Source organism: Lycium ferocissimum, chromosome 2 (assembly GCF_029784015.1).
Source record: "Lycium ferocissimum isolate CSIRO_LF1 chromosome 2, AGI_CSIRO_Lferr_CH_V1, whole genome shotgun sequence".
Classification (NCBI taxonomy): Eukaryota; Viridiplantae; Streptophyta; class Magnoliopsida; order Solanales; family Solanaceae; genus Lycium; species Lycium ferocissimum.
Genome location: NC_081343.1, coordinates 38,565,638 through 38,637,726, shown reverse-complemented (window position 1 = coordinate 38,637,726; position 72,089 = coordinate 38,565,638). Strand labels below are relative to the sequence as shown.

General features: G+C 33.7%; 4 protein-coding genes and 1 pseudogene across 4 annotated transcripts; all 5 read left to right on the top strand.

The window, feature by feature from the left end:
- The first annotated feature begins 20,366 nt into the window (after positions 1-20,366).
- LOC132047566 (uncharacterized) lies at positions 20,367-21,353 on the top strand. Its single transcript, XM_059438594.1, has one exon. It carries the CDS (start codon positions 20,367-20,369, stop codon positions 21,351-21,353), a length of 987 nt encoding a protein of 328 aa, XP_059294577.1.
- Positions 21,354-21,541: 188 nt separating this feature from the next.
- LOC132047565 (uncharacterized) lies at positions 21,542-22,105 on the top strand. The gene has a single exon (XM_059438593.1). The coding sequence runs from the start codon at positions 21,542-21,544 to the stop codon at positions 22,103-22,105; it is 564 nt and encodes a 187-aa protein (XP_059294576.1).
- Positions 22,106-22,251: 146 nt separating this feature from the next.
- On the top strand, positions 22,252-23,336 carry LOC132047564 (uncharacterized). Its single transcript, XM_059438592.1, has 2 exons — positions 22,252-22,579; positions 22,804-23,336. Exons 1-2 carry the CDS (start codon positions 22,252-22,254, stop codon positions 23,334-23,336), a joined length of 861 nt encoding a protein of 286 aa, XP_059294575.1.
- A 7,566-nt stretch (positions 23,337-30,902) lies between these two features.
- LOC132036552 (homeobox-leucine zipper protein HAT22-like) lies at positions 30,903-33,052 on the top strand. The gene is made up of 3 exons (XM_059426912.1): positions 30,903-31,634; positions 32,200-32,279; positions 32,542-33,052. Exons 1-3 carry the CDS (start codon positions 31,203-31,205, stop codon positions 32,798-32,800), a joined length of 771 nt encoding a protein of 256 aa, XP_059282895.1. The 5' UTR covers positions 30,903-31,202; the 3' UTR covers positions 32,801-33,052.
- Positions 33,053-41,610: 8,558 nt separating this feature from the next.
- LOC132047563 (polyubiquitin-like) lies at positions 41,611-48,773 on the top strand (annotated as a pseudogene).
- Positions 48,774-72,089: the final 23,316 nt, after the last annotated feature.

Here is a 72,089-nt window from a genome sequence, read left to right as displayed (position 1 = left end):
TTTCTGTTGTTGCATTTATAACTCAACCACTCAACTATTCCCCTGAAAAAAATTTCAAACTACTTTCTTCTAAATAAATTTAGATTTTTAATTTGCATATCTTGAATATAGCAGTAATCTTTTGAAATAAATAAATAATTTCAAGAGCGCTTTCTACAGATTCTAAAATACTACAAGTTTTACTTAATTGTTAACTAAGGGGTTTTGTTAGGCAAAACATATTGCGATTTCAAAAGTGTAAGATGCTTGCGCTAGTATAAGAAAAGGTTTCAAATCCAAAGATAGCATCCATGAGTAAACGACATAGTGTGGCTATGCTAGTAGAATATAAAGCGAAAATACCACATCAGTACCTTCCACAATAAGTACTAGCAGACAAAAACAAAAAGAATTATCTGAAGAATGCATACAAAAAGTCAAACAACATAGAACATCAATGGACTGATTTGGAAATCATGTGATTGGAAGAGCATCCATTAAGCCTTGAACCACGGTTAAGTTTATCATCTATCTCAACGATATTAAACGCACGGAGCACTTTCACTTTTTCAAACAGACGAAGGGCGTGTATCAGCTTGTCATGACTAAGGGTATGTAAAAGTCACATCTCCTCCAATGATTTTAGCAATCCACTCGCAAGTTCTCATCTAGTATCTTGTGAAAAGAATGTCATAAACTATTTCAAGTGGCTTGGTATGGTTTTCAAAGGCTCACAGTATCCTGAGGTTAGAGACTAGTGTTGCGTAGAAAGTTCCTATATCATCATCTTCTTCTTTTTAGTGATGTTGTCCTGTAGAAAATTCGTAAAGGTTTTAAACACCCGACGCTCATCATACCTACGTGCCTTAATGTGTAACAACATAAACTTTTTCTTCAAAGCATTGCAATATTCTAAAGTTGTTGGTGGTATTTTCTCTTGGAAGTTCGAATATTTGGGCACTAGGCATCCTCCACTTGAGTTGTGTTCATCCATTTCCCATTTTTCGGTTTTAAACGCATTAATAATATCATTTGTGTACCTACTACCTTCAAGTTCCTTAAAGGTTTCATCGTTATCCACCCAACATCTCACATTTTTGCCATAAACCTGACAAATATGAAATGGAACCACGATGAACTCCTTACCTTCTTTTCTCATTTCCTATGGTGCTCCATGCCCCTTGCTTTGTTCCAATCAGAGAAAAGATCAGATGACAAATTACCAATCATTTTTATAGCAATTCCCTCTTTTGGTTTGTTGTTGAGAAAATCGATGATTTTTTTTTTTTTTCGTATTGTAGAATATTTGGGTATTTGGTCGTGATAATGCGACACTACTATTTATAACTGCCTCCTATGACACCTTTTTTCCCTTAGCCTTTTGTACCTTCTTAGAAAATCTGTCATGCTCATCTCTTAGTTCATCCATTGTCTTCAGCAAACTTCCGTATAGACTCGATCAACTATTTATAGGGGAATCAAGACCGCCATAATTTCATGCCATATAGGTCTATCATTTATGTGACCAACTAAGGGTGTGTGTGATAGTGGTTCAACTTCCTTTTACGTTTTATTATTTTTTATCGTACATAATTCAGCCTATTAGTATTATGATTATAATTGTCATGCTCTATTATTGGTCTCTGTTGCACTTTTGTGTTTCTATTTAAGGTCGAGTTATGCATTTAACATAGCGACAACATTTACGGGTTAGCAACAAATATTATTGCCTTTCACATCTCTTTTTCTTTCTTTTTTAAAAGATTACCCAGAATCATCTTCATAATCAACGAAGGCATGCAAATTCTCTTTTCCAACTGCCTTATTTTTTTATCATCGCGTTTCTGTTTCGACCACTCAATTATTCCCTTAGACATTTTCTGAACTCTTTTCTAAATAAGTTTAGATCACATGGCTTGAACATATAAAGAATTTTTTAGTAAAAAAAAAAAAAAAAAATCTCAAGAACGCTTTAAATTTTCTGGAATTCTCTTTTGATTTTCAGGAAATAATTTTATTGGACAAATTGCTCTTTTACAATGGGTTTGATGTTTGGTCTAAGCAGGAAAAGATCTTTTTACTTCATTTTCATTATCACTGCCACCTAACAACTCGAATAAGATATCTAAAAGACAAAAAAAATGAAGTGCTTATTTTTACGCCCATGAAGTATTTTGACTTTAGATCAATTTATGCACTTAACATAGAAAATCAACTTATGCACTTAACATTGCAGCACTCAATTATGATATTTAAAATAAAAACATTGTATGCTTATTTTTACGCCCATAAAGTATTCCAAAATAAGCATATCTACACTTTCTGCAAACGAGACGCGACACCTGGCATGACACACCGACAGGGGAGCCCACCTATCTGATTTTTTCCCCTTTATTTTAGCCTGTTTTGCATTCTCGAGCCTTGCAACATAAAAGATACATACCATCATACGGAAAACAGGATAAACAATATAAGAAAAGGCTAAAAAGTAAATGATGAGTTGCCTCCCTTAGTTACTTTTTAGCCTTTTCTTATATTTAAGGCCGGGGCATTAATACACTCCCTTTTGTTGAGGTATGACATTTCTATATTCATTTCGTCGACCACTAGGCTAAGCTAACTCATTTGGGATTGAGGCGTAGTTGTCATTGTTCTATGTAGCTAATTTTTGATCAATTTTGATGGATGGAGTAGTGGAACAATGGTGTGAGATTTTGGTTCTTGAAAATAATACAAAAAGTGATCCTTGTTTAGGTTGGTTTTTTTTTTTTCCAAATTCATTGGTTAAAAGATGAGCACAATTAGTTAAAAGTGTGTTAACTGATTTTTCATTACATTGTGTGCTAGGTGCAAGTTTTGTAGTAACTATTGGCAAGCCCGACTACGATGCTTGAGCCATTCCTTAAGTTTTTTGTTGAGCCTTTATCCAAGAGGCTTCAAAAGTATTTCAAGACGCACCCACAAATTTTGAGTTTTTTAGGTATTTGACGAGACGCAAATAAGAAATAGAGCCTATGAAGGAGCAAGTTAGGAGTTCAAATATGAAAAGGAGTAGGATGGGCATGTATTTAGCAGAAAAAGAAAAAAAAAGACACAATAAAGGTCATCTAAATTAGAATACTAAGGAGAAAAGTAGTATAAACTGGATTTCAAAGTATTTTGACAGATATTTTGAACTCTTTATAAGTTTTATATTTGTAAATTATTGAGTAAAACTAATTTATGATTCTTGTTTAGGTTGTCAGTATGAGATTTATTTACAAGAAAAATAACTAATGGATAATGCAATTTCTCAATTCAAAAGCAAATTGAAGAAAACACAAAAATGCCGAGAAGATTATAACTGTTGAAAAGATGGAGCAAGTAACATCAACCAGGTTTCAAAGCTTAAGGGAGATAATCAAAGTGAAACTGGTAGAGCACATAGAAAAAATTCAAATGAATAGACTGGATATGTTTGAAAACAAACTACCTCATCTTGTAAGAAAGTTTTTGGATGAAGTGGATATCAACAAAGGTAGATGTAGATACTGGTAATGGTGAGATGAATAAATGATATTTCAGGTATGTGATTTCATAGTATTTATATTGATATTTGACATTTATCTATTCTTCGTAGTATTTATGTTGATATTTAACATTTATCTATTTTCTAGCTAGAATAATTTAAGGGTTAGTTTGATTTGAACCCGATTGGGCCATCAAGCGGTCCTTAAGGGATCAGTTCATCAGGTCAATTTTAAATCCCCTCCCTTTTCTGAAAATAATAATAATAGTTTACCTGATATAACTGAGGATGTAAAGATAAAATATTTATAAGATTTCATGAACGTATTATGAAAAAGAAAAATATAAAATAGAAATTCAATCTACTAGGCTTTCTTCTTTTTCGTTTCAGGGTTGCTAGCACTATCTTCTAGCTTCCTCTCTGCTTTAATATTATTAGGATCATAGAGAAATTTATAACAAACCTTAACAGAGTAGCATACTTAAAGCACCAATGAAATAGCAATGTTACCAAACTCACTGATGTGATATAGAAATTGATAGGAACTGAACAATTACAACGGGAATTCAATAGCTAAATAGAAATTATCAACTATTGACTTGATAAATAAGGAAGAAGGAAATGAGAAGTTAGAAGAACATTGAAGGTGAGAAGAAGAAGAAGACTCTTAACAACTTTCTCCTATTTTTTCTTGCCCTTCACGTCATTTGCCAGTCATAACAAATCTGTTAGTTTCCTTGGTGCAGTCCTTGTGCGAGTGCTCCTCCTCGTTGGTCCCTCCTTTTCAATATCCATATTGGTAGTGTCCAACTCAGAAAGGTTTGGGTCCACAACATATCCTTAATCGCCCAATTGAGTACTATGTGAGTTTAAATTAAACAAATGTTTTCTCTAGTCATTCACTAAATATTCAATTACTAGTATGCAACACATTATAGTCTATATCACTTGTATATGTACAAAAAATATTTTAAAAAAGTTACGATATAATACAAGAAAATTTATGAAGAGATTATCTTTTTTGTATTTACAATAGTGAAAATCAAATTTATTTTCTTTTTACAATGAATATAAGAATAAAAAACATTGATACATCTCCCTTGAATTAAAAAAATTATTAAAGATTCAAATTGCACAAATCATAAGATGTTTTTTCATATTTCATTAATAGATTTTTTGAATGACAACTCTCTCATTCTGTATTTGTAAGCGCATAGCAATATCTCTGATATTCACACAGTCAAAGTCAAGGGCGGCTCAAAGGAAAAAACTAATAAATGTTTTGCTTTATACTCTCACAAACGTTGGGGCCCCAAAAAATTTAAATAGACAATTTTATTATTTTATTAATGTTTAGACAATATTGAATTTTGTAAAAAAAGAAAAAGAGTATAATTCTTTTTTTTTTTATATATGAAAAGACTATCTTCTTAAAACTTTTTAACAGTATAATATTTTGGAACTTTAATTTAAACTTCTTAATCTTCATATTAGTAGTAATATTTTTTATAACAAGATCCAATGTAATATATTGCAAAAACTTGGCTAGCATCTCATTAGCTTCAATTAATCTTTATCAATATAAATAATAATTTTGTGCTTATCTCAAACGTGCTTTATCCTTTCAAATTAAGGATGGCAATTCTATTAATGACAAATATGAAAAGTATGACAAAAAAAATGACTAAAACATTCATAAAGTAAATCTGATCAGACATACCTGAAAAGTATGATAGTCAAATGCCAAAAACATTCATAAAGTAATCTGATCAGACATATCCGCACAACCCCTTAATCTTAGATATCAAGCCAAATTAGTATTGGACATCATGATGTATATGCAAACCCTCAGATGTATGTGGTGGAGGCGCCACTTCAATTGGTAGCGGCATAAATCTGATAAAATGAAGACGGAAGCTCTTAAAATAATGGAAGTCCTTGTTCAAATTTGTGCGAGTGCCTACAAATTTTTAATAAAATAGTTAGAAAATGTTAATATAGGATAAATATTGAAACTTTGACGGTTAATTGAGTTTAGTACTTACGATCTGGATCGGACATCCAAATCATACATACACACTTTACGACGAACACCGCATAGCATTGCATCACATGAGTTCTCAGGAAGATAATCGTGAGAGTGTATTATCAAGAGGCCTAAAGCAATTTGTCTAAACAATTTTTCCCAAAAGAAACTAGTTAAAGTTCTCGAACTTCAAATGATAATCAAGCAAAAAAAATTGTTCTACTTATCGGAAGATTCTTCTGTAGTAATCAGAGAAACTAATGCATAATTCATTCACGATCTTCCACATATTTTTGGAATCATTATCTCTGATAATTCGCCCTTTTCGAACCTCCACATATGTTCGCTATCAGCCAAAGGGTACAACCTCTCAATGAACGGTAAGAAGCCTCGGCTATTACGATTATAGTCATTAGCAATAGAAATTGGACTTGCCATAATCGAGTCAATAGCTTGTGACCGAGCACTTTGCTTTTCATCCCCTCTAAGGGTCGAACTCTCTAACACAATTACTTCAAGCCATTTCAGGCTACCTTCAAACTTTATTTTGGCATACCGCAATTGCTCCTAATGCTATCCTTCTCTATGCATAATCCACTAAAATTCGGACATCGCCTTAAACAACCGTCATGAGCTTTGAACTGCAGTTCAAACAAAATTAAACTGCTCTTATGCACAAATTCAAAAGAGAAAAGAAAATTCCATTTAACATAACACAAAAACTGACAACAACAACAACAGTGCTATGGAGATTATATTTGACAATTTATGGAGATTCCTTCTACAACAATAGTGCTACTGAATAAACATAGTGGCAGAGCTCACTGAAAATTTTTCCATCAAAAAGTCTATTTAAAAGTTTTAGCCTATAGTGCATACACTTTCTTGGGTAGAGTTGCAACACAATCAAACTGGGATTATGATACGTCATATAAGATTGCTAAACTAGTGATGAATTTTGTAAGCCCTTCTTTAATTATTATTATTTACTAGATGCTTTTATTTGATTACTATAGCAGAAATATTGTTCCTAAGTCCTACTGAGCTCATATATTAATATCATGTGATTCCTGTAATCCAATTGTAAAATTTTACACATTAAAAATTCACTCTAAGCAGTGGTAGAGTTGAAATTTCATATAAGGGGATCAATAAAATACTTGAATAGCACACCTAAGGTTGGAACAACATATGTCCCGAATCTAGATTAAGAAATTATTATGCTTCCCAACAAGTTTTCTTGAAGAACATCAACTATGATATAAAGAAGTCTAAGCATGTAGCAAGCAGTGCTATTAACATTATTAGGTCAAGTATCGAATTTTCATAATCAATACACCACATTGCATTTAATATTGTGACTCTGTTAGAATACCTCGTAAATCGACAAGTTTGATCCCATTAAATAAAAGAAGAAGGCAGCGGCTGACAAAAACGTAATTTTAATACACCACATTGCATTCAATATTGTAACTCTGTTAAAATACCTCATAAATCGACAAGATTTATGCCATAAAATAAAAAAAGAATATGACGGCTAACATTATCAAAGAAAAAAAAAAAGATTAACCTGTCACTTTAGTGATGCCTAGGTTGAGTGCACTGAACGATGAAAGGGTTTAACATTATGTTTGGATGGTCGTTACCCATGGTTTCATAATGTACAATATCATATTGTATAGTATGGTACTATATTGTATTGTATTAGTAAATACAAGTTTGGATAGACTGTATTGTTTGTTGTGGTTCAATAATATTTTTATTGTTTGGCTTGACGGTATGGTACTGTATAATAATGTTTAAGTTTACAAAAATATCCTTAACTCTTAATTACAACCTACCCTTAATTACTTAAATAAAAAGGGTAAAATAGGAACTTAAAAAATAAGTAAGTTGTGGATAGGGGTGGTCATTGAGTGGGTAGTGGGGGTAGTGGAGGGTGGTGGTGAGGGGTAGTAGGTGGTGGTGGGGGTGGGTGGTAGGGTAGCGGTGGCATCGGTAGTTGAGGGTGGGGGTATAATGGAAAAATGAAATACGTAACCACGCAAAAACCACCAAATCCGTGGTTACAAACTTTTCGTGGTTATTTAACCATGAAATTACAATGGCTTTACAACACCATACAACATTATTTTAAGAACAATGGAAACAAATATGGTTTCATAAAAAATAATACATTAATGAACCACAGGAAACATCCATCCAAAAAGTGGGTAAGGGTTGGGTTTTGGGGTTTAGGCATTGTTGTTAAGCACTTCTCTTTTGGTGGTTTTTTTTTTCCTTTTTCGAAAATAAATTACTTGAAAACCCTTGTATATTATTATTATTATTATTATTATTATTATTATTATTATTGTTGTTGTTGTTGTTGTTGTTGTTGTTGTCGTCGTCGTCGTCGTTACGAAATAACCAAACGATGCAGCGGAACCGATTAGGATGCACCAACACAAGAACAATAATGCAAGAAAGCAATAAAAGTAATGAATACAAGATTTGTGTAGAAAACCCAAGACAGGAAAAACCACGGGACGCGAAGCGCAGAGAAATCCATTATAAGGTGAGGAGTACAAAACGATCTCAACAGGGTGTCGAAGCACAACGAGATCAAATGAAATGAAAGATTACAATCTCTCAATGAAAACTTTCTCTAACCTAAGTGTGGAATATAGTCTTATGTATAGTCTTGATAGTCGTTCTCTTTCTCTTGATGTTTTGGCCAAAAATCTCCTTTAAATAGGGGTTGAAGATGGTCAAATTGGTTTAGGGTACAACCAGTCAAATCCCAGTTGGAATGAGACAAGCCAATCGAATTCCAGTTGGAATGGGACAATTTCATGAAACTTGGGACATATTCTAACAATCTTCACCTTGGACCAAAATACATCAACATCAACACTCGTCCCCCCATAACGCCCTACAGGAAAATCCCCGAAAGGCAATTTAAGCATGAAAAACATCAACTAAGTCTAAGCAATGCTTAAACTTAGTAATAGCAAGTAGCTTGGTTAACATATCTGTGGGATTCTCTGACGTGTGAACTTTCTTTACCACAATCTCCCCTGCAAAGAATAGTATCTCTGATAAAGTGGTACTTAACGCTAATGTGCTTGGTCTTCGAGCAATGAGAATCGGCCTTGGTAAGATGAATAGCACTCTGGCTATCAAAAAATACAACGGTAGTACCCGGTTGAACACCAAGATCAATAAGAAAACCTCGCAACCATGTAGCTTCTTTAACACCTTCAGTTGCAATGATATACTCAGCTTCGATAGTAGAAAGGGTTGCAATAGACTGTAATTGTGCTTTCCAAGACATAGCACCAGAGCACAGTGAAAAAATATAACCAAAAATAGACCTCCTGCGATCGAGATCACCACCATAATAAGAATTAACGAACCCAACAACATCATAAGACGATGCCTTGTCTCTATCAAATACCAAACCAATATCAACGGACCCTTTCACATAACGAAGAATCCACTTCACGGCATTCCAATGATCCTTTACAGGATTAGGCATGTATCGGCTCACCATGTTTACCGCAAAAGCTAAATCAGGTCTAGTGCAAACCATAGCATACATAAGGTTACCAACAACACTAGCATACGGGATAGTACACATCCTTTCAATGTCCTCTTCGGATTTAGGACAAGAGTCAACAAATAGTTTGAAATGAGCAGCAAACGGAGTAGAAATAGGTTTACAATCAAACATATTAAACCTATCGAGGACTTTCTCAAAATACTTCCTCTGAGACAGGCAAAGCTTCCCAGCTTTTCAATCCATGTGAATCTCCATACCTAGAATCTTCTTAGCTGCACCAAGGTCCTTCATCTCAAACTCAATATTAAGTTGAAATTTTAACTTGTTGATCAAAGATTTGTCTTTAGAAGAAATCAACATATCATCAACATATAAATACAAGTAACAAAGGAACCACTAGAAAACTGTCGAAAATACACACAATTAGCATACTTACTGCGTGTGTAGTCTTGCCCAAGCATAAAGCAATCAAACCTTTTGTACCACTGTCTTGGAGCTTGTTTAAGGCCATAAAGAGATCTTTTCAACCGATAAACAAATTGCTCCTTGCCAGGAATAACAAAACCCTCAGGTTGCTTCATATAAATTTCTTTTTCTAATTCTACATGAAGAAATGCAGTTTTAATACCAAGTTGCTCCAACTCAAAGTCAAAAAGAGCAACAACATCAAGTAACACTCTAATGGAGGTATGACAAACAACAGGATAGAAAACTTCATTAAAGTCAATACCTTCCTTCTGGTGGAAACCACGAACCACTAAGCAAGCTTTCCATCTTGCTTCTTCAACCACGGGAATACCATCATTTAGTTTGTAGACCTATTTTGCAGTCAATACACGACGGCCTTTGGGCAGCTCACATAATTCCCATGTATTATTTTGTGCAAGCTTTCCATCTCTTCTTGCATAGGCACTAACCAATTTGAGGAATTAGGACAAGAAATTGCCTCAGAGTAAGTAGAAGGGTCAACTCCTTCGGGAATTTCTTATGCAACTGCAAGGGCATAAGAAATAAGCCCATCATCATCAGTGTTAGCATATCGAGCGGGCTTCTTTATAACTCATCTCAATCTATCACAAGCAATAACATGATCATCCTCCACCGGTGGTTCGATGGGACGTGTGGTACTGGTACTTAGCTTATCAACAGGAGCCTCCTCGCTAGCCTGAGGAACTGTAAAAGAGACAGGGCCAACTTCTTGAGCTTGATGGCTCACTTCTACCTCCACCTTCTCACTGGCATCTTTCATATCATCATTACCCATAGGGGAAGCAACAAAATATTTCCCGGAAGATAATATAACGGGCTCATTAAAAGTTACATCCCGACTCTGAATAATTTTCTTGGAGCTAGGACACCACAAACGATATCCTTTAAACTTAGAAGCATAACCAAGAAACATGCACTTAACAGCCCTGGGGGCTAGCTTCCTATCATTAACATGAGTAAAAATAGTGCATCCAAAAACTCTAAGAATAAAGTAGTCAAGGGGATTACCAAACCAAATATCTTCAAAAATTTTAAAGTCAATAGATAAATGTGGAAACAAATTGACGTGGTAACAAGCCGTAGAAACGGCTTCGGCCTTGAAATCACGGCGGTGCCATAAACCAGCATTTGAGAGCATACAACGGGCTCTCTCAAGTAATGTTCTATTTATACGTTCTGCTGAGGCTTATGAACGAGAGTCTATGTCTAGCAATACCATAAATAGCACATAACTCATTAAACTCATTACTATAGAACTCTAAACCATTGTCAGTCCTGAGCTTCTTAATTTTTCGGCCAGTCTGGTTCTCAACAAGGGCTTTGAATTTCTTGAAATAGAGAAACGCTTCACTTTCCTGTCTTAGGAAATAAACCCAGACCTTACGAGAAAAATCATCAATGAAACTCAACATGTAGCATTTTCCACTAAGGGAAGGAACTTTGGAGGGACCCCATAAATCCGAATGAATATAATCAAGAATGCCATGTGTACGGTGTTTTGCTAGGGAGAAACTAACTCTCTTCTGTTTTCCAAAACGCAATGATCACAAAAGTCAAGTTTACCCGTACCAGTTTTACCAAGAAGACCTCTTTTTTCGTAATGGTCATACCTTTCTCCCTTTCATATAATGAGACGCATATGCCATAAACGGGTGAGATCATTGTCGAATAATGAAGTAGAAACTGCTACAAACCCCGTCACAATTGAACCCTGCAGGTAATAGAGAGTCCCACGTCTTGTTCCTTTCATCAAGACCAGAGCACCTTTTGAAATCTTGAGAACTCCACCTTCAGCTGAATATTTACATCCAAGAGATTCAAGAGTACCCAGAGAAATAAGGTTATGTTTCAAGTCAGGAACATGACGAACGTTGGTCAAGGTCCTGATAACACCATCATGGGTCCTAATTTTTACAAAGACAAATCCCAACAACGTTGCATGGGACATCATTCCCCATTAGAACAAGACCACAAGCTTTCTCATATGTTGAAAATCAGTCCTTATGAGGACACACATGATATGTACAGAATCAAAAACCCATTTAGAATAATTTTTCTTATCAACAGAGATAGTCATCAAAACATCACCTTCGGAATCACTTTCAACAACTCCTGCTTCAGCAGTTTTCTGCAGCATTTTGTTAGTTTCTTCTCTTCCTAGTTTATTCTTCAATTTATGACAATCACCAACTACGTGGTTTGTCTTCTTGCAATATTTGCAGAAGTTATCATTGTTGAATTTACGGCCTCTAGACTTGGACCTAAAATTCTTTCTATTACTCCCTTTATCATGGGATCTTCCTCTAACAGATAAACCTTGTCCTTTGTCTTCAGAATGCACTTCAAAATCAAAAAAAAATTTGGACAACAAATTAGATTTGACATCCTCATAACTCAGTGTTTCATTACCACCATATAGCATGATTTCTTTAAAGTGCTTATACCTAGAGGGTAGGCACTACCAACAATATTGCTTTATCCTCATCTTCGACCTTAACGTCTAAATTTTCTAGGTCAAAAATAACAAAGTTGAACTCATCAAGATGATTTTGAATAGGGGTACCTTCAGCCATAGAGAATGTGTATAACCTTCCTTCAGACGAATTTTATTTGCGATACTTTTCGTTATGTAGAGAGACTCTAACTTCAACTAGAGGCCTGTGGTAGTAGTGCCATGAATAACTTCGCGAAGAACCGTTTTAGATAGACATAGTTGGATATTTGGAAGCACCTTTTCATTAAATTTCTCCTATTGATCATCTATCATAGACTCGGGTTCCCTGGATTTCCCAAGAAGAGCCATCTTTAATCCGTTCTGGGTGAGAACGGCTTGCATCTGAACTTTCTAGATGCTGAGGCTTATCTTGCCATCGAACTTCTCGATATCAAACTTGGTTACGGTAGACATCCTGGATCTTGAACGCTCTGATGCCACTTGTTAAGAAATAAGCGAGCGATGCAGCGGAACCGATTAGGATGCACTAACACAAGAACAATAATGCAAGAAAGCAATAAAAGTATTGAGCACAAGATTTACGTGGAAAACCCAAGATAGGAAAAACCACGGGACGCGAAGCGCAGAGAAATCCACTATAAGGTGAGGAGTACAAAAAGATCTCAACAGGGTGTCGAAGCACAACGAGATCAATGGAAACGAAAGATTACAATCTCTCAATGAAAACTCTCTCTAACCTAAGTGTGGAATATAGTTTTGTGTGTAGTCTTGATAGTCTTGATAGTTGTTCTCTTTCTCTTGATGTTCTGGCCGAAAAGGGGTTGAAGATGTTCAAATTGGTTTAGGGTACAACCAGTCAAATCCCAGTTGGAATGGGACAAACCAATCGAATCCCAGTTGGAATGAGACAATTTCGTGAAACCCTTTTGGGACAAATTCTAACAATTATTATTATTATTATTATTATTATTATTATTATTATTATTATTATTATTATTATTGTTGTTGTTGTTGTTGTTGTTGTTGTTGTTGTTGTTGTTGTTTGTCAAGGGGGAAATTATATCCACCAGTGCCTTGGGGCTTGGATTTGCGTCCCGAACATAATGCTGATGTTAATTAACAAAATGAAGAACAACAATAAAGCAAAACTAAAATTTAAAAAAAAAAAAAAAAAAAAAAAAAAAGATGAGCATATTTGTATATTTTAAATACACGCACACACGAGTTGCTTACATGTCCAAAATAAAAATAAAAAATGTTATCGCATGCTAGTATATTCCCTTTTTCTTTGTGATATATCTAATTAAGTAATTTGTGGTCATTTTCTACTTAGAAGTTTTGAAATATGCGTGTTTATTCATTACTTATAACAGTCTTATAGTGGAAGACGTCCCATACAATATGCATGTTTTAAAAATATTTATTCTCTTTTAAACAAAAGGTGTGAATAAAATATACCAACAAGCTCTAATATAATAATTTAAGATCAAAGGCGCGATTAAAATACTAAGAATTAGCATAGAAACGATACAAAAGATAGACATTTGTGCCAAATATGATAATCGTTCTGTTCCAATTTGGAGTTCAAAATCCAAATAATTCAGCTTTATATAGAGGTTGAAAATTAATTCCACCATTTCTTTTTAACTAGAGCCTAGAGGCGTGGTGTTATTCTCTTGCCAGTAATACTTATGAGTGCTTCACTACGTAATCTCTTTGCGATAGTACGAACTACGAAGTCCCAACAATTCCGTTTGTGTGGGATATAGACATATAGTAATTGTGTGGTTAAATTCATGATATCATGTTTCTACTTAGTCAAACTATATGAAACCTCCCTCCTAATATTAAAATGACAATGGACATAGAAAACATATTTCAAAAGCTTGGGAAAAAAAGAGAAGAAGAAAAAAAAAATATGGACAATATTAATTCAGCAATGAGATCGTCGTCCGTAATATTTAATTAGGTCTTTGTCAAAATTTTCTTACTTTTGTTTCATAAATATGTTTAATATATGTATAATTAGTGGATAATATTAGGTTAGCGGCTATAAATATTTTTGACCGAGCGGCCAAATACGTAACCTCCCCACTTTTAGAATGCAAATGTATTGTGTATGTTACAAGCTTGAAGCTCGTAGTATTCAGTAAGGATTTTAATTGGAGGGTAAGCCCGTTAACCAGTTTAACGAACGGACCGTGCTTAGGTTAGGGAACCGGTTTCGGTTAAAAAACCGGAACCGTTTAACCGGTTCCGGTTTAACCGGTTCCGGTTTACCGGTTTGAAACCTCAAACCGGAACCGGTCCGGTTAAAAAGCTTCAAAACCTTTTTTTTTTTTTTGTATTATATATATATATATATATATATATATATATATATATATATATATATATATATATATTATAGTATTTATTAGTATATTGTAGGTATATTTACATATGTTATACAAGTTTATAAGTAAAGTTTAAATATTCTTACTAATTGCGCTATAATAGAAGTCGGGCCAATCTGAGAATATACGTGTATACATATATATATTAAGTTATATGCTTAAGTTAACACTATATACTACATATACCTAAAATATAGTAAGAATATACGTATATATATATCAATATACCTAGGTTATATAACTTATATATATATATATATATATATATATATATATACATACTTTAAGTATACTATATATACTTATAACTTATATATTCTAACTTATGTTATTTATAGCTTAATTGTTTTCTAAGTTTATAAATTCGTATATACGTATACATATATATATATATATATATATATATATATATATATATATATATATATATATATATATATATATATAGTTATATATAACTTAAACATATTTATATATATTAAGTTATATAACTTAAGTTATATATATATATATAACTTATATATATATATATATATATATATATATATATATATATATATATATATATATATATATGTTTAAGTTATATATATACTATATATTATAAGTATATTCTTAGTATATTTTAGTTATTTTTCAAGTATATAACTTTCTAGTTTTTAATTTAAGTATATTCTTAGTATATTTTAGGTATATTCCTAACTTTATAAAAGTAAAAATATGAACACAAGTAAATAGAAGAAAGCTCAATGAGCCATATATTTTATTCATTCTTGGATAACATTTATTTGCAAGTTGTAGTTTTTTTTAACTTGCAAATAATACATGAGTAATATAGAAATAGTCGAATAATAAAATCACCAATTTTGAACCATTTCGTTAATTTCCTCCACATTATATTCGGTCATGGAAATATCTTCAAAGTCTTCCATTTGGTCCGGTCCACTAGCTATCAAATCTTCAATTTCTTCCTCTTCGCCTTCCTCCGCTTCTAAGTTTTGGTTGCGTCGCTCCAATCTAATCCAATCGCGAATGCACACTAGTACTTGCAAGCTAAAGCCGGATAATGAATGTCTATGGTCTCCAATTTGTCTTTGTCTTCCTTGGCTAAATGCGCTCTCCGAAGCCACGGTTGATACTTGAACCGTAAGGATATCTCGAGCCATTCTTGAGAGTATCTATAACTTGCCTTGTACTTCTTCCACCATGCTAAGACGTCCAAGTCATCCGATATCCACATTTGGTCGCATCAAATAAAAGTTATATTCATCAAAGTTTGCAGTACAAGAAGAAGTTGGCTGTGAATGTAAAACTTTTAAACCCGACAAACCCTTTTTGCTACTCTGAGAAGTAGTAGGGCGTGGAGCAACGGGTGTAGCACGTTCTTCCAAACTACAATAATGAGTAAAAACTTTTCTAAACTCATCATCAATAGCGAGTTCGGCTTCAGCTAAAGATGGTTGAACTCCCGCTTCAATTTCTAAAAATGTATAAATTTGACCAACCAAATTTTTAGTATAAGACATTTTTAAACAAGGATTTAAAATAGAACCCAATATAAATAAAGTTGGGATGGGAAAAAAATACTTCTTAAATTTGATTATCATTTTAAAAATAGCCACTTGATAACCGGGTTTATGTTTATACTCTTGTAAAACTCTAGCTATTTCCGCTAAGTAGGCTAAAATTTCGGTTACCGTGGGATAGAATTGTCTAGAAAAAGCAAGAGTTGCATTATAAAAATTTTCTAAGAGCTCAACACATTCTTTAACATCTTCCCAATGCGAATAATTTAACCAATCATCACTATCAGTATTATATTTGTGGTGAATTTGTTGTATGGGAATCCTATACTCATATGCTTGTTGTAGCATAATGTAAGTGTAGTTCCACCTAGTCTCAATTTCTACTTGAATTTTCTTAGGTCTAAGGTTATTTTCCACACAAGTATTCTTAAAATCTCTAATTCTTCCCCTATTAGCATTACAAAAAAGAAACGCAACCGCATTTCTAACTTTTTGAATCGAATCGTCAAAATAATCAAGACCATCTTTAACAATTAAATTTAAAATGTGACAACTACATCTCACATGAAAATTATTTTTTAGCGGAGGGTTTAATTCTCTCTTTAAAAGACCAATCGCCTTTGTATTATTAGAAGCATTATCTAAAGCAATACAAAGTGTTTTTCTATAAATGTTAAAAAATCTCATAATAGTAGACATTGAATCCGCTAAAAATTTTCCATCGTGACGACCTTTTCCTTCATCATATAAAAAAGCTATAATTCTTTTTTGCATAACCCAATGACATGTAATAGCAAAAAAATCTAACTTGTTAAGACTAAGACCCAAATCAGCGGTAAGAGAAACATTACAATTTAAAGAATTAAATACATGGCGCAAATAAAATCTATATTTTTTAAACAAATCTATAACATCGGCTCTACAAGTACTTCTAGTAATACCCTCAAATAACGGATTATAACAACGTTGAATGTAAGTAACAAACCCCATACCCGATGGAAAGGAAAATGGTAAACAATCATAAGCTACCATTTTAGCTATTTCTACACGCTCTTTTTTCTTGTCATACTTAAAATTTCTACCGGTTCGTGGGTCTATCGTCATTTGAATTCCCCCCACATTTGAACCCGTTTGCTCTCCCCAAACATCCATATGTTTGGTTCTCATATGAGAATTTAGTGTACCCGTTCCACCATCCTTACCAGTTCCTTACTTAAAACTAAATACTTGTCTACATAGGGTACATGTAGCTGATTGGTTTTCCCTATTCTTAGTCATAAATTTCCAAACTTTAACTGTTGGCTTACGAGTTCTAGGCGGTTTGTCTTGTGTATGTGATTGTGCAGGACATGTATCTCCTATGGGATTTTCGGGGGGTTGTGTTTCATCATCATCATCTAAGTCTTCATTAAAAGTGTCGGTAAAATGTTGTTGCATTGCCTCATAACCTAAAAGTGGATTATTTTCTCCAACATCAATACCTAAATTAGGTGTTTCTTCCACAAATGTTTCCTCATTAAGCCCACGCCTAACAATACCACTACTACTACCGGCACCACGTCTTAATCTCTTTGACATTAGTAAATAGAATTAATTTAAATCACAATCAAATAAATCACAACAAATTAAATTGCTAGAATTAAATTGCGTAAATTAAATTGCGAAAAATAAATTGCTAGAATTAAATTGCGAAAAATAAAGATAGAGTTGGAACGAAGGTACCAAATTGCCGGATTAATTTCCAACAAAGTGAAGGCGGCTAGAATTGCAAATCCACCAAAGTTACTTCGGATTGTTGCAAAATCACCAACTCCACCAACAATATTATAATTGTAAAATTAATAATTGAAATATAATAAGACTTTGTAATATTTATTTGAGAGAAATATAAAGTGACTAATTATTGCAAAGTAACTATAATTGAGAGATTGAGATTTGAGAGAAAGAGAAGAGTGAATTGGTGTGAATTAAAATGAAAATGAAGAAGGGTTTATATAGGGGTGAGGGATGGGTTAAAGTGTTAAAAAAAAAGTTTGGGGGGTTGGGGGGCCAAAAAATAGGTAAATGACCGTTTGGCAACGGCCATTTTTGCAAATGGACCGTTGCCAATGGTCCAATTACGACCAGGGGCCCAGTGGCCCAACGGCTCTAAAAAAAAAAAAAAAAAATTTAATTTAACCGGTTTAAACCGGTTTAACCGGTTCCGGTTTCAAAAAAATAGGAACCGGACCGGTAAAAGAATTAACGGTTAACCGGTTCTACCGGCTCCGGTTCCGGTTCCGGTTTTAACCGGTTCAACCGAACCGGTTGACAGGCTTATTGGAGGGGATGACTGCTAGAATTGAACCGGTCTCAACCTCTAGTTGCAAATATTTGGGCTCAGAATTGTGAATTGGGCCAAAAGAATCTGCAAACTTGTAACTTGTAACCTTTTAGATGATTTACAAGAATGGCCTTGGAGGAGAACAAAACTTCAACAAGTTTTTGACTTTTGAATATGAAGGTTTGCTCATAGGACAAACGGGGGTTAAAAGTTTAAGATCACCCATTTTCAAGGTCATTAGGATAATTTCCTCTAACCTTTCATGAAATCCACAGTCTTAGGTAGGGGAGTTACCTTTCTGCAAATGATAATTTAAGCTAACTAATTTTTAACGACATCAATTTAGCTAACTTACAAAGCTCTCCTTTTCATCATATGTGAGTACTTCACTTTCCATAAATCATTTGAACACGTTACATTTATTGTTATCTACGTAGCACAAAAGCATCGGTATTAAGTAAAGTAACTGTCACTATTAAAAAATCTCTATTTTCCCACTGAATTTCTCACTTTCAGTGGTTATTTCCCAATGGAAGTCGGTGGGAAAAACTAAATAGTAATGTTTTTACACGGAAAAATTAGGAAGTTTTCCAATATATTTATAACAAATTTTTCCGACCACGCGTTTACTTTATAATGATTCGTGTGAAAATCATATTTTATAACACAAATTTTTCACTGAATGTCGGTGGGAAAAATCTTTGTTTCTAGTAGTGTGTACATATGGTATATATCAAACTTACATGGACCTTTTCGTGTCACGCAATTGCTTAATGCAGAAGTTGGGTGTCCATATCATAAATTATTTTGTTTCCAAAAAAATTATTTCGTCATTGTATTTTCAACATTTGGCACTTTGAGTTTGATGTGAGAACTCTCTTCAGATTTCTCAACTGTCTGTCAATTATGGCGACAAAGACCAAATACATCCTACTCATACAATATAATTCTGGAAATTGATTTCACCTAGTTACAGTTTTGTACATATATGATGCATTATAAATTGATTTCAGCTAGTGACAGTTTTGTACATATATGATGCATTATGATGTCCACTGAGCAAATAAAGGATGTTGTATCAGCACTTGTGACTGACCACGTAGATTTTTGTTATTTAATTGTAAAACTTGTTACAAGTAAAACATACCAAAAGAATTGGGCCATGTCACTACATTACAAAAATGGAAAATAATTCTGAATTATTTCTGTATAGTGTCAATTCAAAAAGTTGACACGAGGAAACATCTTGAATGAGAAATGTCATATCGGAAAATAAAGGAAAACAATGTCAGCAGTTACGTCGACAAAAATCTTTTGTGGCAGTTAATTGCCTGTCCTCTTAACACCTCTACGCATAAATAAATGAGTTAATGTTCAAAATACACCTCAACTATTATTTTTTCATAAATTTTCTATTTGAACTATCATCAATTATTTATTAAAAGACATCTCAATTGTCAATTGTTCATTTTAATTACCTGGATAGTTCAGGTATGAAAAGTGAACAACTGATAGTTAAGGTGTATTTTGATAAATCGTTGGTGATAGTTCAGATAGAAAACTGACACACCTAATAGTAAGTAGGAAAGTTACGAAAAAGTGATAGTTTAAGTATGTCTTTGACCATTATCTTATAAATCCATCTTGTTCCATGTATTAATTACAATACTTACTACTAATAAAGATTTAATTACTTAAACTTCGCCATCTAACTCCATCTAATTTTCTAGCGCCAAAAAATTATTAAAAGATATAACTAAGTAAAAAAAATATAACCGTTTAATTTTTGGGATAAGATAATTGTATATTTTAATGTGATATTAAAATAACATAGCTATCATGTTCAAGTTTACCGTCACGTAGTGCTTGACTCATAAAAAAGAACCAGCCACAAAAATAAGGGACCGTATTAAATTTAATCAGGTACATAAAAGTATCATCTGTAATAACTTAAACTATTAATTAAAGCGGCCATACAATTGAACAAGTTCAATATGATACTAGTATTTAATACTTCAAGTGCAATATCTCGTAAAAAAATAATAATCTCTCTTCCCTCTCCTATTGTAACAGCTCTTAACGGCTACTTTCTCTAGAGATCAGGAGAATCGACTCCGGCCATGGCTTCTCTGGCTGCTATAGCACCGGAGAACAACTCTCCTGCTCCTACAATAACTAATCCCGATACCACCAAAGAAAACCCCAATCCCCAATCTTACACGAATGCTATTAACTCTATTCCGACAACCCCCAAAAAATTTGGAGATTCCAGTGTAAAAGCTCGAGTATTATCTCTCAATGGAGTCCCGGCAATCATATTCAAAGCCAAATTTTTTTATGAAGTAATGGCTACAGAATGCAAATTTACTATTGTAGGTCGATTTCTAAAGCCAAGACCTCAAATTGATCGACTTAGGGCCACTTTTGAAGAAAAAACTCCATTGAAAGGTACGGTCATTATAGGAGTGTATGATAATTATAATGTTTTCATGGATTTTACTAATGAGGAAGATTTTGCCATTATTTGGCCCAAAAGAGTAATGACAATTGAAGGAATGCAAATGTGGATGACAAAATGGTCACCGAAATGGAGACCAGAAATTGATAGTCCCATTATCCTAGTCTGGGTTCTTTTACCTCAGCTCCCCTTCCATTGCCATACTTGGTATTATGTTAGACAAACTCTAAGCCCCATTGATACCCCTATTGCTATGGATAATGCCACTAATGGTAGAACTCGTCCAAGTATGGCTAAGGTGAGGGTGGAGATAGACCTTACAAAGCCAAGAATCAACAAATTATGGATTGGAGCTGAAGATGAAAACTGCCCTCTTAGAGGATTCTACCAAAAAATTGAATATGAAGCCATGCCTAAGTATTGCACACACTGTTGTTTGTTAGGTCATGCTATAGAGGATTGTAGGGTCCTAGAAAGAAAGAAAAGACAGGAAAAAGATAACAAAAACACTGGAAAAGGAAAGGAGGACAAGAACAGAAATTTGGAAGATTCTATGGAGAAGCATGAAGAGGATGACAATAGTAAAGGAATTGAAAGTAAAGATCAGCAGAAAGATGACAAGAATCAGAAGGAGAACAATAAAAAATAGAATAACTCAAATATCCAAGATGACCAGAGCAACAATAACCAGGTTTCCAACAAGAATGAAGATAATGGAGCCAAGAAGGAAGGACAAAGTAGCAAACACAACAGAAAGAGGAAAAATCAAGCAAACTGAGGAGGATAAGAAAAAGAAAAGAAGAAGGAAGAATGTCCTTCTCAAAGTGTTAGAGAAAAATGAAGGCTGGTAAAGAAAGGCAACAAAATCAGTTGGATCAAAACAACAGGAATTTGAATTCTAATCCTAACAACAGCAAAAGTATAAAAGGAGGCAATGTTGATGGAAATAACACTGTGGACAATGGAGAAAAATCTCAGAAAGAAAATGGAGAAACTAATGTCACTCCTATATTCACTCAGAATGATCAGAACACTAAGGATTTCATACAACAAGATAGGCATGAAAGCAAGTTGGAGGAGCAAAGTGGTTCTTTCCGTCCTCCTAGATTTGAAAATAAAAAAGACCAGCAGAATTTAAATGAGAATGACACTGATAGACATGAGAATAGCTTAGATGAAGTTGACAATGAACCTGCAGAAGAAGATGAAATTGCAATTAGCCTGATAGAAGCTTTTTCTCCTAAGGATCATGACCAGGAGGAAATCATCAAGCTCAAGAAATATGTGGAAGATTCTTTAGGATTGTCACCAAGAGGAAAATCATCAGAGACACAAAAGAAGATTCAGCAGAAACCTTCTTCCCCTCCTATCACTAGAGGGAGAGGAAACAAAAAACTCTAATTCTTATGTTTCTAATGATTAACAATATTATATGGAATATTGGGGGTTGGGGGGGGGGAGGTTTAATTAAGGGGTGCTTTTAATAGACTCATTAGATTGGTTAAAACACACAAGGTTTCCTTTATTGCAAACTATAGTGGAAAAATATGGTGTTTTGGGATAGCAACTACAATTGCAATATAGTGGAGGATCATGTTCAACATCTTACTCTTCAAGTTCATCACATAATATCTCAATTCAAATTTCATGTCTCAATTGTATATGCCATCAAAGCAAGAACCAGACAAGATTTGTACGAGTCTCTTAATCAGTTGAATCAGCAGCTAATAGGCCCTTGGTCCGTAATGGGTTATTTCAATGTGATAATGGAGTCTAGTGAAAAGAAAAGGGGAAGAAGACATAGACTATGCAGAAGTCTAGATTTTATTAACTGTATGGAAAAATGTGAAATGATGGATGCTGGATATAGTGGAAGTGATTTTATTTGGTGCAATAGAAGAAGGTAAAGGAAGAGAATCCTAAAAAGACTTGATAGAGTCATGTACAATGACAAATGGTCTGAAGAATTCTCTAATGTGACTGCGAGACATCTACCAAGGACAGGGTCTGATCACAATACCATGCTGCTCAAATGTGCTCTAAGTGATACCATCCTAGTCAGGTATTTCAAATTCTTAAACTTCTGGACTTCTCAACAGAGTTTTTGGATATTGTAAAGATAAGTTGGCTTGAACACATTGAAGGCACTTATATGTATATCATGCAACAAAAGCTCAAAAGATTGGCTCATAAACTTAGCAATTGGTCAAAAAGTTCCATTAGTAATGTATTTGACAAGGTAAAGGAGCTTGAGAATCAAATAGAAGTGGCTGAAAATATATATGAGGTTGATGATGCTGATCAAAACAGAAGCAATCTTCAGGCTCTATATGCTGAACAAATTAGGTGGATGAATATGGAAAACTCTATCCTAAAACAGAAGGATAGAGTCAAATGGGAGGAAGGAGGAGACTCCAATACTAAATACTTTCATAGTGTAGTAAGGCAGAAAAGAAAAAGAGCATATCTTCACAGGATCAAGGATGAAAATGGGCAATGGATACAAGCAGACAATGTGATATCTGAAGCAGCTATTAGACATTTTAATCACCTTTTCACTCAACCTCAGCAAAACCATGATTTTAGTTTCCTTAAAAGGATAGATCCTATGGTTAATAAGGATGACAACTAGCTTCTTATGATGATTCCTAGCATCGGGAAAATAGAAGAAGCAGTGAAAGGGCTTCATCCAGATAGTGCAGCAGGGCCAGATGAGTTCAATGGACATTTCTTTCAAAAATGTTGGCCTATTATTGCTGAAGACTTATACAATATGGTTGAGGATTTTTTCAGAGAAAAGAAACTCACAAAATATATTTCTCATACTTGCCTTATCATGTTGCCTAAAGTGGAATCTCCTGAATTTTTCAATTAGCTTAGACCTATTAGTCTAAGCAATTTCACCAACAAGATCATTTCCAAGGTGTGCTCCAACAGATTAGCAAGCCTACTACCAAAACTGATTTCTCAAAACCAATCTAGTTTTGTAAAAGGAAGACTTATTACGTAAAAACATTTTGCTTACATAAGAGATTGTTCATGACATCAAGAAAAGGAATAAAGGAGGAAATGTGGTGATCAAAATTGACATGGCCAAAGCATATGACAAAGTCTCTTGGTCATTCCTTAACGCTGTTCTGAGGAGAATGGGATTTGTAGAAGAGTATGTGGACCTGATTTATAGATTGATTAGCAGTGTTTGGTATTCTATTATGGTAAATGGAATCAGATATGGTTTCTTCCACTCTATCAGAGGTCTAAAGCAAGGGGATCCTCTTTCCCCAAAGACTCTTTATTATTGCTACATAATCTCTTACTAAAGCTCTTAACCATCTTCACAATAAAGAAGGTTACAAAGGATTTTCTATGAACTGAGGAGGTCCTCAGATCAATCATCTATCTTTGCTGTGCAGATGATCTAGTGATAGTTAGTTCAGGAGACAAGAAATCTTTCAGGATGATTATGAAGAAGCTAAAACAGTATGAGACTGTCTCAGACCAAGAAATCAACATAAATAAAAGTTATAGTTTAACTCCTACTTATATTGTGGATCATAGAAGAAAAAGAAGGAGAAGAAGGATGATTAAGAGAGTCACAGTGTTCAAACATCAACATTTCCCTTTCAAATATCTTGGATGCCCTATTTATCATGGAAGAAAAAGGATATCTTATTTCTCTGAAATTGCTAAATCAATAGTGAATAAGATCAAAGGATGGCAGGGTAAGTTACTCTCTAGTGGGGGCAGAGCTACTCTGATAAAACATGTTTTCAGTCCCAAATTATTCACACTATGGTTGTTATCTCTCCTTTGAAAATAGTTTTACTTCAACTGGAGAAGTGCTTCTCAGACTTTTTTTGGGGGCAGTCATATGCTAAAAAGAGATATCATTTGAGCTCTTGGAGGAACATGTCTATCCTACTAATGAAGCAGGTGCTGGTTTCATAAGTTTGGAAGATATTTTCCTGTCCTTTAGTGCTAAAAGATATTGGAGGTTTAGAGGGGAGCACAATCTGCGGTCCATATTCCGTAAATGCAAATATTGTCAAAGAAAGCACTCTGTGGAGAGAATGATCAACCAGGCCAATCTGCAGCTTGGACGGATCTAATGAGAATCCAAAAAGATATTGAACCTCACATTCTATAGAAGGTCAATGAGGGACTCATCTCTTTTTGGTGGGACAATTGGACTGACAATGGTCCTCTTGCCAACATCATGGATCATCAAAATTGCCCTGGAAAACTGCTTGTCAAAGATTGCATGAAAGATAATGATTGGGATAGAAATTTCATCAGTAACCTTGTCCCATATCATATTGCTCAAATGATTATGAAAATTCCTATAGGAAATAGAAACAAGAAGGACAGGATTATTTGGAAACCTATTACTACTGGTAACTTCTCATGTGCAAGTGCTATTGAAATCCTAAGACAAAGGAAAATGACATATTTCATGTGGTCTAACCTTTGGAGCAAGGGCATTCCTTTCAAAGCTTCCTTTGTGTCAGAAAATTTTAAAAAGAAAGATACCTCTGGATGACATTATTAGCACCTTTGGTATCAAGATTGGCACTATATGTTGTTGTTGTAGAGTTCCAGTTGATGAAACTACTGAATATGCCTTCATTTATGGTGAGGTTGCAGTCACAGTTTGGAACAGGATTGCTGGCCCTCTTGGAGTCAACATTGCAGTCCAGAATGTGAATGGTATGATTCAAAAGTGGAGAGACACTAAATCTAATAACTATCAGCACAAGACTCTTCTGCAAATCACTCCCATTTACATTATTTGGGAACTATGGAAATTCAGAAATGCTGCCAGGTATGGAAACAAAAAGCAATCTATTTCTTGGACTTGTAAAGAAATTTTGAGGCAAATACAAAGTTGTATGAAGAAGAGAGACATCATCTTTTATTATACTTGGAATTGGTTGAAAATTTGTAATGAATTGGAAAACAGAAGAGCTACTTTCACTAGCAAAATGGTCATTTGGGAGAAACCACCTAATGACTGGATAAAAATTAACACAAATGGTAGTAGCAACAATGGAAGAAATACTGTAGGTATTGGAGGAGTTGTTAGAAACAAAAATGGAGAGATCATGATGGATTATGCTAACTCTCTTCAATTCTGCACTAACAATATGGCAAAAGTTGAGCTGCACAATAAGCTATACAGTGGTGCAAAGATAACAGAAAAGACAAGTTTATTTTGGAGCTTGACTCTATGATAGTGGTCAATATGCTAAAAGACAAGTTATCCCCTCCTTGGAGGCTGGAGGACATGATTAAAAAGATAAGAAAGGAGCTGGAATCTAAACAATGTGTTATACAACATTACTTTAGAGAGGCTAATCAAGTTGCTGATGCACTTGCCAAACAAGGAGCAACCTTCAATCTCAATCAAAGTCCTACAAAGGTATAATAATGTTCAAACTCTCCCTACAAAGGCTATTGGAGTTAGTAGAATGGACTCAACTGGCATGCCTAGTTTCAGGATCAAGCTTACCAAGAGGAACTTCAACAACTGCTCAATTTTTTGATGATAGTGCACAACTTGATCTGGGAACTTCAGTCCTACTTTTTATTGCATATTGTACAATATGTATGTAGTCTAACTATAACTTAACGTCAGGATAACAGCAAAGAAGCTACAACACTTGACTATAGAGAATAAGACTTTTGTATAGGAAACTGCTTGATTGAATGTAATCTAAAATCATAGGAGGTTAGGCACCATGTCCTCCTCCTTCATGTATTCAATTTTTGGATTCTAATATACAGGGTAGGGGTCAATGACAAACCCCCCACCTCACTCAGGTGTACTAACCTGAGGTGAAACTGGCTTAAACAAAAAACAAAAAAATACAATTCAACAAAGACAATCGATTTAAAGGCACAAAAGATCATATTAAAACTGTGCACTTTTCGACATAACATATCCAACAACAACATACCCAGTGTAATCCACCAGTGGGGTCTGAGGAGGGTAAGATATATGCAGACCTTAGCTCAACCTTTATGGGGTAGAGAGGTTGTTTCTGATAGACCCTCGGCTCAAAAGAAACAAAGTTAATGTAGGATTGCAAGAGAAATCAGACAGTAATATATCAAGATACCAAACAAATGGAGCAACACAAGTAATACACATATAAGGTTAAAGATCTATGCGATACCAAAATAATACTACCAAGGCAAGGAGAAAAGGAGATGGACAAGGTATCCCCCCCACCTCTCTCTCACACACCCCTACAAAACTCAACTACCTACTAACTTACCATCCTAATCCTAGACCTCTAAATCTTCCTATCTAAGGTTATGTCCTCAGTCAGATGAAGCTATGCCATATCCGGTCTAATCACCTCCCCCAGTTCTTCTTTTGCCTACCTCTACCTCTCCTAACTCCTGCGACCCAATCTCTCACACCCCCTAACTGGCGCGTCCTCACACCTCCTCCTCACATGTCCGAACCATCTCAATCTCGCTTCTCTCATTTTATCTGCTACGGAGGCCACTCTGACCTTATTCCGTATATCTTCATTCCTAATCATATCTCTCCTAGTATGACTACACATCCATCTAAGCATTCGCATTTCTGCTACCTTCATCTTCTGAACATGAACATTCTTGACATTATGCCCCATACAACAATGCTGGTCTTACCACCAGTTTGTAGAACTTACCTTTTAGCCTAGGCGACACCTTCGCACCCCGGAGGCTAGCCTCCATTTCATCCGCCCTGCTCCAATACGATGTGTGACATCATAATCAATTTCCCCGTTCCTTGTATTATGGACCCAAGATACTTGAAACTCCTTCTTTTGGGTATAGCTTGTGCCTCAATCTTCACTTCCACATTTGTCTCTTGTGTCACGTCACTGAACTTGCACTCCATGTACTCTGTCTTAGTTCTGCTTAACCTGAAGCCTTTAGATTCTAAGGTAGTTTACCAAACTTCCAGCCTATCGTTAACTCCACTACGTGTCTCGTCTATCAAAACTATATCGTCTCTAAATAACATACACCAAGGCACCTCTTTTTGAATATGTTGTGTCAATTCGTCCATCACTAAGGCAAATAGAAACGGGCTAAGGGCTGATCCCTAGAGCAACCCTATTACGACCGGAAAGTGTTCTGAATCCCCTCCTACTGTCCTAAACCGAGTTTTGACACCCTCGTACATGTCCTTTATTGCCCTGATGTAGGCCGACAGAACATATTCCTTAATAATTTTTTAGGATCTTCACGAGAAACCATGCAAGTACAATGGGATCTGAATTTGTAATTAATTAAAATTCTTTATACCAAAAATGCATTGTGCAATTTATTTTACAAAAGAACGCAGTATCCCGTACCATGTTATGATGTTACACCCTGATTTCTTTAATTTTTTCCTTAATTAAGTAGTTGAAGTTCATCCAGAAGACATCTCTATTATACTAGTATTTTTTTTTTTTTGTCGTTTTAATCCAATTGGTTAGTTTGGTAACATGGTGCATGCCTACCTGTTGGCTTCTATGTGTGAAATGCAAAGATTCCCCCAAATAAATTTTATTCCTAGTATAAATTGGCACAACTGAAAAGGTTGGGGCAAAGAATACTAGGATTCTAATTGGAACAAAGGGACATGACGTTATCTTATCTAATATTCAAAAGAATAAAGTGCTAATAAAAGTAACAAGTAGGATCAACTAGCTAGTTAAAGCATATTGTAGATTCTGAAACTGGGTGCATCACACCTTTGTGATTGATGATTGGGTCTTAGGGGGATCATCCCATGCCTTTATAATGAATAACTTAAACAAAAACTACGAATAGGATATTGTAAACTACTTCAAATTGTATTGAGTTTAACTTCTATAATTTGATATTGCAAAACAATTTACATTATCAAATCATTTAAAGGATGATTATAAATAACTATTTATAATAAGTAAATTTAGTAGTCTGTTTTATTAATTAAACTATCTGCAATAAATTGTACACGATGTCGTTAGATATAAGTTAAATTCCATTATATATTAGTTAAATCCGTTCATATATTTTCAACAAAATTAGTGTGTATAAGATAAATTCATTGGTATTTATAGATTGACCTAATTCCAGCTGCAGCCGAGAATGCAATATCGAATGTACAGCACATTAGTAGAGGGGTCCTTTTACGCACAGCTAATAGATTTGAAAAAAAAAACACATTACACCAACATTTTCGTTTAGCAAAGATCTGGATACTTGTTGGTGAATCATATTCTTGCAACCATTACCACTCTTCCTCAAAATATTTTCTTAATAGTAACAAAATTTAAATGGAGAGAGGATAGACTGCGCTCCCACTTTTATTACTTTTTTAAGTTGGAAGATTTCAAAAGAAACATATCATCTACACAGGTCATGAAATACACACTCTACATATATGTGTGTGTGTGTATAATGTGGTCTTATGACGGTTGTCACATGTTGATGAAGTAATGAACATATTTACAAAACCACAATAATTACATCTAGTAATTTTTTATACAAAAAAAGTAAATACTGTTACAATATCAAAATAGTCAAAGCATATTATGAGAAAGAGAAAAAAAGTCGTGGTAAGAACAGGGAAATTTGGTATGCTAATGGATGGCTAGAAGCAAACAAATTACATACTCTCATTTTCTTGATTTGTCTTCCATTGCCATGTGAATCTACGTATTCATTCTACGAATTGATCCTTCTAGTAAAACATTAACTTATGTAACAATGGTTCGGAATGAGATCACGTCCGTTCTTAATTAACAATTGTTCTTTTGCTAAGTATTATTTTTCTTTCCGAAATATGCAGCTCTTATCATTAGTAAAAAACCTAATAAAGTAATTAAAAATATGATCTCTCTATCAGCTTAAACTTATAAACGAGATGATCACATATTTCAATAATTTATATATGTTGATAGTGCATGTAAAGATATAACCTAACATGATGTAGTAGGCCGTTTGATTTATTTATTAGCTAACTAATTGTACTTATTATAGACTGTTATCTAGGGGTGTACAAAGGAAACTGACAAATCGATAATCCAATCCGAACCAAACCTAGAAAAAAATCCGACTAGTGGTTTGGTTTGACTTGATTTGGTTTAAAAAAAAAAAAAAACTCGAACACTATTGATTTGGTTTGATTTTAATTAAAAATAGTCAAACCGAATCAAACCAACCCAACATTACATTTATAAAATTTTAAAAATATTTTATACATAAAAATATATATTTATTATGTAATTTATAAATGTTTCTTAAACTTTTTCATAGTTTTTGTCTTTTAACATATTGATTCAAGCTTGGAAATAGAATTTTGAATAATCCAATAAGTTTTATAGCGCATAGATATTAGTAATTTATATAAAACTCAAAAAAAAAAAAAAACGAAATCAATACTAATGCTAACAAAAGAAATTTAATTATAACACTAGGAATGAAAATAATATTGGATATCTATTCTTTAGTTTTATATTGGTTTAGAAGTGAAAATACATAACTTAATTTTATTTTTTTCTTTAATATCTCTAGTCATATTATTAATACATATTAGCCGTACATATTTTAGCATGACTTAGTATTTTTAGATTATAGTCATTTTCTATATGCCTTATAATTTAGCCGTATTAATTATAGCATGACTTAGTACTTTTAGATTATGATCATTTTATTTTATGCAATTTCATTATTTTTTTGTTGTTGTTGAATATTTTAGTACAATTTCATCTCACATTTTGTGTTATTTCCTTAATAAATATCTTAATTAGATAGTCGTATCTTACTGGGACTAAAGAAATATTTGAAGTACAAGTTAAATGTTTTGTATAAAGACTTTACAGGAAAAAAAAAACCAAAAAAGCCCAAAAAACCCGGGCAACTCGAAAAAATCGAGAAAACCTGAGGTTGAAAAACCCAACTTTTGTTGATTTGGTTTGATTTATAGATTTAAAAATCCGATACAATTGATTTAATTTGGTCTTTAAAAAACTCAAATCAATCCGATTCATGTACACCCCTGGTGTTATCCTTTAAGTATCCTTAATTATCTTAGACTCTTCCTAATAGTCTAAACAGGAGAGCAGCCTTGATGGGTTATGGGATGAATTTTTTTATTTTATATTTAACGATCTAATTTTCAAATCGAGTTGATTTTCTCGCTTGTTGACACATTATACTGGATTACACATTGGTGGGGTCAAACGTCAACCTATGAAGAGCGAGAAACAGACATTTCACAATTCAATTAAACAGCATAGTACTAAAAAATTCTCTTTTCTACTCATTCATCCCTTTGATTTTCACACTATATAGTACTCCATCTAACCCACCACGCAATTAAAAGGTCTTATAATTATAAAGTTCATTTCCGTTCCCTTTTTATAATTCCCCTGTTTCTCTATCTCCAAGACTCTCTTTAACTTTATAGATTTCAACAAAAACCCAAGCTACAAATTACTGATCATCTCTTCAGATATACATATAGATGGGTAGTACTTGTGATGATATATATGGCAGTGGCCTTGCTTTAGGATTAGGTTTTTCATCAACAACCAATCAGAAATCAAGAAAAGAAACACCAGCTGCAATAAGACTTGATCTTGGTCTTGAACCCTCTCTTAATTTAACCCTTTCTAGTGATCATCAGATCTATGATCAGAAGGCGGAAAATAAGGATAATTTTGCATCAAAGGATCAATTATCTGCTGATTCATCCTACTCTAATACCAGTGTGAAAAGGGAAAGAGATGTTGGTAGTGAGGTGACAGAAGTAGAAAGAGTTATTTCATCTAGAGTTAGTGATGAAGATGATTATGATGATGATGATGGTTCTAATGCAAGGAAGAAACTTAGGCTGACTAAAGTACAATCTGCTCTTTTAGAGGAAAGCTTCAAGCAACAGAGCACTCTCAATCCTGTGAGCTATCCATCTTTTCTCTTTATCTATATTGAATTAAGTGGTCATTTCATTTAAAAATTTAAATTATTCTTTTCATGAGTAAAGCGCGTTAAATTTTACGAGTCATCATGAGAGTTGAAATAAGAATTTCTGCCTACTCTCATATTGTATGAAAGTTCTGAGTTGTGACTATCTCATACTCTCTGTCTCAATTTATATAGGATCCTCTTTTATTTGTAATTTGTTGGGAAAAAAATAATTATTTTTACACATAATTTAACTTTGAACTTCATTATGTTATTTTTATGAAAATGATTTATAACCACGTAGATATTTAAATCATATTTTACAACAAAAGTCATGTCTTTCTTCCTTGAAATTTATGCTCATGCTCAATTATGAACACCATATGATTTGAGACGGAACGAGTATTAAAGCTTAAGTCAATTTTTAAAAGTGCAATTTAATTAGTACACTAGTTAATTAGTTATGTCTTCAACACACTCTCTATACATATGCTTTGATATGATGGGTATATATGCTATAAATGACCAAAACTGATTCACGGTTTTCTGATAATCAGAAGCAAAAGCAGCACCTAGCAAGGAAGCTTAACGTAAGGCCTCGTCAAGTGGAAGTTTGGTTCCAGAACAGAAGAGCCAGGTTAGAAATCTTCTTCCTTTATACCCAAATATTCACACATAAACGTACATATAATAAAATGAGTTGATATTTTAAATACTGATAGTATAAAAAGATTAACGAGTCACTTATAAGATAATTACATATAAATCATTATGACAACTATAGTTCATAACTACATTAATAGTGTTAAAAACATTTACACTATTAGTGTATGTAACATACTTTACCGGAAGAATTAATTTAGGAATCTAATTAAATTAGATGTTGGTGGTTTATACAGAACGAAGCTGAAGCAAACAGAGGTGGACTGTGAGTTCTTAAAGAAATGTTGCAAGACACTGACAGATGAAAACAGGAAGCTTTACAAAGAACTTCAAGAACTAAAAGCTCTAAAAATAGGGCAGCCCTTGTACATGCAGTTGCCGGCAGCAGCCACCCTCACGGTGTGTCCTTCTTGCGAAAGAGTCGCCGGCTCAGGCCAAAACTCATCCAAGCCTCACTTCTACGGTCCCTTCACCAACCCCTCAGCAGCTTGTTAATTACCTAGTACTTAGTAGTACTTATTAAAATTGTCATGTTAATTTTTTAAAATTTTCATATTAATTAGATTCTTAGGAACTCCCCCAGAACTCGCTGGATAAGGGTTTGTACTGAAATGGAATGACTTGTATATAGTTCATTAATATGTAGAGAATTAGAGGTTTGCTGATCATTAATCTATCTCTTTAATTTGTTTCTTTGTCGCAGTACAACTCTGTAAATCGTTAAGAAATACACTTATTTTTGGTTGACTTTGTTTCTTCATCTGCTAATTTCCAGACATGAAATGTTATTTTTGAGTTTAGCTTATATATACTGTAAAGGACTTTACATTATTAGTTCAATACAATCGATTAATAGGTTATTACTTTATTTTTCAGATTATCAAATCAAGTATTGTATTAAAAATTATTATAGGTGTCGGTCTAGGTCAATTTAATATGATAAAACTTATATATCGTCAATGTAGTACATGACAGTATCAATGTTTTGTTGCGCAACTCGAAATATAGTACATGAGTTTAACTTATAAATACAAATACTGATAGTGCAAAAGAAACTTTTACATTATCAGGTTAATTATCTAGCTAAAAGATATATATAAATGCAAAAAGCTTCATAAAAAGTGAGATTAGTAATTTGAAACTAAGGCATATGTTATTTTCTATAACAAATAAAAGTGACTTGATAATATAAAATTCTTTACACCGTCGATCGATGTTAGTTAAATTGATAGTACATTTTATATGCATGATCTAGTGTTATATAAGAAGTGAACATTTAGGGCCTGTTTGGAAAGCCACTTAGGTAATTGAAATTGGGTGTAATTACATAGTTTGACCTGTTTGTTTAACCAAGTAATTAAACAGTTTGGTGGGAATTGTGTGTAACTGAGAGGGTGTACTTACACTCTCCAATTCTCAACCCCCTTGAGAATTGGGTAAATTACATCCTGTAATTACAAGGTTACTTTTTAGTTTGTTTCTTTTTTGTTTATTTAAATTTCTTTTTATTTTTTATTTCAATTATTTTTATTTCTTTTGATTTTTAATTTATTTTTAATTTCTGTTATTCTTTAAAAAGTATTTTTATTTTTATATTATTTATTTTTCATTTTCTTTCTTCTCATGCCCAACCTTTACTTCTTGTGGTTCCATGTAATTGCTCGTATTTTTTATTTTTTTATTTTATTCATTTATCATAACCGTGTTATTATTCTAATTTTTGAAACTACACCTTTTAATATTGGAAAGAATGAGTCATTAACAAACTTGGCATTTAACGGGTGACGTTATTAAAATAGAATTTCGTTGTGAATGAGGTTATAGACTTACATTTTCCCTTTCTTTTGAATTATTTACTTAAGTTACTTTGGAACTTACTTATGTAATGTTAGAATTTGACATAAGAGTATTACGTTAAACTTTTTCTTTTGGATTATGAATTTAGGTTATATTTTCAATTTTAAGTTATTTGCTTTCACATTGCATGTTGTTTATTTTTCACTTACATTTGATGGATTTTTGTGTCAAACATTTGAATAATGTTATGACATTATATTTATAATTTTTTTTTCAAACATCCAATCCATGACGTTCTCACAAAAAAAGTCTTCTTTTAAGTTTTATAATTAATTAAAATTAAATATTATTAATTTGAAAATATAAATCAATTATTTTTTACAATATTACTTATAAATATATGATTATTAATTAATATATTTTCAAGAAACAATGTGTTATCAAATAACTAATTTAATATCATTTATAAAGGCAAATATTTTTTAAATATTAATTTTTATTTTTTATAATTATTTATTTTTAAATTAAACTAGCTGTATAATTACACTTGTGCAACCAAACAGCACGTTTGTAATTACACTGTAATTACGTTATGATAAATAAACAGGTCGTTGTAATTTACTGGACTACCCTAGTAATTACACCAATTCCAATTACCAGGTGGCTTTCCAAACAGGCCCTTAAAAAAAAGGATTAAAAGCGATGCTCTTTAATTAGGCTTTACATCCCAGTTAACGAAACAAAAAGGTAATGATTTGGATGGTTGAAAGAAGAGGTTAGTCAGGATAAGAGATGATATGTGTATGTGGAAAGCCCATGGTAGGAGTCAGCTCACGTGTATTTGTCTCTAGTCTTTTGATTGAGAAAGTGTCAACATGAAAAAGGGTAGGGAACACTGCCTGCCTTAGAGGCGTGTAGAGAAGGAAAAATATGGGTTAGCTAAAAGCATTTGAGTTTTAACATATTACTCCGGTTTCCGTCTCAATTTAAGTATCTTATTTTTCATTTTGATAAGTACTAAAAAGAGTGTCTCTTTCTATATTTGGTAAGTTCACAAGTCAAACATTCTACATGACAAGTTTAAAATCACAAAATGGCATTTTAGTACATTATACATATCTTTAATTTAGGACCATAAGATTCAATAGTCTCTTTTTATTTCTTACACTTTTTGTACCAAACTAAAACACTTAATTGGGACGGATGGAGTTCGTATTGTTTCGTTTATCTTTCTCTCAGATTATCAATTTTACTTAAACGCTAGGTAATTTGTAATTCGTAAGCAAATTGTTGCTCCGCATGTGTGTACGTTCATTGTTAAGTTCGACATAAAGTTGTCATAGATTGATAAGTAAGGTAAATTATGATGAAGTCTCATGATTCACATAATTATTCAGAAATTGATATAAACTAACTCAATTAACTTGGAATTCAAATATTAAGGAGACAGAGCAAAAGTCAAGGGATTGATGAGCTTCTATGGGATCTTTGGTCGCACATTATCATGTGATATTGAAAAAGATCACACGTACCCCACGTACGCCAAGTTTCTCATAAGTTTCATTATGAACACGAGACTTCTTTGTGAAAATTCAGGTGGACTTAGCACAACCTACTACCCTTTGATGTATCATTTGCAACCACTGGTTACTAGGGTGTTAGAAATTGCTTGTTATTTTCCCATCATCAACTGGTCCACATATCTTATCTTCTTTATCTACTACACCACCTTTTTTAAAAAAAAATTGGTATGCGCTATTCGAAATCCATTAAATTAATTAATTTAGACTCATGTCGGGCATAATGCCAAATAAGGGGATAAATACTCATATTAAGAAGTTCTCCATTTTTAATAGAGAAAATGGTAAAACAACGCATCTTAAATATCAATTTTCTTTTAGTTTTCTACCTGAACTATCAGGTGTTGTCATTTTTTACCTGAACTATCATCAACTATTTATCAAAACACGTACACCTGAACTATCATGTGTTTGTATTTTCTATTTTAACTATCTAAAACACACCTCGACTAGTATCTGATGGTGCTGAAAACTGGCAAAAAAGTGAACTTCAGATGTGTTTTTGACTATTATCTCTTAATGTTTTTTAATTTTCTAATTAATTCCTTTAATTATCCGCATGTAGTGTCATTTAACACCATTTCAAAACCAATTTTTTTTTTTACATCACGCACTGTTTTGATAAGTAGTTGGTGATAGTTTAGTTAGTAAATGCAAATGCAAACATCTGATAGTTCAGATACGAACCTCACAAAAAAGTAATTCTTGAGGTGTGCTTTTGATCACTATCTCTTTTTAATAATAGAATTTTTGCGTTAAATATTTGGAGAAATTAAATGATGTTGAATCTTATCAAACAGGGTTGAAACCTAAAGATTTGGGTAGGTACGGTCAAGATTTTGGGGCGAATTAAGGTTAAGAGAGTAAAAGTACGTCCAACAACTTCTCTACATCAGCTATAATACTAAGAGGAAGATATTCTCGTATTACCAAAAGATATGATAGAATGGAGTAATGGACGTGATCCTTTTACAATTAATCAGATTTTTCAAATGTCGTGCGTAGAAAGTTTCCTCATTAAATGTGCGAAATTTTTAAAAAGATCTTACGATGTGATCTGAGTTAATCAGAGTCGGTGTTTTTTCGATACTAAATGGGAGTAAATAAATAAAAAGGAATATCTTAATTGACACGTTATCATGATCGGTCAGAGGCAAGAGTCCTAAGTTGAATCATTAATGGAGGATCTTTCATGGTCCAACTTTGTGGTCCACTTTAGGATTTATTATGAGTTTGCCTAAAGAATTGTCCAGGTTTGGTGTGGAGTTTGGAAAGAAACAGGTGGTAAGAGGAAGAAAATGGAATGACGGGGTGACTTTCCTGGAAGCTGCTACTTTCTGCTGTGTTATCATCATCATGGATTTCATCACCATTGCTAGTATTTTTTTTTTTTTTTAAATCAAAACCTAAAATCTTGACCACTCAACCATAACACTTCCATTGGTGTAAGTTACTCTTCCATTACCTTTTACTTGTTCACTATGCTAAAAATATATTTTTATTTTTATTTCTCCACTTAAGCATATCAATAGAAAAATAATCTTTTTTTAACTACAAATTCTCCAAATTATTTTTCAATTTTTTTTTTTATCAATGCCAATAGTCATACGTATTGTAGTAAAATATACACTTCATTTATTATTCTCTTTAAAAAAAATACAAAATTCATACGTGAACAAGTAAAAATGAACAGAGGGAATACTTTTTGTTTTCTTTTCTCTTCCAATTAATTCCATCCTTTTGGACGCCGGTGTACGCTTAAACAATCAACTGTTACTAATTTGACTTTCCATTCGGTAATGCAGTAATTATAACGTAGAGATTATCTTTTTATTGCATTTTTGGTTTGATATATTATCAATTAGTGTATATGTTACTATTTAAATTATGCAGAAAAAGCAAAATAACGAAGTACAATTGTTATTAAAAGTAACAATTGTAACGGGGAGTAGTGGAGGGGTAGCGAGTGCAACCAAACAAAGGGCAAACATAAGTGCTCTACATGATTTGTGGACACGAGGAAATTGAACTGAATGTGAAAAAACCATATAAAACTTGATTTTAGAATTGTTAAATGTTTGTGGAAATGTTTAGCAGTCTTCCTTGAATACGTATGTCTGATTTGGATGAAGCGTCGTTTTGATGTTGGAAAATGAGATCCATAGATCTGGAATCTGGATAGAGTTTCTCGTAAAGGAAGAGTACGTGCTAGAAAGCATTTTTATTGGTACATAAAGGGGTATCAATATATCATACTTTAATTGTACCCATTAGATATGGATCAGCCTTGTCATTTGATTATGTGTTTTTTTTTTTTTATCGTCTTACTTTATCGTCTTACTTTAGTACTTTACCATGTAAACGACAAGGTGCATGGTTTTATCCAGAAAGTCATAGTTAAACGTTGATTATATATATTAAAATTTTATTTAATATGTATAAATAATTTATTTAAAATTCAATAAGCGAAAATTGAATATGGTTGAACTCATAAACGAAAACTTCTCACTATGAGCGGATTAGCTTCATTCGCAAACTTTCGGAAAGCAACAATTAAATTAAAGGCACAATTCATGAGTTTAATCCCAAATGACTAAAAAAGAAAACAAATGATATGTGATTAAGGCACTGAAATCGTCTTAGCTACGACAAGTATCAACCACTCCACGACGAAGCCTTTTGGCTTTTGCTCGTTCTTAATTTGTTCGTTGCTGGCTACTATCCTTTTCACTTAATTTAAATCGATTTACTTCTCGTATGGATAAATATGTAAATAAAATGAGAAGAACCAAAAGAAAGGAAAAACAGAGAGGGGAATGTGAAGAAAACTATTCTTCGTTATATTATGTCCATAGGTATAGGTAATGCAATTCTCTAAGACCTCTTTACAGAAGACTATTCATCTCAAAAGATCTAAAGAAAATATTAAAATTTATTAGAAATATGAATAACAGTAGTAACATTTCTTTAACTCATGTCCAAGTGCATGGACGGTAGGGAAAGGAAGTAATTGCACGGTTTGGCCTTCATATGGGTGATCTTTAAATTTTGCCCTTCGAAATTGAACTTATACCTCTTTAAAAAAGCTGGTATAATTTGTGAATATTAGGATGCGTAACTTATACCCTCTAGTCATAAATTCGATTTTGAAGGACAAAAATTAGAAACCAACCCATTTGAAGGATAAAAATTAAAGACCAGCACAAAATAGGACCGAAAGTGCAAATGACCCTAGGGAAAGCCCAAAACTCCAATATGGACATTTTTTTGGGGCAATTCACAGAATTGCTTCTTCTTTTGAGGGTTTTTAAATTTTGCCCCTCATATTTGAAATCTTTAAATTTTGTCCTTCGGCTAAAACCCATGGGTTCCGTGTTCGAACCCCCACGACAAAATTTAAAAAAAAAAAGTCGTAAGGCGAGTTTAAATTTCGTTATGCCCCCCACCGCATACACTTGTGAAGGAATTAACAAAGTTATGCGGACCAAGATACTTATGCCTTATGGGAAGACTTGGCATAAGTATCTTGGTCAGCATAACTTTGGTAATTCCTTCACAAGTTTATGCCGGGTCCGGCATAAAAGTTTGCCCATTAAAAGTATGCCCCCACCGGCATAAAATTGTTAAGGAATTACCAAAGTTATGCCGGACTCGGCATACTTATGCTAAGTCTGCCCATAAGGCATGAGTATGCTGGGTCCGACATAAATTTGGTAATTCCTTAACAAGAGTATACCTGGTCCGGCATACACGCGACCCAAACCTTGCCTTACAATTTTTTTTTAAAATTTATGCTTGAGCGGGGGTTCGAACTCAGAACCTCATGATTTCTGCGTGAACGCTTAGAGTTGCAATGCGAAGGGCAAAAATTAAAGACCAGCAATATGAGAGGCATAATTTTAAGACTACAAATATGAGAGGCAAAATTTAAAGACCACCCCAAAAGAAGGGCAATCCGCGCAAAAAAAAAAGATTTTTTTTGTGCGGCTTTCCCTTCAAATGTGTTGGTCTTTAATTTTTGTCCCTCAAATTGGTGGTCTTTAATTTTTTTCCTTCGCCTAATACCATGAGGTTTGGGGTTCGAACGCCAGCTCAGTAAAAAAAAATTCGTAAGGCAGAGTTTTGTAGCAAAGTTAGGCCTATTCGAGCCAAAGTTAGGGCTTAAGGCAGAGTTTTGCCTTAAAGCAAACTTTTACCCAAAATTAGGCCTATTCGTGCAAAAGTTAGGCCTTAAGGCAGAGGTTTGTAAAATTCCAACTAAGTAAAAAAAAAATTGCCTTAAGGCAGAGTTTTGCCTTATGCCTGAAGGCAAAACTCTAACTTAAGGTAGAGTTTGAAACTCTGCCTGAGGTAGAGTTTTGCATGCAAAATTCTGCCTGACGAATCCAAACTCTACCTTGCGATTTTTTTTAAAAATTTTTTTGACTGAGTGGGAGTTCGAACCCGAAACAAAAAAAATTTTAGCGATGGCCAAAAATTAAAGACCTCCAACTTGAGGGAAAAAAATTCTCCAATTTGAGGGAAAAAAATTAAAGACCAGTGCCTTTGAAGGCGATCATGCAAATGACCCGATAATTAATGGGCTTAGGTAGACTAGGCATTGGATGGATTGGGCTTCTTTTTCATACCACTCCTTAATTCAGCCGAAGTGTACAAGTACCAGAATTTAGGATCCTTGTTTAAGTTGTAGCCAAAATTGGATTTTTATTGTAAATTTATCTATTTTGGAACAATTTTAGACATAACGGGATTAAAGTTGCAAACATTCGTGGCTGAAATTTGACAAATGCAGACCTTTTTGTCTCAAGTATAGCTTTGTCAAGGCAAATTTTGAATATTTGTCCTGAAATTTTCCTTGGTTTGTTAAGGATAACTTCGACATTTTCAAATCGAGTTTATAGGCAAATATATGGAAGAACTTCAGACATTTTTGCATGAAAGTTCACGCACATATATGACATTACTTCGGCCATTTTTGCATAAAGTTCAGGTGAGCAAATTTTTTCCTAGAAACAACTTGTTCTTTTGAGTTTTAACAATAAAACACATGATTCAACACCCAAATCTACTTCAAATGTGCTCAAATTTGAAACATAAGTTCTAAATATCATAAAGAACAAACTGCAATCATCAACTTGCCAAAACAATAACAAATCTAACAAGCATATTTGCAATAATAGTGATTTGCCAATGTTTTCAAGCTTTGTCAAGAACACCATTTGATTTAAAATCACTTTTCATATTCAAAATTCAAGAACCAATTTTTTAAATATTGTGCTTCCATTGTTATAAATTCGAAACATACTAATATTGTATAACAATCAAGAAAAACAAGAAATGTATGTCAATTTAAAAATAATAATAGTACATTTTCGCCCATTCCCAATTTATTATCCACATGGTTGAGTTATATAAATTCAAGTCATAGCAATGGAATCATCTTTAACTGAATTTTCAAATAAATAGCTTCCTTGAAGAAACAGTATGTTTGAGTCCACCAAAAAAAAGAAGAGAAATGCCTTGAATGATTTATGCAAACTATGTTAATTTATTTATGAACTTTTTTTTATAATTCCATAATTTTGTATCATTCTAATTTTATCGGATGGTCAATTTAGGGTTCGTTATCGCAAAAGTAAGGGTTTCAAATGGCTAAGTCAAAATGAATTATGTTAATAAATGGGCGGATCATTAACCTGCCTAAATGTTACTTGTACTAAGATGGATTGGGTCAAAATGGACTAAACAATACGTGGATCGTAACCACCACCCCCCCCCCCCCCCCCCAAAAACTCTTTTCAACTTCTAATTTTATTGTTTCTTTCTTATAATTCATTTAATAATGAAATATATTTTCCCCTTTATTATGCTATATCTAACATACAAAACAAAACAAAAATTTAAATATTTTTGACAAGGTTTCTTAGGATGAATTTGGGGTGGCTTGACTACTGCCAGAGTTTAGGAGACGGGGAAGAATTTGATGACTACGAGGGCTTGGGGAGTAGTGAGGATGCTAACAGTATGTGGGATAGAACAACTAATTGCATTAGGAAAGCACCTAAAGAGGTGTTGGGGGTCTTGAGAGACAACATTGGTGGATATCGAGAGGACTGGTGATGGAATAGAGCGGTCCAAGGGAAAGTGAAAGCCAAGAAAGTTGTTTATATGTAGTTGGTGGAGATCAAAGACCAGGAGAAAAAGAGGACAAATAGAGAGAGGTATACGACGACGAAGAAGGGAGCGAAGTTAGCGGTTACAACGGCTAAAAAGACAACTTTTAGATGATTGTATGAAAACTACAGGATAAAGGTGAGGATAAGAAGTTGTAGAGGCTCGACTAGTCGAGAGGGAGGAATGCCCGTGAGCTGGACAAAATGAAGTGCATTAAAGACGAGGAAGGCCAAGTATTAGTGAAAGAGGCACGCATTAAATGAAGATGACAAACATACTTCTATAAACTCTTGAATAAAAAAGGAGACAAGAACATTGTGTTAGGGTGATATAGAACACTTTGAGAGTAGTCGAGATTTTGGGTATTGTAAGGGTATAAATTTTGAGGAGGTTAAGGAGGATATTCATAGGATGAGAAGAGAAAGGTTGACCAGGCTGGAGATCCTAGTGAAATTTTGAAAGAGCGCAAACAAGGCAGCTATGAAGTGGTTGACTGGGTTGTTTAACGTCATTTTTAGGACAACAAAATTTCCCAAAGAATATAGGTGAAGTACGATGATCTCGTTGTACAAAAACAAGGACGATATTCAAAATTACAACAATTATAAGGGTATCAAGCTGCTATCACACTTTGAAAGTTTTGGACAGGGTGGTGTATATGAGAGTGAGGAAGGGTGTGTCTATTACAGAAAATCAATTTAGATTCATGCCGGAAAGATCAACTACACAGGTCTTTCATCTTGTAAAGAGATTGGTGGAGCAGTATAGGGAGATGAAGAGACACTTACATATGTTGTTCAACGACCTAGAAAAGAATATATGAGAAAGTCCCTAAGGGGGTCTGTAGAGAGCTTTGGTGGATGGAGGTGTACCTGTAGCATACATTATAGCGATTAAGGACATTTACGAAGGAGCCGAGACCGAATAAGGACAGTGGGAGGAGGCTAAGAACTCTTCCTAGTCGTGATGGGGTTACACCATGGATCAACTCTTAGCCTGTTTTTATTTGCCTTGGTGATATGACTCGACATATCCAAGGAGAGTTTTCATGGTAGATGCTATTTGCAGATGACGTAGTATTGATTAACGAGACACAATGTAGAGTTAACAATAGGCTGGAGATTTGGAGATAGCACCTTAGAGTCAAATGGGTTCATGTTGAGCAAGAATAAGATAAAATATTTGAAGTGAAGGTTTAGTGTCGTAAATCATGAAGCTGATGTGTCGGATTGACGAAGTTGTAGCCCAAAAAAAGAATATCCAGAGTGACTTCTCACCTATCCTGTCAGGGGGCCATCATCGAACATCGAATTCTTGGCAGGTCTTTCCTTGATCCGCTCCTTGCCTCATCTCCCTAGTAAGAATTGATACACAAGTCATCTGGAGATTGACGATGGCGTTACATATCATATTGGAGCGAGTGGATTAAATCGAGGCTTGCATCTGGTTTCTTGTGTGGTAAGAATGTGTCACCAAAACTAAAAGGTAAGTTTTATAAAGTGGTTGTTAGACCAGTTATGTCGTACAGGGCGAGAGTTAGCCAGTCAAGAACTTTCACATCCAGAAGATGAAAGTAGTGGAAATGAGGATGCTAAGATAGATGTATGGACATACTAGGAGAGATACGATTACGAATGAAGATATTCGGGGCAAGATGGGAGTGACCTCCATGGTGGACAAGATGAAGGAAACGAGACTGAGATGGTTCGAACATGTGAAAAAGAGATGCACAGATGCCCTAGTGAGGAGGTGTGAGAGATTGACTATGGTGGGTCTGACGAGAGATATTAGTAAGTCGAAGCAGTATTGGAGATGGGTGATTAGACAAGATATGACACACCTGTAACTTACCGAAGAGATGACCCTAGATAGGAGCATATTGAGGCCGAAGATTAGGGTAGAAGGTTATTAGGCAGTCGAGCATTGTTAAGTTTTCCTTTGGTTCAATTATGTATTATCTATTGTTATTATTGTTCTTTTCTCCATTATTTTCAATATGGCTTCTTCACTACTATATTCCCTTTTCAAACCTACTTTGAAATGTTTTACTTGAGCTGAGAGTCTATCGGAAACTACCTCTCTCCCTTCATAAGGTAGGGGTAAGGTATGTGTACACACCACCCACCCCAGACCCCACTTGTTGAATTACATTACCTACCCCAGACCCCATTATTTTCAACATGGCTTCTTCACTACTGTATTCCCTTTTCAAACCTACTTTGAAATGTTTTACTTGAGCTGAGGGTCTATCGGAAACTACCTCTCTACCTTCATAAGGTAGGGGTAAAGTATGCGTACACACCACCCACCCCATACCCCACTTGTTGAATTACACTAGGTATGTTGTTGTTTCACGGGGTGATATACAAGAATGACGTCGAAGGTGGGTGTTATTGTACTTTTGATTGTCACGAGCAAAACTTCAAATTTAACATGTTTTGACTTTTGACCTTGATGGTTTGCCCATGGGAAAGCAGGGTAAAAAGTTTAACACCACTCATTTCCAAAGCCATTAATGTAATTTCTTATCCTGAATTAATAAATGAGTAAATCATTAATTTAAACGGGTTGAAGAAGCATATTTTTATAGGCTAAATTTGCCCCGGCCCAAAAGGTGAGTGGTTATGTACGCCCAAAAAAAAAAGGCCTTAAGTGCAACATACTCTATATGAACGAGTATCTCTTTTTGAAAATCATAGCACAGGTATATAGAGTCACAAAGGGAGCGTTCAAGCTTTGCAAAGGGTCGATGGAGCAGAGCACGAATGCACGAGAATAGATGAAACTGAAGAAGAAGAAGAGGATGTTAGTTTGTTATGCTCATCGATCTCTTTGTTGTGTAGAATCTGTTTAAATTCTTTGTACATATGTCCATGTACTCATTCGTCCTTAATCAGAGCTCTCTGGTTTGAGCCCTACTATACAGCCTCAATTTTTTGGTTATTTGGAAATCTCAATTTTATGTTTTTTTTCTTCTTCTTCTTCTATTTGTGTATATTCTTTATCATAGTTGATGAAATCATACAAGTATTATGAAGGACGTCTTAGTTTTTTTTATAACGTTTTAATTGATTTCTCAGTTAAAACCCGCAAATAGTTTCGTTACTCGTTTATGGAGCCTTTGTAGATTGATTTCTCACTTGTGCACTTGACTTTTTTTTTTTAATTCTTTCCAGTACTGGCTTTTCGTTTTGGTAGTGACAAGGCATGAGGGCGGGGTGGGGAAGGGTGTGTTAAGTCTTTGCCACAATTTTAACCTATCCCGCTTAGTCAGGTTCGAGCCCTAGGAATGGAGACACCACGGTAGGGACCGCTACACCTCAGAGTAACTCTATGCGGCACGAATTTGGATTAGTTGGGCCAGTGAGTTCCGGATACGAGATGGTTCCCGAGGCTTAGCATCTTTGCCATGTCCCACCCGCATGTCCATATTTGATAAGATCGTAGTCTTCCCTGGCTCTCGATGATGGCCGCGGAGCCAGAAATTTTAAACCTAAGTTACTCGGACTCTTCACTTTCAGTGCCGCACCCGTGTCCACTCGACATGGGTGTGGTGTGGGATCTATACCAGATTCTTTCAACTGATTTTGGGTACTTGGACCAAAATCAACGGAGAAATTCGGGACATATACAATGGTTTATGTAATCAAAACAAAAGCTAAGGTGAAATTAAAAGAAATTTATAAGTCAATCTTTTTCCTTTTATCTCCTTCATGGATTCTCCTCTTGATCGATATTTTCTCCTCGGAATACCTTGTAAGTTTTCCACGTAACGTCTCATAATTTAGATATATAGCTCTATTTATAGATATTTGAATGATTTCTAGCCGAATCCCCACACCTGTATCCATACCTAGATCTGTACCCCCGAATCTTAAAATATAGATCATGAACGATTAGATCTGCACCCGTATCGGACACCCGCATCCGAGTTAGAGCAACTTAGATTCTAACAAGGGTATTCAAAAAAATGTAAACTGGCAAAGGGAGTGAATAGCTCAACTATCAAATTTACCCCTGTACTTTGAACTAAGGGGCAAATTTACCCCTAATACTTTAAACTTTTCACCTCTACTCCTATCGTTACCAAACTTTGCAAAAATATCCCCAGCCCCCACGACATCTTTATTACCGGTCGCCTGTGGCTTGCCATGTCACCACTTGGGCAAATCAAGATGCCATGTGGAATATATATATATTTTTAAAAAATTATTTTTTTTAAAATAAAAAAAAATTGATTTTTTTAAAGAAATAAAAAAATTATTTTTTAGAAAATATATATATAAAAAAAGTATTTGTATAATTCTTTTTTAAAAAGTATGTTTTTTTATAGGATTTGTAATGTTAACTATCGTCACGTTTCGTAAATATTTCTCCTTAATATGTATATATACGTACTTTATCCTTCCGAAAATTCAATATCTCCTCATAGGGAATTCAATTATTTATCAAATATTTAGTTATTAGGCATTAATTTTTTCCCCTACATTTTAATTCATTCTACTATATAAATGAAGAAAATATAGTAAATTTGAACAGAAAAATCATGGTATAGAGAAGACAAAATGATGATAGGTCCCTTGGGCTAAAGATTGTGAGTACCTCACAAAATGATGATAGGTCCCTATACAAAACATACTATTTTAAAAAGAATTATACAAATACTTTTTTTATTTTTTAAAAAATATATATTTTTCCACGTGGCATGCTTGACCTGGTACTGCCTGTGTGGCTGACATGGCAAGCCACAAGCAGGCCGGTATATATATATATATATATATTTTTGCAAAGTTTGATAACGGTAGGGGTAGGGGTAGGGGTGAAAAGTTTAAAGTATTAGAGGTAAATTTGACCCTTTTTGTGCTGGCCTGTTAAGTCTTTTCCCTTCCTTGCCTTGTGCCCACACTGTTCCATTGCTATCCCTAATTTTTTGGGGTGACCCTGAGGGGTTCTGGTTGGAGAAGAATGAGCCTCCTTGAGTCGTTAATGTGGCAGATGTATACTATACTATTCTATACTATGATGCAGAGTGGGGAGCGCAGAGTCGGTGGAAGGCTAGGGTTTTTCATAATTCTCCTTAAATTGGTTAGTTTAGTTGAAATTTTATTATTATAGTACTAAATTCATATATTATAGTTTACTCGAAATTTGATTATTATAGTACCGATTTTTTCATGCAACGCGAAGCAAGGGGTTACCGCTTCATATACAAAGCTATGCCTTTGGTGAATTGTGCGCTTGAAAACAATGGCATGCTGACTGATCCCAATGAGAAGCAGTTGATTCCTGAATCACATTTATATACTTCGTATAGTTTGTTTCAAGTGGCTATTTTAGGGACTATTGACTATAAGGAGTGAGCCGGATGATGTTTTTTTTTTTCCGTGCGTTGAATGACTATCTGTTGGTATACTGATAAAAACAAGACACAATATAAACTTCACATGTTAACTGTTCTAAACTTTCTTAGGGAAAAGTTTGCATTGTTGACGGCATGATTTTTACCTTAAAAATTGCGTTCTCCGATCTTCTCGTCTGTGCTTTAGAGTGATTTAGATGGCTGGTGCTTATGATTGTCAGCACAGTTTAAGTAACTTTCTTGTACTGAAACTAGAATGCATCTATTATAGATTTTGCAGCACATCAATACATGTTAACGCGTAAGTTTTTATTTTTCTTGTGAAAATTACACCATTATGGACCCTGTTTTCTTGCTCTTGCAGATAACTATATACTTGAAGGTCACTAAGACAGTCGCTTTAAAAGTTAAAGAATCAGATAGTATTGGAAATGTGTCAAAGCTTTATTACATGATAAGGAGGGCATACCGGAATGTCTTCAGCAGCTAATTTCAAAAGGCATTCGGCTAATGGATGAACAAAAGCTAGTCGATTATGGCATTATCAAGAACTCCACCCTTCATGCTTGTGTCGACAATTCATTCCCGAGAATATTTTTGGTGAAGAGACCCTATGCTGAAGGTGCAATTACGGTTTATTCAAGGATTAACGACATTATCCAGGACGTCAAATATAGGATCGGGGCCAAAGAAGGACTAAAACAAACGATTTCTCTCTTATTCATGGTGGAAAGTTTCTTGAAGATGACAAAACCTTAGCTTTTTTTAAAATCGATCTTGGATCAACGCTTCATATGGTTTTCAATCCTAGAGACAAGTTGATTATTTCAGTGGTAATGCCAACACAGGAAATTGTACAAATAGAAGTCGAAGCTGCCTTAACTCTTCGCGATGTTAAAACAGGTATAGAGAGCACAGTTTGTTGCTCGATAGATGCTATGGATCTATACTTGGGGAAACAGAAATTGGAAGATTTGAAGGTATTATATCAGTATGATATTAAGGAAGACTCCATCTTACAGTTGAAGCGTGGAACAATACAGATCTTAATCAAGACGAGTGGTGGAAGTAAAACACTAGACGTGCACAGGCACGAGTTAGTCAAGAATGTGAAGGGCATGCTTCTAAAGAAGCTAAGAATACCAGTTCATCTGCAAAAGCTTGTGTTTGAGGGAAAATATCTAGCTGATTCCCGGGATTTATCTAGCTACAATATTAGAATGCACTCAAATGTCGTTTTGGATTTTCATAACATTCCTACACCAACCATCCAGAAAAGACCATTATCTAACATTAAGAGTTACCAACAGATTAAGTTATGTAAGATTACAGGTGTGGTTTCCAGTACTACCTCCGTTGCTCATTTGAAAATGTTGATCAGGAACGATCTAAAACTACATGTGAAGGAACTATTACTAGGTGGCGTGCTTTTGGACAGCTTACGTTGTCTTGGAGACTATGGAATTACAAAGAACACAGAGTTGGTGATTGCTTGCTGATTTGTCGGGCAACTTGCGTAGTGTAAAAAGACAGAAAGTGCCTGATTTTGCGAATATGCTGATATTTGGCAGGTGGTGAACATTTTTTGTTTCAGATCTTCTTTGAATACCTTGACACGTTGTCTTGGAGACTATGGAATTACAAAGAACACAGAGTTGGTGATTGCTTGCTGATTTGTCGGGCAACTTGCGTAGTGTAAAAAGACAGAAAGTGCCTGATTTTGCGAATATGCTGATATTTGGCAGGTGGTGAACATTTTTTGTTTCAGATCTTCTTTGAATACCTAGTTGCAGTCAAGGGATATAATCACTTTTAATTTGCAGTCAACAGAATTGTTTGCAGACCTCAACATGGTTTAATATGAAAAGCTAATTTCCAAATATTGAAGTAAACTCAAAGATTCATCGTCCATGAAAAAGCTTCTTTCAAATTTGATTCTTGAAATAGTAGTATAACATTATTTTCTATTTGGAGAAAGTTTTTTACACTACATCTAGTTTAACCGATTATAACAAGTTAGTTACCATATTCACCACAGACATGAACAACCTCGGATATTATCGACAATTGTGAACAGAATTCTAGTACAACATCCTCAGACAAGAGTTTCCCTTCATGGCTAAAGATACAAAAAATGGTTTCTTTCCTCAAGTGCATGAAGTGACATGGGACAAGAACTATTTTCTTTCTAAGTGTCGTATGGAAAGTGGGGTCAAAGAGAGGTAATTGATAAGGTGCGACAAATTTTCATTAAGCTGAATTAGACTACATTGTGTAAAGAGAGCATACCGAGCTGTTCCTTGTATGAAGTAGGAGGGGAAAACACAAATACCCAACTTGTTTACACTTCAATGGGAAATTGATGGTGCAGGTGTTTCGCTGTTCCTCTGTATGGACTTACTCATGTGAAACCCACATGATCGCCATACCACTATATAAAATTGGTTATGTCTTGCCTTCTCCAAAACTAATGAGCCCTATATTTAGTGATTTATGTATACAAATAATGTAATTTTTTATCTATAACTAGTACATTTCAATCTATCTATATATAATAGGAGAGGCAAAAGTATGATATGATGACAAGTGTCATCCATATAAAATTTCAGTTTTAAATACCCAAAAAAAAAAAAAAAATCCTACCCATTCAGAACTCTGTGTAACTGCAGTTAATTTCTAAATTTTGAGTTAGTTGATGGGTAGTGTTTTATTCGTTCATCAAACGATGGGTAGTGTTGGATCCCAAAAAATTAGGTAACTGTTCAATAACTTCCTTTACAAAATAAATTAAAACCGAAAGAAAACACATATCCTCGCATTAGATTTCCCTTCCATGGTACTCTCTCCCCCAAAAGGACTCTTAAACACTGCCCATCAATCAAAAAACGATCACCAATCAGGACAAGAGAAATCAAAATCAACCCCCAAAGATGTCAACAGTGGACACAATACCACTATCACTTAGTTACATTGAGAGAGTCATCTGCTGATGCGGATATAACAGAACAATCTATGCACTTAATCATGAAAAGATAAATGAAATATAATGATGCCCAAGTCATCTTCAAAGCAGAATGCGGGAGGTCACGTGGAGCAATTTAAAAGACTCCAAGAAAAGGTGAAATTTTGTCGACATGTCTAGACGTTTTCCGCTTTCTTTTTGTGCTTTCAATTATGTATTTGGTGCCTTTTCTTTTGAATAATTTTAGTTTTCATGTAAGTCCTTAAAAAACTCAACGTATACAATAACAGGAGTGACTAAATTTTTTGATAGATGTCTCATAAGTAGCAGAGGAAACTGCATCAAATATTGCCGCTTCGGCAAAGGTCTCGCATGGAAAAGACTAAAAGTTGTTGCCAAGAAAAGGTTTTCCATCTCTTTTTTTTTTTTTTTTTTTTAAAGAAAATTTAGAAATAAATGATTGTTAATTAATATAAGATCTCTCACCATATAGTTTATATATGAACAATAATCATTTGTCTTCATGTTTTTTTTTATTTATACCGGTTTGATTTATACCTCCATTTTAGTGTAACAATGGAATATATGATAAATATTTTGTTATTTGGGTATATCAATTCTAACAAAATTACCGTGGTTATTCTAATTTGGAAGAATGGGATACTTTCAAAAAATGTGGGCTCTATCTAGAAAATAAAAGGATAATATTTATTTGAATAAATAGAGTTTTTGAATTATCTATAGTCATATTAGATTTGTTTCTTTTTAGTTTATGATTCCTTGTGCTAATCCTGTGTTGGATAAAGATATGATGATATTTTACACTATTCAAGTATTATATATTTAAATTGCAACTCATTAACATTTCACAATGATTCATAAATCTAATAAGCATGATTAAGGTATGTATGTGCTCACATATAAAGCAAAAATTTTCTATGATTTATTATTTTTAAATGTTTTAGGTCAACTATCGAATTAAATTAAAATGTAAGGTTTTAAATTTAAATATCATTATTCACTATCCTTAAAGCACTGCACAAATAAAAACCTTTTTTCCTGTTATCTTATTCCGCTTGCTCTAATTTTTGTCTCTTTGAAATACTTACTTATTTCAAAAATTTATGATTGCATGTATGTCTTTTATTGGACAACAACACATGACAGGGTAAAGCAAAATGTACCAATTTTGAAATAACAAGGAGACATGATATGAGGGGTCGTTAAGATAAAATTTAAATTTTCAATTGAATGGAATATATTTGATGATTATGTGGTGGTAAGCTGCAGCAAAAGCAGCTTCGATGTCATGTTTTTTCTTAATAATTTTATCGTCCACTCTTCATATCTAATCATCCCTTTTGTTTATGCTTCTTTTCCATTATCAGTACAAAGTGTTTGAAGCTAGTTGTTGCACAATTAATGGGAAGATTACAAGGATAATATTAATTTACTAGCATCTACATCTAAAGAACCTATCCTTTAATTTAGTTCAAAGTACAATTATTATGTTATACTCATTCTTGATAAATTATTTATCTTTGTTTGAAACATACGATGAATGTCGATTATGTACATATATATTATAATTCTTTCATGCTCCTTTGTGTCTATTGTATTTTTCAAGTTACAATTTCTTATGATGAATTATACTTAATATGCTTCGCGCAACGCGCGGATATGAATACTAGTAAGTTATAAAAGGTCATTCTTATGCTGATAGCACTGTATAAAATGTTGACACTATTGGTGCTATTACATCAATTTGTACTTTCCAGATTATTATATTAGACTTTTATATATGAAGAATTTCACTTCATCTTAAGTTAACTTAACCTGTCACCACCAAAGGATGTGGTGCAACAGATGGGGCTGCTCCTCCCTTAATTAGAGGTCTCGAGTTCGAGCCCTGCAGTGGCGGATCCAGAATTTTGAATTCGTGGGTGCTTAACTTTTTTGACATGTAGTTACTACCAATCACATAATAGAAGTGCACAACTATTTGAACACTATGGTAAAAACAAAATTAATGAGAAAAGTCATATTAATATAATTGGCGCTGTGAAATTGTGATGAAAAGAAAAAAAATTGGTGAATTTTGGTATTTAGAAGGATCGAACTTTGGAATCTTTTTCCTTCCCCCTTTCTTTGCTACAGAGAATAAGGTAAAAAAAAAAAAAAATTAAAAGGGGAGGGTAAAACAAAATTCAGCGAAAAGTAGTCTAAATTAGAAATTAAAAAAAAGTAGTATCGGATTCAAAAAGGTGGATGAGTTTCGAACTCTCAACCTCACCTCATAAAAAAGCCTCCAATACCATTTCTTAACCAAAGCACCCATTACACCTTTCGTTTGCTGGGTGCTTCTTGACATATTATAATGGATTTGCTTAAATTTTCTATATAACTACACATACAATGATTTTATTCAATGGGTGCTTGAGCACCAAATTCTTACATGTGGGTCCGCCCCTGGAGCCCTGGGTATGGAAGAATCTTTGGTAGGCAGCGCTTCCCTCCGAATAGAGTCCTACGCGGTGCGAATTTGAATATAGTCGGGCTCCAATGTGAGTACCGGACATCGGGTGGGAAACCAAAAAAAAAAAAAAAAAAAAAAACTTAACCTAACTGTCACTACTAGAAAAAAATACTACTATTTTCCCACTGAAAAATGTTTAATTTAGTGGCTATTCCCATTAATTTAGGTAATCTAAATAGTAGTGTTTTCACACGGAAAAATCAAGAGGTTTCCCAACGATTCAGTGGGAACCTGTTTCCCACCGTGCGTTTTCCCAATGAGTTGGGTCGGTGGGAATGAAGTGGTAAAATCATGTTTTATAACATAAATTTTTCACTGAATATTGGTGGGAAAAACCTCTATTTCTAATAGTGAGTGTAAAATTATTTATATACCATTAGTACACAGAATTTAACCCATACTTAATTACTTCTACAAATAATCCCAAAGCTTTGGCTGAAAAGAGAAGGTTCGTTTATTTTAAGGATGATTTTGTCGATATGTACAGCTAGCTAGCTTTTTCTTGTCATGTGTGTCGACCCCTTAATTTAGTTGTTTTGTACCTGAATTTTTGTCAGGATAAAATGTTTACTGTCAAAATCTGATGTTAGAGATCCACGTCTGGACCAAAAACAACTCTATTAATCAAATCTATTCGTGTCCCAAAAATGTTTGAACATGCTTCCGAAGCAAATGGATCAGCAACATGCTTGTTGATAAAAATACAATGCTTTAAGCTCTTATGTTTTTGCTATCCAAAAGGTAATTGTTCGAGTACCTTAATACAGGGAAATTCTTTTCATTGAAATTTCTAAGGACAAATGCAACACTCCCTCCATTTTATTTATGCAAAAGTATTTAATTAGGTACGGAGTTACTCCCTCATTCCAAAATACTTGTCACATTTCACTTTTTGAAGATCAAACTACATGAACTTTGATAATATTTTAAGATATATTTTTTCACCATGTTCATATGAGAAAAAATTGCAACTTATAGCCTTTTCGTATAGTGTTTGAATATCTAAATTTTAGTTTTAAAAGATTAAATTAATCTAATCTAATTTAGTTTCGAAGATTAGTCAAATTAACAATCGATAGGCGAACATGACAATTTCTTTGTGACAGAGGGACTAATTAAGAAATAAAAGAAGGTTGTTGAAACTTATCATCATAAACATGTTATATACGTTTATGTGGATATAAAAACTTGTCAATAAAGATAAAATGGAAAGTATAAAGTTAAATTATTTTCAAATATCGGTGATTCTTTTTTGTTGAAATAAAATAGTGTCACATCAAATAAAACAGGATGAGTATCAATAATTAATCCTACGGAGAAATTTTATTTTGTGAGTCACATAAAAAACAATACTTGTGTGAGCCTACTTTACTACTTGACAAGTAAACACCTGCTTGGTTTAAGCATAAACAAAAAAGGCAATATCATTTATAATATCAAAATTCTGGGATTTTAAGACTAATTAAATAGAGAAGTTCATTCCTCCATTAGTATAATGGATATTGATTATATATATATTTACCATTCTCTGATCGTTGATTTTGAAGATATTTTAAGTTTTTTTTTTTTTTAAATTTTTAGCTAAGCATTTTAATTAAGGGAAAGATTCTCATTGCCCTTCTTGTTTATGCTTAAAACTAGGGGTGTCAATGGTTTTCAAAAAACCGACTTAATCGAACCGTACCGAACCGATTTTTAAGTTTTTTTTTTTTTTTAAAATAAAATCGATGATTTTTATATAAATTTATAATTGTACCGAATAATTAGGTCGGTTTTTAATTTTATAAAAATAAACCGAAAATATACCTAACCGTACCGAATAAGTTTTTATGTGTAAAATATATTCTATGTATTAAATTTAAATATAATAAAATATTCAATATATTAAATTTAAATATAATAAAATATTAAAATTTTCGCCTTGGGTTCGGGATGATGAAAAAGACTACAAGTAGGCAACATAATTAACACCTAAAGTTCCAACGTTGAGCCTATTATGCTACTTCTATTGAAATTAAATTAGTTCTAGCATCTCGAGTAGTAATTAGCTTATAAGCTACAAGGTATTCCAACGATCTTTGATAGAAAGCTACAAAGTATTAGATAATTTCTTCTCACATGATTTTAAATTTTATCTTATTGGATACTTGATCTTAGTAGACTCTTCCTTAAGTCCCATCTTGATTGACTTTTTCCCCCTCGTGCGATCTAATTTAGTACTTTTTGTCTTTGCATAACATTGTTTTACACTATCGTAAAATAGTGGGATCTTTATTTTTGTCGTCTTTTATGCTTTCTCATCACCCTTTAGATAGTAAAAATGTTTACAGAATTTTTGCCAAAGTCCTATAGAAGTATGCATGATATCGTGTCTTTAGCTCTTACTAGTGACTATAACATGATGTTCTTTTTCTAAAAAAAAAACGAAAATTAACCAAACCGTACCGATACCTAAGAGAAACCGAGATGATGGGACGGTTTCGAAAAGTCTAATTTTGGTTCTACAAAATCAAATAACAGAAAAATTGATATGGTATAAATTTTATAGAATAACCGCCCCAACCGTACCATTGACACCCCTACTTAAAACAAGAAAGTGTCCACTTGTTAAATAGTAAAATAGTCTCACATAAGTAGCGTTGATTATGTGACTCACAATAATAAATTTCTCAATCCGAAGGACTAATACTCGGCTAATTTGCCAAAATGATTCATCAACGTTTCCATTTGGTGTTCAGTTTGTCTATGAAATCAATTTGTGCAGATTTGCAATGAATCATCAATATGGAAGGACCTTATCAAGTATACGATTATATCTCGTAATAGATAATAATGGGAAGCATACCAAGTAATATAATGTAGATTTTATTTTGAGGCACATGCATAGAGTCAACTTAAAGATGGAAATAACCAAAAAAATCCTGCTTGAAAATTTGATTCATTTCAATTATTTTTATCTCCATGCCACCAACCTCCTCATAGATGTATAAATGACCAAAGATATTTTAACTTCATTTCATGGAGAATATCAATAAAATATATAACAGTTAGAGATCCTTATTTTTTTCTGTGTTAATGTATATATTATTGCTCTTTCCATACAATTCTGTTGTGGCCGAAAATGCAGTTTCTTTTCTTATGTAGGCCTCTTATGTATTCTTAATGAGATTATAGACCATGATTAGATTGAAGAATATTGCCTAATAATTAGATTCAGGCCAAATTATTCGATTTCATACTTCAAATTCTTTATTGACATAAAATAATTATAACTCTATACTATTAATTCAAATGGTTGAGAGCAACGCAATATATAAGTGTTAGATTGCTAAACTAGATTCATGAAGATCTTGTACTGACCCGTCAATCAAACTGTTAGTTGATACTATTTCAAAAAATTCCAGACGTCTGCTAGCCGGCATAGCAAGCAACTCTACAACATATATAATTAAGTAAATAAAAACATAATTTCTCCAATAACATAAAATTTTAAATAAAACCATCCATCACATTCTCTATTATGGTATCAGATCAGATAAATATTCTCGATTCGAATCTCACCATTATTTATTAAAGTATCAAATAATCTTTAAAGGTGCTTGATCCAATATATATATGTATATAGGGGATGTCATTTTCCTTTTTTTTTCCCATTCCCCGCTTGTTGAGTCCGGAACTTTTTTAACCCAATTTTTTTTTTTTGAACCAAACTAACCCATTAAAAAAAAAAAGAACCAAAGTAGGCTTCACGCACAAAATCTGTGAAATAGGATGTCTTTTTTTTTTCTTTTCTTTTTTTAAGCTATCAAAATCACGTTTTTCCATACTTTGGGCAAAGATTAGTCATATTTCAAAACCCCGAAATATCAATATGTTATATAGAACTTAATATATTTTTTTGCGTACAATAACGTCGGCTCATTACATCAAGTATACCTAAAGGTTTGGATCGTCGTTTTAGGGGTTGTAAAGTGTCCCGAAGTAAGTTTTGTTTGCTTGGAAACTTGTCATCTTAAGTTTTGTTTGCTTGGAAACTTGTCATCTTTGTTCTTTGTAAATCAAACTCAAAATTAAGCTTTTTTCCGTACTGTACTGAAGATTAGTCACGATTCAAAACACCGGAATATAAATATTTTATATAGAACTTCATATTTTTTTTAGCGTAAAATAATGTCGGCTCATTACATCAAGTATACATATATGTTTGGATCGTCGTTTTAGGGGTTGTAAAGTAAATCTAAGTAAGTTTGGAAACTTGTTATCTTTAAGTTTTTTTTTTTTCATATTTTGACCGAAGATTAATCATGTTTTAAAACGTCGGAATATAAATATTTTATATAGAACTTAATATTTTTTTTAGCGTACAATAATATCGGCTCATTACATCAGGTATACATATGCCTCTTCACTCACGTAAATAAAAAATAAGGACATGAGCATAGGTAGAAAACTAGTTGTAACACAACAAGAAAACTGTGAATTACATGGGGATATTACCTGGGGAATTTTTTCGCAGCAAATACATGCGGATTTTCCTGTGAAATTCGTAAATTCCAAAATTTTGGAATATATTACTTGCAAAAAATATATTCGCAGTAAAATCCGCAGGTAAGGTTGGCGCCATTTTGCGCAAAATTTTACCTGGGAAATTACCTAGGGATATTTTCCAGCAGGTACAGTATCCGTAGGTACATGAATAAAAAAATAATTTTTTTCCCCTTTCTCAATCAGTAGGAAAATCCCCAGGAAATCCGCCCTACGGATTTACCTAGGGATATTTTTATGGGGATTTATCTGGGAATTTTATTACATGGGGAAATACCTAGGGATTCTCTTGGTGCGATTTTAGCTGGGGATTTATTCTTGGGGATTTACCTGGAAATTATATTACCTGGGGAAATATTTGGGGATTGCTTTGGTGGGATTTTACCTAGGGATTTACTTGAGAATTTTATTACCTGGGAAAATACTTTAGGAATTATATTGTTTCGGTATTAGTGCGAATTCACCTAGGGATTTTGTGACCCTGGGGAATGACCTGCAAATTTTGTTGCTGTGAATTTAATTGAAAATTATTTCTTGAGAATTTACGTAAGGGTTTTACGACTTGGAAAATTACCTGAGGATTTCTTTATTTGTGGATATTTTTCTTTGGAGATTTACCAATGAATTATGTGACCTGAGGTATTATTTCTTGGAGAGTTACCTGCAAACTACCTACAGAAGTACTTGTGGTTTTTTAGTAGATGGAAATTTTTCTTTCAAACTTATCTTTAAATTTATATTCTTTGGAATATTTTCCCCTATTCATTCATATATGTTAGTGAGATAATTAATTATTGCATATCCAAAATTCAACAATTACGTAAAAAGACACTAATAACCTGAAATAAAAGCAAATTAAGCATAAAACATGAAAATGGTAGAAACAAAGAACAATAAACATGAAATAAAAGTAAATTAAGCATTAAAATTTATATTGATGATCTTAGAAAGAGAAAGTTGATATGTCAAATATAAAACAAAGTTGCAAACAATGGTATGGTGAAGGGGATATGTCCAGTTAAGAAATTTACTCCAATGTCTCCTATGAGGCCGTCTTAGAGTCCTCTTTGTCCTGGCAAAGGTATAGCCTTTTATTTTTTAATACATTTGACTTGGTGCTCACTTGTAGAAAGATTTCCCGCTCTGAAGTCAAGTACTTTACATATATATACTCCTTTTTCTAATCGTTTACTATGCCTTAAGCTAACGTAAGGTGAAGGTGATATGTTGGGTGACATCAATCACACTTTGCTTTATCCAGCTTTTAGAAAATAGAGGACGTTATATTGCAATCACCATAAGTCATGGTCTGTCACTACTGATTGGTTAAGGTATATTAACGATAAATTTTACTTAAACATCGAATTACTCATTGGTTAAAAAAATAAAATATTTTCAAGTATTTCAAAGAAAATAAGGTAAATTTGCAGAAATTGCATCACGTTGTGGAGGTTCGTCAATCGTCAAATTCAGGTTAACTAAAATAGAACTTCTTATCTTGTGAATTTTATTTTTTCATATCTTCTAAATAGTTTAAATAATATTTTCTTTCACGACATTAGGTGTGTTTGGTATGACGGAAAATGTTTCCGGTAAATGTTTTTCTATTTTCTCTGTTTGGTTGCACTTAAGATTTTGGAAAATGTTTTCCTCCAAATAAGAGAAAATGTTTTCCATAAAAATTTGAGGGAAAACATTTTTTGGATTAATAAAAACACATCAACGCATTCCCCAACCCACCCCCACCATGCCCCAAACCCCCTACCCCACACCCACAAACCTAACCCCCCACCCTCTCCCCCTCCCCCCCCCCCCCCCCAAACACCCAATCCATCCCCTCCAAAAAATAATTTTAAAGTTTTTAAAAGTTTTATTTTTGGTTTTATACACCCCACCCCCCTCAAACCCCTCCCCCCCCCCCCCTCCCAAACCACCCTCCAAAAAAATTATTTTTAAAAAAAAAGTTTTAACAAGTATTTGTTTTTTGGTTTATTACACCAACCCACCCCTACCCCCCAAAAAAATTGATTTTTTTAGAAAGTTTTTATAAGGTTTTTTTCTTTTTTTTTTTTTTTGGGTTTAATTCAACCACCCCCACCCACCGTATTCCCCCCGCACGCCCCAAACCCCCTCCCCCACACCCATAAACCCAACCCCACCTCCCCTCCCCCCCCACCCCAGCCGCAGCCCCAAATCCCCACACCCAGAAACCCAACCCTTCTTCGCCCCACACCCTACCCCACCACCCCCTCGGGACTCCTCCCCATCCCCACCCCCCCCCACTATCCTCCAAAAAAATTAATTTTTTTTAAAAAGTTTTTACAAGTATTTGTTTTTCGGTTTGTTACACCAACACCCCCCCCGCCCGCCCCCCACTACCCTAAAAAAATGATTTTTTAGAAAGTTTTTATAAGTTTTTTTTTTTTTTTTTTGGTTTAATTCAACCAACCCCCCCCCCCCCCCCCCCCCCCACGCCCGCACCGTATTCCCCCCGCACGCCCTAAAACCCCCTCTCCCCACACCCATAAACCCAACCCCACCTCCCCTCTCGGCGCATGCCCCAAATTTCCACACCCAGAAACCCAACCATCCTTCCCCCCACACCCCACCCCACCGCCCAGGGGCGGATGCAGAGCCAACCGAGGGTGTTCACCCGAACACCCTCGGCAAAAATTTACAGTGTATATATAGGGTAAATTTTTTGTGTTTATGTATATATATATTAGCTTTTGAATACCCTGAATAAATGTAAAAGGTTAGCTCAAGCGGTCCTGGGTGTTCAAAATTGTCTCTAGTGTTATAGGTTCGATTCCCACCAACAACATTATTTTTTATATTTAGCTTTTCTTATTTTTTTTTTAACCCCGTGAGTTAAAATCCTGGATTCGCCACTGCCACCGTCTCCTCGGGACTCCTTCCCATCCCCCCCGACCCCACCCCCCACACCACCCTCCAAAAAAATTATTTAAAAAAAAAATGTTTTTACAAGTATTTGTTTTTTGGTTTGTTACACCAACACCCCCACCCTCCCCCCCCCCCCCCCCCCCGCGCCCCCACCACCCTCCAAAAAATTTGATTTTTAAAGAAAGTTTTTATAAGTTTTTTTCTTTTTTTGGTTTATTACAACCAACCAACCCACCCCCTCCCCCCCCCCACACACACACACAAAAACCCAACCTTCTTCCCTCACACCCCATCCCATCACCCCGACTCCTCCTCCCCCCTCCCCCGCCAAAACACCTAACCCACCCCCCTCCAAAAAAATATTTATACAAAAGTTTTTTTTTTTTAGTTTTTTACACCATCCCCCCCCCCCCCCAGACCCCCGCCACGCTGCCTCACCACCCCACCACCTTCCAAAAAAGGGTTTTTATAAGTATTTTTTTTGTTTATTACACCAACCCCCACCACCACCACCCTGTAAAAAATTTAATTTTAAAAAAGAAAAGTTTTTACAAGTTTTTTTTTTTGGCTTATTACACCAACCTTCGACCCACCCCCCTTCCCCGCAGCCTACCCCACCTCCCAACCCGTACTCTCCACCACCAAAAGTTGGACTCCAAATTCAATTTTTTTTTTAAAGATTTTATAAGTTTTTTTGGTTTATCACCAACTCCCCCCCCCCCCCCCCACGCTCTCCCCCGTAGCCTACCCCACCTTCTAACTCGTATTCTCCGCCACCAAAACTAGTTTTGATTTGAGTATATGCAAATGAATGACATTTTCCAATTTGCGTACCAAACACAAGAAAATGAGTAGGAAAACCACTTATTTTCCAAGAAAATATTTTCTGGTCGTACCAAAGACACCCTTTATCCATAATTTATTTTCGTGTATTTCTCAAGTAAATATCATTATTTGAATGCTTTAATTTTTTCAAATATTTTTTCTAGACAATCCTACAAGATTATTTGAGTTTCTTTTGTATTTTAAAATTCAAAATATTTTCTGGTATATAAATGAAAATATTCTAAGAAGTGTATCATATAGCATAAGAATACAACCAAATATAAAGAAAAAAGTTGAGCTAAAATTGTTTCCCTCCTAAACATTCTGCTAGACCTTCCACCTTCTCAGTCAAAGAGCTAAAATCTCATTAATACTTACAAAACTTTTTCTCCAAAACCATCCACCTTCTCAGTCACCCAAACCCTTCACCCAAAGAAATATGCTTCAGTTCTAGAAGCACATCAGACCTTCAGTTCTCCAAGCGGACAGGGAAGAAGACCCCCCACAGTGTAGCATCAAAGTACGTAGAGGTCGATCAGGCAAAGGTTAACTCAAACACTACAATGTTTGATATTTTAGATTAATAGAGATGTTGTGGTTATCTAGTTTCGTAAGTTAACATCTGATGCTCACTACAACACGGGGCATGTGTTGCTACAAAATATGTTGTAGCTAAATGTCACACCCTAACCTTATTAGGGTGTGATGGGCACCCGACCCCACATCCGGAGCCGAGCGAACCCACAGACTCTCATTACGCACATAAATTTTTTTCAAATAAAGATAAAATGCAAAATATAACTTTCAGAAATAATTCTTTTCGTTACTTTCAAATTACATAAATTCTGTAGTCAAACAAAACCAATCACATATGACGTATCGGGGGATGGAGCCGCTTACGCATCGACAACCAACACCCACGACGCCGTCCCGCAAAGTCTCTAACACGTATCCGGTAAATCATAATGTACAAACTCGACTCCTGCAAAGACTCCGTGAAGACGAGCTTGCCATCTCCGCCGGAACATCTTCTATAATGACTTCAATCCGGGGAGTACTCCGCGCTGCATGAAACGTGTTCCAAGACAGGGGGTCGTACGGAAAATGTACCGAGCATGTAAGGCATGCACACAGAAAACCGAACCATAACCGAAACAAACAGACTAAAAGATTAGTACATTAGTCAAAATGCCGTACGCCTATTTCTCGTACATAAACCGTACATACCCGGTCTCATATATCGAAGGAGTAATGTAGGGTAAGTAAGTCACCCGAGTACTAAAATGCTTATTTTACAACTACGATCGCATGTCCGAAGAGGTACGTAAAATACAGAGCGCACCGGTGATGTCATACGTCGGGGACGGAGAGCAACGATGAAGCTCGCACGAGGTCATATATCGGACGAACTATCAACGTACCGAACTATGTCGAACATACCCGTAACGGAGTCGACATACGCAGAAATCGCGGTTTTACGTATTCGAATCGAGTCGACGTACGAGATATATCGCACGATTCGTAATCAAGATCGAAATATGGAGGCATAATAGTAGCCTTCATCAAAATCGAGGATGCGTAAGTCCGACTTTACAAAATCGTCATCGTAGTGTCCGAATATCAAAATGCTTATTTTCGCACTACGTATTATGCATACCGCATCATATATCATAAGCATATGTCGATAAAGGCATCCCGCCCTCCAGCCGAGGGACGCGGTAATGAACCCGCCCTCTAGTACGGGACGCGGTGAACGTACGTATCATATGCCATCCCGGCCACCGTCCCCACATTATCGATCATAATATCATATGCATAAACAGAGCCCCGCCCGCCTATGAGGGACGCGGTGAACAATGCAGATAAGAGCACGATAACAACCCGGCCCGGACGCAACGGAACGATACATATACGAAGCATGCGCACGATAATATCCCGGCCCGGACGCAGGAATGTATACATTGAGCTCGCACGAGCGAGTCGTGAGAAACCATATGCACATAAATCCGTACCAATGGATAGGTATACCGACCGACATCGAGGATCGTAACAAGTTTTGGGTTCTTTCGAGTTAGTATCGGAAAGTTATGAGCATTTTAAAATACGTAAAACCTCTTCGGACTTTTTAAGCGATCCGAGATCGTATATGAAGAACGTAAGACCTATAGAGACACCTATATCGTAATATTGTGTCAACAAACTCACACCCAAATACTTATGGCGGGAATACTTGTATCGTACACTCATACTGTGATACTCATACCGGAGTTATCATATCGGATTGCTTATACCGGAATACTTGGATCGAATACTTATGTCGAACATACATATATCGAATAGATGCTTTATATCGTAATGCGTTTATATCGAAATACTTACATCTAATGCTTATATCAAAATATTCAAATCGGATCATACGTACAAGCGTTTATATCGATTAGTCCAACCGGAATACTTATATACGAATTGCCAAATATTTATAACAAACTCGAACATTAGCCAAAGGTTCTCATTATTTATCGCACGAAATGAGGCAAATAAAACAATATACATAGGTCTCGGATTGTGGGCCCACTTTGGGTCAAAATGAGGTGGCATACCCAATTTACGTATTTTACACTTCATAATATCATTCATGATAGTTTTAAGATAGTCGGGTCCCATTGGTTCAAGTTCTAGGTGTTTAGACAACTTTTCCAACCATTAGCAAGATAATTAATTCAATTCTACCGAAAGAAAAAGGGCTTCGTACGTGGATTCCGAAGAGTAGAGTTGTCCCCGAGGTCCAAATTCAAGCCTAATATATCTAGGACATGCCAAGAGAGAGAAGGGTAAGCCTTACATACCTTTTCCGCTCCTTAAGCTTCTCCAAATTCGAATCCCGTTTTCTCCAAAATCTACAAATGGTCATGTTTACCAATTGTGAGTTGTAGCTTCCAAGAGTTCAACTTAAGGTCATGTTTGGCTACCGAAATTTCGGCAAAGACTTCCCCTATACATATAGCCTCCCCGAGATTCTATCTCGCCAACAATACCACAAAAATCCGAGAATGGAACTCGGCCAACAAATCAACAACAACAACCCAACAACACAAACAATCATTATGAAACACAATATAGCATAACTAGTTTCCTTTCCAACATAGTGCAATAGCTTTCATTCTAACTTCATATTTCCAACTCAATACCAACATTCTCATATTCATTTACTAATCAAGATCATTCCAATACAATTCTAAATCATTTCATATCATTTCCACAAAATATTCACAAAATATACAAAGTATACAAATTTTTCACCAAAACCATAATCCATCCAAAACTTCTAATCTTCAACATACATATTCATAACATATTTCCATCTTTCAAGTTCATCCACAATCATCATAATTTGCACCTTAGCACTTAATTTCCATAATGTCATAAAATCATCCTAAAATGACAAGATTTTCCTACATTCCATTCCAATGCCAACTTAAACCATTTTCTTCCATTTCACATTATAAGAGTCACAACAACACAACTAACATACTAAACAAAATTTAATTCATTTCCATCCTTCACCCTATACCACACGGCCACACTCCATATTTTCAACTTTCATCAAATTCATTCAACTTCCATTTCCAATATGAATTCCACCATAACCACAACTAGAATACAACATAAAATTCAACTTATCATATTTATACAACATCACACACACACACCTACATACCTACACACACACCCACTTTGCAAACTTCCATATTTCCATAATTTCTACTCATTTCTACATACTCCAACATAAACCAACCTTCATAACATAAGAAAAATGAATTGATTCTTACCTTTTTCTCCTATCTTCTTCACTTGAACAAGTTGTCAACTTGAAGAAACAAATGCTCTTCCTCCCAAAACAACCACACCAAGTTGTAAAGGACCCTTGAATTGGTAGAAATACCACAAGAAAATAATTTTTGGAGGAAGATTTTAAAGGGACAAAATTCGAGGACATGGCCGAATGCCATGTCTCCTTTGCTCTTCTTTCTTTTGTTTTTCTCCTTCTCTAATTTCTTGAATCCCGACTCATCCGAACGCATAAAATACGGGATATAAAACTAAATATGAAATTTTTTGTGGCTAAACACTTTAGCCACAATATTTTTTTCCATAGCATTCGTAGCAAAATGTAGCGTAGCTAAAAGTTAGCTACAAACTTTACATGGTCCGTGGCTAAGGACTTACACTTATTGCTACGAATTTTTTTTGTGTTGTAGCTGCGATGATAGAAATTTTTTGCCACGAAAAATATACTTATAGCAAGTGATTTTATTCTTTTGCCACGATGAACAAAAGTTGTAGCTATCTTCATATTGTAGCCACTAGATGTTGTGTTGTAGCAAAAGATTTAATTTGTTTGCCACGCAAACTCAAATTTTATGGTTGTTTCTATAGCTTAGTCTTGTGGCAATAGTACTCATATTTAGTTACAAATTAAAAAATTCATAGCCATGAATTAAAGTATTTGCCACAATTTTTCTCATGTTGTAGCTAAGAATTCACACTTTTAGCCATGAAATAAATAGCATTATAGTTAAAATAATCTTTATTTGCTACGGAAAGTAAAAAATTACAGTCATGTTCTTCATACGTGGTAATTGCGAGAATATGTCTAGCTACGAATTCGAAAACTCATAGCTAAAATTCCTTACTTTTCTGTCACGATGAATAAAATTGTAGCAAAAGATTTTCTTTGTTTGCTATGGAAATAAAAATGTGTATCCATGTTCTCATTCGTGTGGCAAATATATGTATTTTTAGCATGAATTCAAAAATATCATAGCTATTAATTGAAAATTTTGCCACGAAATGTTAGCCTTATAATGTAAATGAGAATTCATTTTCAGCATGAAATTTATAGACAATCGTAGCAGAATATCTTCAATTGTGTAATAAATACAATATTAAGAAAAAATGTAATATTCAACAATATCATTCAAAATAGTGAAACATCACTTTTTAAACTATCAATATACTTTTACAAGAGAAATAATAACTATTCATGTCTTCATTGATTTTGATGCTTCTGCCACTCCTCCAAAAGCTGCAATAACAATTAAAAAAAATAAGAACATGATACAATAAATTATTCGTTGAAAAAATTAAACTTTATTAATATGATATTTTTTTAGAGATCATATATTTACTGAATTAGTAATATAAAAAGATATAAATAAGCTACTTACGATTAGATTTGCATCATTTAATTGTCGACCTTGAGCTGCAATCATCATTCGAATTTTTTCTTCGCATCATTTACTCAAATCCGCTATCTTATTTCCTTTTCTTTCTTTATTTCTTCAATTTACACAGCTTCCCTTTTAACTTCTTCCACCCGCTCGTTCGTTGCTTTTCTGATCAATTCTAATTGCTTTATGAGTTGTACCTTTGTTGGCCACCAAAATATTCACTAATATTTTTTCCGAGGTCATATGCACGGAGATATCCATCATTTTTATCATCATCATTTAAAAAAATCTCCTTCTTGCTGCTCTTTTAATTGATCAAATTGATCCTACAATTAAAAAATCATTGAAACATATATGCAAATATATACTTTTATTGAGATAAAGAGGAAAGCCACATTGAAATTAAAGTGGAATCTAATTGAAAGGCATCAACTTGTGTTCCTTGTTTTTCTCTTGCGAGATTCCATGAAAACTTCAACATGAGAAGAAGTTTATCATCTTTTTTCTCTACCTGTGAATATACATAATCATATCATTAGTTGAATTTAGATAATGAAATATAATTTTTCTAACTTTGTTCAAAATATTATTTATAAGGGAAAATAGTTTTGAGATACAAAAATTATTTAAGAAACATACATTTCAACAATAAAAAACTAAAATTTTCTGTTTCGTAAATGGCATTTTATTCATTGATTAAAAAAACACTTTCACAAAATTCTGAATGAGACAAGAAGTAAAAATAAAATAAAAAGAGTACAAGACCGTGGCTCATAAGAATTATAAAAAAAAAAAAAGACATACATTTCAAGAACAAAAAAATAATACTTTTTGTTTCTGTAAATGGCATTTTATTCATTGATTAAGAAAACACTTAACAAAAATATGTGAATGAGACCAAAATAATTTTAAAAAAAACGAGTACAAGAACGTGGCTAGTAATATCAATTAAAACTACTTGGTTTTTTGAGTCAAATTTTGTCAAGCCATATTGGTTTCTTTGTCTGCTAATACTAGAAAGATCCTTTTTCTGCTTCATATAATGAACCTCTTTAGAGAAAATTAGGTGATGATAGAACATTAAAAGACGTGACACTATCTTATTGTTCATTCTAAATTTTGATACGGTGATAAAGTAAAAGTGCTTAGTAAAAATGGTGTTCTTTATTAGTAGTCTAAAAACGATTCCTTTAGATTAATCAGATCCTCATCTCACCAGATCAAACTAATTTGTTTAAAACATAGGGGAAAACAAGTAAGAAAGCAAAGGATATAAAATTTACCTTAGGTATATGTCTCGAGAGCAAAAGTTGAAATCAGGAATTGAGATGGAGAAGATGACGGTGCCATTTTTGTTTTATTTTGAGGGCTTAGTCTTCTAGGGTTTTGGGTCTCTTATCTCTTTAAAATAGGAAAAGAATGCTATGATTTAGGGTTAAAATTTTAGAGGGAAAAAAGCTGGAGGGAACTCTTTTGTTTTTTGTTTTTGTGTTGTCAATTACTTGTTCTTTTCAAATTTTAGGCATAGCTATGTTTTTTTCAAAATTAATTTCGTAATTTAGAGGTAAATTAGTGTAATCATCATGTTTCCCTCCTAAATCTTAATAATCAGAACAATAGAAAAAAATTAGGTAAAAAGTTTGTTAAAAAATTACATTGTAATTTGATAAGAAAAGTAATTAAATTTATCCATTTTGTCTATAACTTATTAATTATTGAACATTGTTTGAAGATAATACTTTTTTGATATAAATTACGATACAACTTCACTTCTATGTTGGTTATATTAAATTGTCAATACTTAATAGAACTAATTATAATTAAATTTTTAATAACCATTAAGTAATTGAATTAGCAGCAAATCATAAAGTTATTGTCTTAATAGATCAGGTCCAAGGTAATGGACATAAAGAATACAAAAGAAATTTCGAATTTAAATTGTTAAAACTTAATACAACGAATTATAATTAAATTTCAATAATCATTAAGTTATTGAATTAGTGGCTAATCATAAAGCTATTTTTTAATTAAGAAATTCAATTGTTGGACATAAAGAACACAAAAGAAAGAATTTTGAATTTACAATATACGATTTATCCGGATCTAAAGTATCGATTCCAACAAATGTTGAACTAAAATAAATTTTTGATATCAAATGGTTTGCCATTTGAAATGAATCTATTATTTTGATTTGATTGAATACTGTAAGTATGCATACACAAAATTGTTGAAGCACAAGAGTAGGATGAAGCTTGAGTTGGGCTTACATACATATTTAGACATTGTTACCTATTTATCTAAATTATATTTAAAACTTACAATTACGAGTAAGATTCTGTGAAACTAAATCGAATCGAACTATTAGATTGATTAAGGTATTGTTCCAATAATAGAGGTCCGAGTCAAATAACTGTTCTTGAAGCACTTGTTCAGGATGAAGCTTGAGCCTTAGTGATGCTTTATTCAAATTTGATATAAGTAGTATTGATACAACAAATTTCAACTTGTGTTAAAAAATAATTGTTGTTGTTGTAGTGGTAGTTGTTGTAGTATCGATTTATTAAAATTATAATATACGATAAAATCAATAACTTGTTTTGCTTATTTAAATTGCATATAATTAGATACAAGCACATAATTGTTAAATATGATATAATAAGATATTCAAATTTAATTACATAAAATTAAATAGTTACTTAAATTATGTAGAATCTTACAAGTAATACTCTATTTGATGTAAATTATGATGTAATAGTTATGATCTAATAGATGGGCAATGAGTTTTATGATAATGAATAAATTATTAAATTCGAAAAGGACCAAGCCATGGTAGCTTTTTTTAATTGGCTATATTAAATAAATATAACTAATTAGACAATGTAATCAAACACGAGCTTATAGGTGTTTAATTTTATATAATTAGTTATTTACACATTAATTAGATATAAATCAATTGTTTTTCTAATTGTGATTTTAACTCATAGGTAACTTAATAAAACTCACAATATAGTTGGGGTTTTTTTTTTTTTTGTTATGGATTTAAATATTAACCGTATTAAATTCTTAATTCTTAGTGCCACAAGATATAAGCAAAATATATTCTTATATTCAACATAATTAAAAAAACATAGCTTTTAAAAAAAAAGAAAAGAAATTGAAATATTATATTGTTAGAAAGGAGATTTCATGTTATTTTTTTAGTGCCAAAATTGGCAACAAATTTCATTTTTCATCGAAAATTCATTTTACGTATATATATATATATATGTATATATTTCTGTTTTTATTAGTGACAATTTTGGAATTTTATCTAGATAATTAGTTACAAAATGTCATAAGTCAGTAAATCTATTTATTTTTCTTTTTGTAGTGTTAGCATGTTCCTCTTAAGTAAATCTGAGCATGTGGTCAATTGTCAAAACTAAATGCACTAAAATTACCACAAAATTCTTCTGTATATGAGTATTTATTTAAATATAAGTTTTTAGACATATTAATTTACTCTAAGTACTTTTTTATAATAACTAAGGACCACACATACATAAATCTCTCTACAATTATTAAAGTTTTCATAATACTAGTACTTTTATAAAAATAAGCATTTAGATATAAGAAAACTCTAAATAATTTCTCTAATTTGTTTTTGATAAATTGCTATCCTGATTTTTGCGGATATATTATTTTGTCATAAAAAATAATTGTAGCTGTTATCCAACTATTGCTATAACATGACGTGAAAAAATCTAGCTATAATAACTTGAAATGCGTAACAAAAACTTATATATCAACAAATTTGTAGTTATTAAGCTAATTATTGCCACTACTTTATAGAACTTGTAGCAAAAATATCAGTTTAACTGCATTATTTTATTTCAAATAAATTTTTGTGGCTAAAATGCTCACTGTTGCTACAGTAACTTCAAATACGTGGCAATAACATATTACTTGTTACGAAATTTTATTATAGCAATAAGTTTGTAGCTATTAGGATAGTTATTGCCACGTATTTTTATAACTTGAAGCAAAAAATATATCTATTTAGCTATAATATTTTTTTTCAAGTAATTTTTGTGGCTATAAGATTATTATTGCTACAGTAACTTCAAATGCGTGGCAAAAACATAGGATTTAGCTACGATATTTTATTGTAGCAATAAATTTGTAGCTATTTTGGTAATTATTGCCATGGATTTTGTAACTTGAAGCAAAAATATCTATTTAGCTATAATATTTGTTTCAAGGAATTTTTTGTGGCTATAAGATAACTATTGCTACAAAGAACTTCAAATGCGTGGCAAAAACATGTGATTTAGCTATGTCATTTTATTGTAGCAATAAATTTGTAGCTACTTGGGTAATTATTGCCATGTTAGTTCGCAACTATAGCAAAAATGAGGAATTAGCTTTGCCATGTGAGTTTTGTAGCTAAAAAATTTTACGAAATTGTAAATAGCCATGAAATTTTAGTTTTTGTGGCTATTGCTAAGTATTAGCCACGATTTTCAAATTTATAGCTAAGAATTCGTAGCTATAGATGCCTAATGTTGTAGTGACAGTATTTACTTGATACTTCTTTTTAATAAAATCTTACCTTATAAAAAAATTATTTAACCACAACCAAATGTCACAAGCTTTGACATAACAAAGTAAAAAGTTTGTGGTTGGTTTCTACATCTATTTTGTGAGATTTTTTTTTCTTTTTCATTATTTATGTGTTTAAATATGTTTATCTTCTGGTTTAGAAAATGAAAATACCCGAGCATCGAAAATGGATGGAGACTAGACTTCTTCCTGGTCGAGTGGCATATAAAGATGAATTTATAAGTGGCGTGGATGAGTTTATTAGATTTGCTTGTAGTCAACAAAAGTACTTGTCCGAAAAAGTCATAAGGTGTCCTTGTAAGCTTTGTAAAAATAAGAAGCACTTGATACCCGATGAAGTTAGTGTTCATCTCTTTAAAAAAGGGTTCACACCACGATATTGGTATTGGACATCACATGGAGAGGAAGCGCCTTCAATTAATTTGAATGAACATGTCTATAGTGCTTCAAGTAGTCATCAAGGGTGTAGCTTTGACATGCCTTCCAGCAGTCAAAGTAACATTCTAGGGGACGACTATGAACACGTAAATAGATATCAAGGTATGATTTATGACGCTGCTGGTGTAGAGTTTAGGCATCAGGTTGAACCCAATGTAAAAGAGTCTCCGAATATGGATGCTACCAGATTTTACAAAATGTTGAATTCAGCTCAGGAACCCTTATGGCCCATATGTAAATATTCGGAGTTTTCTGTGGCAGTTAAAATGATGAGTATTAAATCTGAATACAATATGTCCCATGGTGGTTTTAATTCGATGGCCCAATTAATGAAGGATACAAGTCATGATCCAGCTAATAAGATACCTAGTGATTACTATCATGCAAAGAAGCTGGTGTCAGGATTTGGTCTAACTAGTCAAAAAATTGACTGTTGTGTTAATGGATGTATGTTGTATTGCAAGGCTGATAAAGATATGACAGAATGTAAGTTTTGTAAAGAACCCCGTTATAAAGAATGTGTGCGCAGGGAGGGTAGCAAAAAGGTTCAACACAAGACAATGCATTATCTGCCACTTATTCCTAGGCTTTAACACTTGGTGGGTGGTTATAAAGACGAAGCCAAGAGGAGTTGTGGATACAAGATATGATCTGGAAGTTGCTTACCAAGAGGAGCAATCACATGTTAGTGCAAGTATAGAGGATGCCCGAATTGATTGCTTACGAGATGACCAAGTTGATGGTGAAGAGGTTGATGGAAGTAGTTATCAACCCGTTGTCAATGAAGATGGACATGATTTAATTGACGGGGAAGATGATGAGGCAGCAGGT

What these genes read in the sequence shown, in the direction of transcription:
- LOC132036552 (XM_059426912.1), top strand. Translation starts at nt 31,203, where the DNA reads ATGGGTAGTACTTGTGATGATATATATGGCAGTGGCCTTGCTTTAGGA. An exon ending in AACAGAGCACTCTCAATCCT is followed by an intron (nt 31,635 to 32,199) that starts GTGAGCTATCCA and finishes TCTGATAATCAG; the next exon opens with AAGCAAAAGCAGCACCTAGC. An exon ending in TTCCAGAACAGAAGAGCCAG is followed by an intron (nt 32,280 to 32,541) that starts GTTAGAAATCTT and finishes TGGTTTATACAG; the next exon opens with AACGAAGCTGAAGCAAACAG.
- LOC132047564 (XM_059438592.1), top strand. Translation starts at nt 22,252, where the DNA reads ATGGTGTTTTGGGATAGCAACTACAATTGCAATATAGTGGAGGATCAT. An exon ending in GGATGCTGGATATAGTGGAA is followed by an intron (nt 22,580 to 22,803) that starts GTGATTTTATTT and finishes ACTTCTCAACAG; the next exon opens with AGTTTTTGGATATTGTAAAG.
- LOC132047565 (XM_059438593.1), top strand. Translation starts at nt 21,542, where the DNA reads ATGAAGGCTGGTAAAGAAAGGCAACAAAATCAGTTGGATCAAAACAAC.
- LOC132047566 (XM_059438594.1), top strand. Translation starts at nt 20,367, where the DNA reads ATGGCTTCTCTGGCTGCTATAGCACCGGAGAACAACTCTCCTGCTCCT.